At 48.3% G+C, this 72,089-nt stretch overlaps 1 pseudogene; it reads right to left on the bottom strand.

Moving 5' to 3' along the window:
- Positions 1 to 12,555: 12,555 nt before the first annotated feature.
- Positions 12,556 to 49,229, bottom strand: LOC147098188 (uncharacterized; annotated as a pseudogene).
- Positions 49,230 to 72,089: the final 22,860 nt, after the last annotated feature.

Below are 72,089 nucleotides of genomic sequence, written 5' to 3'. Positions count from 1 at the left end.
AGGGGGCGTTTCATTCTGTGTGTGGGTGGGCCTAATCCTGCAGCCTCCCGAAAATTCGCCACCATTTTTAAAATCCCGACAGCGACAGCACGAGCACAACATACCCCCACATTGTGGCTCCGGCACAGTATCCTGCTCACGGCCCGCCGGAGCGGCAGTTGAGTTGGGGTCACTTGGGCCGGGCCTGACAACCGCTCATCCTGAGAAACAGAGCACGCGGGGGAGCGGCAGCGGCCAGCTGTTAAACACTCGGCCCGTGGCCGGCCACACCGGGAGCTCAGCTGCGGTCAGTCTCGGCCTGAGAGCCCGGCCGGGCCTGAGGCGCTAGGCCACGCATGGCCACCGTGGCCGGGCTCCAGTTTCAAAGCCCTTCCCCAGGTGTCAAAAGAGGGGGAGGGAGGGAGGGAGTGAGAGGATAGGGGGAGAGGGAGAGAGAGGGAGGGAGAGAGAGAGGGGACAGACAGGGGCAGGGAGAGATGGGGGTGGAGAGAGAGAGGGGACAGAGAGAGGGGCAGGGAGAGCGAGGGGGAGGGAGAGAGAGAGGGTCAGGGAGGGAAAGAGTGACACAGAGCAGGGGAGCGGCAGTGCCCGGCCGTAAAACATGCGGCCCAAAAAAGCCCTGGCAATGCCGGGCCCCCCCAGCTATTAATTACTAAAGCGTTGTGCCCAAAATTTTACTCAATGCTCCAGCTGAGGTGCCTTTGATGCGGTCGACATGGATTTAGTCAAGGATTTTTAAATGCCCCACATGGCAGACTGTTCAGAAAAGTAAAAGCCCATGGGTTCCATGAGAAATTGGCAAGTCGGATCCACTATTGGCTCAGTGGAAGGAAACACTGGGAAGCGGGCGAGTGTGTTTTTGTGAATTGAAGGCTGTTTCCTGTGGGGTTCCACAGGGCTCAGTACTAGCTCCCCTGCTTTTGTTATATACCTCAATGATTTAGACTTCACTGTAGGGGCATGATTAAGAAGTTTACATATAATGTAAAGCTTCGTCGTGTGGTTGATAGTGAGGAAGAAAGCTCTAGACTGCAGACAGATATCAGAGATAAAAAAGCCTGTTCTGGCGAAGGGCCATCGAGCTGAAACGTTAACTCTGCTTCTCTCTCCACAGATGCTGCCTGACCTGCTGTGTATTTCCAGCATTTTCTGTTTTTATTGCAGATTTCAAGCAGCCACAGTATTTTGATTTTGCAGAAAGATATCAATGGACTGGTCAGTTGTGCAGAAATTCACTCCAGTGAAATGTGACATAATGCATTTGTGGAGAACTAGGAAGGCAGGAGAATATACCATTAATGGTAGGATACTGAGAAGTGTAGAGGAACAGAGGAATCTTGGAGTACATGTCCACAGGCCACTGAAGGTAGCAAGATAGGTAGATATGGAGTTTAAGAACGCATATGGGATACCTGCCTTTATTATCTGAGGCCTAGAATATAAGAGCAAGGCGGTTATGCTTGAACTGTATACAATTTGAGTTAGGCCACAGCTAGAGTACTGCATGCATTTTTGGTCACCACATTAAAGGATGGATGTGATTGCACTAGAGATGGTACAGCGGAGCTTTACGAGGATGTTTTCAGGATTGGAGGATATTAGCTGTGATGAATGATTGGATAGGCTGGGGTTGTTTTCTTTGGAACAGAGCAGTCTGAAAGCAGCCTTGTTTGAGGTGCATAAAATTATGAAGGGACTAGATAGAGTGGAGATGAAGGACCTATTTCCCTTAGCAGAATGGTCAATAACCAAACGATTAGATTTAAAGTAATTGGTAGAAGGATTGGAGGGGAGTTGAGATAATTTTTCACCCAGAGGCTAAGGGTGTATAGAAGTGATTGCTGAAAGGGAGGTAGAAGCAGAAACTCTCTTCACATTTGAAAATTATTGGGTATGCAATCGAAGTACCGTAACTTACAAGGCAATGGACCAAGAGCAGGAAAGTGAGATTAGGCTGGATAGCTTTGTTTCAGCCGGCGCAGAAACGATGGGTCCAATGGCTTCCTTCTGTGCCGTAAACTTCGATGATTCTATGATTCTATGAAGTACAGTGAATTATTTCCTCTGGCAAGTCTGTTGATACTAGAGGTCATAAGATTAAAACAATTCTTAAAAGAATTGGAGGGGAAATGAGAAGAAATTTCATCACACAGAGGAATTTTAACATCTTGATCGCACGAACTAAAAGGGTGCTGGAATCAAATTTCCCAGAAACGTTTGAAAAGCAATTGAAAATGTAATTGAAGATGAAGAATTTGCATGGTTATTTGGAAAAGCTGGGTGTGGGACTAAGGCGTAAGGCTGATGGGCAGAATGGCCACATGCTTTCCTGTAAGATTCAATGATTCTATGATTCTATGTGATAGTCTGAGGTTATGGACCATCACGTGGGCTTGCAAGATTGTTACTAGGGCGTAGGTCAGGAAAGGTGTGACCACATGACCTAAATATGGCAGTAGTGGCTTTGAAACCGTGTCAGGTCACTCACCGCCCTGTTTACCTGACACTCTGGCCACCGATATCTTGGGTAGGGTCTGAGATGGGTGGCGAGAGCAACGGCCACCTTTTTCCGACCAGGCATCTTCTATTAAGATAGTCTTGGAATTATGAGTCTTGTAGGACACCACTCCTACGTTGTGTACCCATGGGTGGCGATACCAGTCTTTTGTTTGGACATAAAACGGCTCAGAAAAGCAACGTTTATTTTTAACTTATACAACTCTAGAGTGAGGAGGAGGAGTTATTTCCCTTGCCCTTCGTGCCTGTGGACATTTGCCCGCTGATACGCTTATCAATTACTCCATAAAAGGCGATGAATTAGGAAAGTAATGAAAAGGTTTTTATTAACTAAAGAACAGAGCATGCCTCTCGTGGACGACCGGTTCCAAGAAGGAAGTGGGTTGCCGGGCAGCCACCTTTATACCAGGTCATGTAGGCGGAGTCAGCTGAGGCATGCATAGGTACACAGTGAGTAGCAGGAGGTAACAATGTGCAATAACGATAACGGTAGCGAATGACAGTGAAAACAATAACAGTGGTTTACCACATTCACCCCTTGTTTAAAATTGAATCCGGCGGGGTGAAGTGTACTAAGAGTTCGTGTAGGTAAGTCTATCAGGGGGCCTTGTATGCCGTCCTGATCGTCGTAGCAGCGGCGGCGGTGCTGCAGTATCCAACGCCGAATCTGGTGTCTGAGTGGTCGACGAATGGTCCTGTGGCTCCGGCATGCTGTCTACAGGGGTTGGGTTGGGAGAAGTGGTGGATAATAACGGTGCTGGTTCAGGGGTGCCCGAGGGTGCGAGGTCTCGTATGGAGACCGTGTCCTCCCGCCCGTCTGGGTATGCCACGTAGGCATACTGGGGTTTGGCGTGTAGGAGGTTCACCCTCTCGACCAGGGGGTCCATTTTATGGGTCCTCACGTGCCTCCGCAGTAGGACGGGCCCAGGAGAAGTCAGCCATGTCGGTAGCGATGTTCCCAATGTGGACTTCCTGGGGAAAATGAACATTTGCTCATGAGGGGTGGCATTAGTGGCAGTACAAAGCAGTGACTGGATGGAGTGGAGCGCCGCAGGGTGGGCCTCCTGCCAGCGAGAGGTAGGAAGGCCCTTAGATTTTAAGGCTAAGAGGACGGCCTTCCAAACCGTCGCGTTCTCTCTTTCCACCTGGCCGTTCCCCCGGAGGTTGTAGCTGGTGGTCCTGCTTGTAGCAATAGCTCTCGCGAGCAGGTACTGACGAAGTTCGTCGCTCATGAAGGATGAGCCCCGGTCGCTATGTATATAGCTAGGGAACCCAAACAAGGCGAAGAGGTCATTCAGACATTTGATGACCGTGGTACTGGTCATGTCTGGGCAAGGGATGGCGAACGGGAAACGGGAGTACTCATCAACAATGTTGAGGAAGTACACGTTGCGGTCAGAGGAAGGGAGGGGCCCCTTAAAGTCGATGCTCAAGCGCTCGAAGGGGCGAGTGGCCTTGATCAGGCTTGCTCTGTCTGGCCTATAAAAATGCGGTTTGCATTCGGCACAGATTTGGCAGTTCCTGGTCATAGTCCTGACCTCCTCGACGGAGTAGGGCAGGTTGCGGGACTTAATGAAGTGGCAGAATCTGGTGACCCCAGGGTTGCAGAGGTCATTGTGGAGGGTCCGCAGTCTATCAACTTGCGCGTTGGCGCACGTATCTCGTGATAGAGCATCTGTGGGCTCATTGAGTTTCCCGGGCCGGTACAAGATATCATAATTGTAGGTGGAGAGTTCAATTCTCCACCTCAAGATCTTGTCGTTCTTGATTTTGCCCCTCTGCTTATTATTGAACATAAAAGCAACTGAACGCTGGTCAGTGAGAAGGGTAAATCGTTTTCCGGCCAGGTAATGCCTCCAGTGTCGCACCGCTTCCACAATAGCCTGGGCCTCCTTTTCGACAGAGGAGTGTCGAATCTCGGGGCCCTGGAGGGTCCTTGAGAAAAAGGCCACGGGTCTCCCCGCCTGGTTAAGGGTTGTAGCTAGGGCGAAGTCGGACGCATCACTCTCCACTTGGAAAGGGATGGACTCATCCACTGCGTGCATTGTGGCCTTCGCAATATCACTCTTGATAAGAGTGAAGGCTGCACCCGCCTCTGATGTCAGGGGGAAGGAGGTGGACTTGATGAGTGGTCTGGCTTTGACTGCATAGTTGGGCACCCACTGAGCGTAGTAAGAGAAAAACCCCAGGCATCTCTTCAGTGCTTTTTGGCAGTGGGGGAGGGGGAGCTCCATAAGGGGGCGCATTCTGTCGGGGTCGGGCCCAATGACTCCGTTCTCCACTACGCAGCCGAGGATGGCAAGGCGCTTGGTGCGAAACATACATTTCTCCTTATTGTATGTTAGATTCAGCCGCTGGGCCGTACGGAGGAATTTCGCTAGATTAACGTCATGGTCCTGCTGGCCATGGCCGCAGATGGTGACGTTATCCAGATAGGGAAAGGTGGCCTGCAGCGCGTTCTGGTCGACCATCCGGCCCATCTCCCTTTGGAAGACCGAAACCCCGTTGGTGACGCCGAAAGGAACCCTAAGGAAGTGGTAGAGGCGGCCGTTTGCCTCGAAGGCAGTATACTGGCAGTCCTCATGGCGGATAGGGAGTTGGTGGTATGCTGACTTAAGGTCAATTGTGGAGAATACCTTGTATTGCGCAATCTGATTGACCATATCAGATATGCGGGGAAGGGGGTATGCGTCCAGCTGGGTGTACCGGTTTATGGTTTGGCTGTAGTCAATGACCAGGCGGCGTTTATCGGCGGTCTTAACGACTACAACCTGGGCTCGCCAGGGGCTGGTGCTCCCTTCGATAATGCCCTCCTTCAGGAGCCGCTCCACCTCAGCACTAATAAAAGCTCTGTCCCCGGCGCTGTACCGCCTGCTCTTGGTAGCGATGGGTTTACAGTCGCGGGTGAGGTTAGCGAACAGGGGAGGGGGGGGACTTTGAGTGTGGAAAGACTGCAAGTGGTGCGCGGCGGGTGATTTAAAAACTGTTGGTTGCAGACTGTGAGTGGGGGGAGGGGTCCACCGTATGCCAATGTGACACTTTGAAGGTGGCACTGAAAATCCAACCCTAGCAGAACGGCAGCGCAAAGACGGGGCAGGACAAGAAGTTTAAAATTTTTATATTCGGTGCCCCTAACCGAAAGGTCACCACACAGTAGCCACCGACGCCCGTTGAATGGGACTTGGGCGCCATAGAAATCCAATGGCGCGTTGGCAGGACCGTGAGGGAGTGGCTACGCACCGTGTCGGGGTGAATAAAACTCTCCGTGCTCCCGCTGTCAAACAGGCAAGTAGTGGTGCGGCCGTTTACCGTAATGTCCATCATGGACCTGGACAGATGATGAGGGAGAGCTTGATCCAGCGTAATGGAGGCCAGTGTATGGCTGAGTGAGTCGGTATGGTCGTCAGACGAGACGGTGGTCGAGTCCGGAGACAAAATGGCGGTTGAGTGCGGCGGGCAAAATGGCGGCGGCCATGATTCCGATCCCCACGCAGCCGGAGGTGCACAAAATGGCGGATAAGATGGCTGCCCCCACGGTTCACACGCGGCGCTGCTGGCGTTCGTGGGTTTCCCTCTGCAGGTGTTGGCGTAATGGCCTTTCTTCCCACAGCCAGAGCAGGTAGCGGTCTTCGCCGGGCAGCTCGCTCTAGGGTGTTTTAACTGGCCACAGAAGTAGCATTTTTGGGCCTGGTTACGGGACATCATTGCAGTAGTTGGTACTGGGGCCGGCGGTCCCAGTTGATTTCGGGACATTGCTGCAGTAGTTGGTACCGGGGGCAGCGGTCCCATGTCCCAAGGTCACGATGGCCATGGCGCGGCACCGTTACGTGAGTATGCTTCGAGGTTTCGGTGGGCCGCATCTAGTGAGAGCGCGAGGGCTACGGACGTCATCAGGTCGAGCTCCTTGCTTTCGAGCAGTCTCTACCGGGAGTAGTCGGACTGGAGGCCCTTAACGAAGGCATCACAGATAAGTCCCTCCGCGTGCGCCGCAGCCATTACGGCCTTACAGTCGCAGTCCCTGCAGAGTGTCTGTAACGCCCGTAAAAATGTCTCTACCGATTCCCCCGGTTGCTGCCTGCGGGATCCCAGGAGGTGTCTGGCGTAAATCGTATTCACTGGGCACTTGTATTGTCCTTTTAGCAGGTCGAGAGCCGCCGTGTACGTAGTAGCGTCCCGGATGAGTGTATATACTTGAGGGCTCACCTGGGCAGTCAGAACTTTTAATTTGTTCTCCTCCGATGTCACGGCGGAGGCTTCTAGGAAGGATTCAAAGCAGCTCAGCCAGTGTTCGAAATTGGTAGCTGAACCCGCCGCTTGAGGGTCGAGGTCCAGGCATGCTGGTCTGAGGGCTCGCAGCAACGCCTGCTGTTGTTGCTGCTCAGTTCCGGACATTTTACTTTTAGTTAATAAAATTGATACGCTTATCAATTACTCCATAAAAGGCGATGAATTAGGAAAGTAATGAAAAGGTTTTTATTAACTAAAGAACAGAGCATGCCTCTCGTGGACGACCGGTTCCAAGAAGGAAGTGGGTTGCCGGGCAGCCACCTTTATACCAGGTCATGTAGGCGGAGTCAGCTGAGGCATGCATAGGTACACAGTGAGTAGCAGGAGGTAACAATGTGCAATAACGATAACGGTAGTGAACGACAGTGAAAACAATAACAGTGGTTTACCACACCCGCCCTGATCACCTCCCCAACCCTTCTAGCCTCCAACTATCAGACACTCCAGGCAGGAGCTCGCTGATTTCCCGGTCGCCCCATTCGGCCAGAAGGGTTTCGCGCCGGCAGTAGGTCGCCTGCCTGTAATAATTCCTGGGAACAGCAAGGGCTCATTGCTAGAGATTGTTTGCCATGATTAGGCGATAACTCCATTATCATTGAATCATGCATCTGCCAGGATATAGAAGGCGATCTAGATGAAATTGGTATTTTTATCTTCTGGAAATTCTTGTATTCACCAGCATGTTTCCAGGGGCAATCCCTCGACAGAGAACGATTGCCTTTAGTAAATTGAAACCTTTAGATGAACATTCCCTGGCGCAGTTCCCGACCCCCCATCACTAGGAGCGGCCAGGCCCTGAAGCTTTCTTTTCTGCCCTCGGTGAGGCGGATGTCCCAGGATGTGCCACAAACCATACAGTAAAATTCTCACCTCGTAGGGTCTCCAGCAGATGAGTGGGGTTCAAGAAATGTCGGCCCTGTAATGCCTCGAAGTCCCACCCAAGATTCAGGATGTGTCCAAGCTCCGAAATTACCAGCACATTGAAGGAACCTTCGAGGTGGAAACTGCCTCGTATCTGCATGAAATCTTCAGTGCAATAAACGTTCAAGTTTATCCTGTGATCCAATCGGCTTCATAATACATAAAACTTAAGATATATTTTAATAATACAGAAGTATGGGACGAACATACAGACCGTAGTCCATCAGGGGGTTTCCTTATAGATCTGTGTAACCAGGTACAGCCTACTGGCCCATTAAAATTCCTACATTGAGTTAAATTTGCAGAACAGCAGCTCAGAGTTGAAACGATCTCCAGAATACCACACTGAACGTTGAATTCAAGTTAAAGTTTCACCTGTTGCAGACGGACCTGATATAAGTCCATTGCTCTGATCAAAGCCAATGTTCCAATGAACAGGACGTAGCCTGACCTGGAAGTTCACCCTCAGTTCTTCCCCGCGGCATTGTGTGAGACAGGAAACAGTCACTGGTCGGAAATAGATTTTAATTGATGTTAATTTCAAGTTTACTAGCAAACAAAGCAGGTCAAGTTGAATCATATCATGGATCACTTCACAACAAGGCATAGGTCGAGCAAAATACAATGTATTTGTGGACTTTCCAAACTTATTTAAAATATTGGACAGATATCAGTTACTTTATTGAACTCATTGACATCACTGGATAGAAAATACGGCGGGTTGTGTAACCTCACTGATGTGCCTCAATAAATCCGAGACTCGATGTTAGCGAAACAAAACAAGGCTTTTATTGACTTAGAAGGTAACACACAGAGGAGAATGTATTTTCCATCCAGAGGTCTGCCGTACTGGATGTGCTGCAGGCTGGGCCAGCTTACATAGGAGCCAGGTATGGGCGGAGCCCTACACACAGTACAATACAATGGAAATGAAACTGAAACCAACCACAGTCACAGGCAGAGAAATACTGATGAGTGATGAATGGAATATTTCATCACATTCACCCCTTCTATAGATTTAGTCTGTTCGGGGGTTTGATAGTCCTCTGTGACCGACGTGGCTGTTGTGGTGCCGCGGGTGTCGGCTGGGTGTCCCCGGTGGCCTCCTGGGTATCTGCCGGGGGTGCCGCCAGGGTTGTTGAAGGGGTAGTTGGTGGGGGTACCATTGGTCGATGTTCTTCCGGGGGTGATGAAAGAGTAGTGGGTGGGTAAGAGTTGCTGTTGTCGTTGTTGCTGCTGTTGTCGTGGTTGTTGTCGTTACCAGCTGGGGCGACGTCTTTTATGGACACGGTGTCCTCCCTTCCGTCGGCGTGCCGGACATACGCATATTGGGGGTTGGCGTGGAGTAGGTGCACTGACTCCACGAGAGGGTCCGTCTTGTGGCCCCTCACATGCCTTCGCACGAATACCGGACCTGGGGTGGAGAGCCATGACGGCATGGATATGCCTGAGGTGGATTTCCGGGGAAAGACAAACATTCGTTCGTGAGGCGTGGCATTAGTGGCAGTACACAATAGCGACCGTATCGAATGGAGCACATCTGGGAGGACTTCCTGCCAGCGGGAGATAGGGAGGCCTTTGGTCCTTAGAGCTAGAGTGACTGCTTTCCATACTGTCCCGTTCTCTCGCTCCACTTGACCGTTACCCCGGGGGTTGTAGCTGGTGGTACGGCTCGTGGCGATCCCCCTGGACAGCATGTACTGGCGTAGCTCTTCACTCATGAAGGACGCCCCCCTATCCGTATGGATGTAGCTCGGCATACCGAACAGGCAGAACAGGCTGTTGAGGCATTTAATGACCGTGGCGCTGGTCATGTCTGGGCAGGGGAAGGCGAATGGGAAACGAGAGTATTCGTCCACAATGTTCAGGAAGTAAACATTGCGGTCGACGGATGGGAGGGGGGCCCTTGAAATCTAAGCCGAGCCGCTCAAAGGGACGTGTAGCTTTGATTAAGTGGGCTCTATTTGGGCGGTAGAACCGAGGCTTGCACTCAGCGCAAGTGCGACAGTTCCTGGTCAGGGACCGAACTTCCTCAATCGAGTAGGGTAAGTTGCAGGACTTTATGAAGTGGAACAGCCGCGTGACCCCTGGGTGGCAGAGGTCATTGTGGAGGGTCTGTAGCCGATCCCCGGTGGCGCTGGCACACATCCCTCGTGAGAGGGCGTCGGGGGATTCGTTAAGGGCCCCTGGCTGGTAAATGATGTCATAATCGAAGGTGGAGAGCTCGATCCGCCACCTAAGAATCTTATCATTTTTAATCTTCCCCCTCTGTTTATTATTGAACATAAACGCTACCGACCGCTGGTTGGTAGGGTGAAGCGTTTGCCGGCTAGGTAGTGGCGCCAGTGGCGCACTGCCTCCACGATGGCTTGGGCCTCCTTTTCTACGGAGGAGTGTCTGATCTCGGGCCCTTGGAGGGTCCTCGAGAAGAAAGCTATGGGCCGCCCCGCCTGGTTGAGGGTGGCCGCCAAGGCAAAGTCAGACGCATCACTTTCAACTTGAAAGGGAGTGTTCTCGTCCACTGCCTGTAGAGTGGCCCGCTCAATATCCTGCTTAATGCTTTTGAAGGCGGCATGGGCCTCAGCAGAGAGCTGAAAAGAGGATGCTTTCAAGAGGGGGCGGGCTTTGTCGGAGTAGTTGGGGACCCATTGGGAATAATAAGAAAATAACCCCAGGCACCTTTTCAGGGCTTTGGGAGTGTTGGGAAGGGGCAGCTCCCGTAGGGGGCGCAATCGGTCGGGGTCTGGTCCGATTTTCCCATTCTCCACCACGCTGCCTAGTATGCAGAGGCGCGTGGTGTTGTAAACGCACTTGTCCTCGTTGTAGGTGAGGTTGAGTTTTTGTGCGGTTTTCAGGAACCTCTCGAGGTTCGAGTCGTGATCCTGCTGGTTGTGACCGCAGATGGTGACGTTGTTGAGGTAGGGGAAGGTTGCCTGCAAGTGGTAGTCATCGACCATGCAGTCCATCTCCCTCTGGAAGACCGAGGCCCCATTCGTCACCCCAAAGGGGACTCTGAGGAATTGGTAGAGGCGTCCGTTCGCCTCGAAGGCGGTGTACGGGCGGTCCTCTGGTCTGATAGGGAGCTGGTGGTACGCTGACTTGAGGTCGATGGTGGAGAACACCCGGTATTGGGCGATTTGGTTCACCATTTCTGATATGTGGGGTAGCGGGTAGGCGTCTAGTTGGGTGTACCTGTTGATCGTTTGGCTATAGTCGATCACCATCCGTTTCTTCTCGCTACCCCTTACCACCACCACTTGGGCGCGCCACGGGCTATTGCTGCGTTCAATAATGCGCTCTTTCAGGAGCCTGTCTACCTCGGTCGCGATAAACCGCCTGTCCTCCCAGCTGTACCTCCTGCTTTTGGTCGCTATTGGCCGGCAGTTAGGGGTAAGGTTCGCGAATAGCGAAGGCGGCTTTACCTTCAGGGTAGCCAGACCGCACACTGTGAGGGGCGGCTGGGACCCACCGTAATTGAGCGTGATGCTTTGGTGGTAGCACTGGAAATCCAGGCCCAAGATCACGCTCGCACATAGATTCTTCATGATTAATACTTTAAAATTATCGTATACAGTTCCGTTAACGGACAATTGTACCGTGCAGTAACCCATAATGGTCGATGTCTGGGTTTTATCAGCCATAGAGATGGTACCCCGAGTAGGGACCACCTTTAGGGAGAGTTGTTGTACCAGTTCAGGGTGGATAAAACTCTCCGTGCTTCCACTGTCAATTAAACATTTAACCCTGCACCCGTTTACCTCGATGTCCACCATTGATTTGAATAGCGGGTGCGGCCTGGTCTGGTCCACTGTGACCGATGCCACTGTAGGGCCCTGATCGAGACAAGATGGCGTCCACGCTGTCTGCTCACAAGATGGCGGACCCCACAAGGTCGGGCAAGATGGCGTCCAAGATGGCCGCTCCCACGGCGCACACGCGGCGGTGGCGGGTTTTCCGGCGGGGTTCCCTCTGCACACCTTCCCAAAGTGCCCCTTCTTACCGCACTTAAAGCAGGTGGTGCCTTTCGCCGGGCACAGGTTTCTGGTGTGCTTCGGCTGCCCGCAGAAGTAGCAGTTGGGTCCCCGACGCATCGCGGCTGTCGTAGGGCTTCTGGGGGGAGAGCGGGGCCCCGACGGTGTCGGGCTGCCGGGCAGGGAAGATGCCTTCCAAGATGGCGGCGCCCTTGGTGCACACGTGGCGGCGTGGATGGCGCGGGCTGAAGAGTAGGCGTCCGAGTTTCTCTGGGCCACATCCAGGGATCGTGCTGTGTCCGCAGCCTGTTTCAGGTCCAATCCCATTTTTTCCAGCAGTCTCTGCCGGATGTAAGTGGAGCTGAGGCCTGTGATAAAGGCATCGCGAACAAGCTCGTCAGTGTACACTGCGGCTTTTACATCTTGGCACTTGCAGTCTTTGCCAAGCGTTTTCAGGGTGCCTAGGAACTCCTCCACCGATTCCCCAGGTCGCTGTGCGCGAGTAGCGAGCAGATGCCTAGCATACACCTCATTCGTATGCTGCTGGTAATGCGCCTTAAAGATGTCGCAGGCGGCCGGGTACGTGTCGGCGTCTTGGATGAGGGGGTAAACCCGGTGGCTTACCCAATTCTGCAGAATTCCGAGTTTCATACTCGCAGCGTCTGTAGCATCTTTGACGGCTGCGGAATTGTCCAGGAAGAATTCCATACACATAAACCAGTGTCCGAAGCGTGCTGATGCGTCTGAAGCATGCTGGTCCAAATCCAAACGTTCGGGTTTCAAGAGTTGATCCATTGTGTTGAAAATTAAGTCAATAAAATTGATGTGCCTCAATAAATCCGAGACTCGATGTTAGCGAAACAAAACAAGGCTTTTATTGACTTAGAAGGTAACACACAGAGGAGAATTATCTTCCATCCAGAGGTCTGCCGTACTGGATGTGCTGCAGGCTGGGCCAGCTTACATAGGAGCCAGGTATGGGCGGAGCCCTACACACAGTACAATACAATGGAAATGAAACTGAAACCAACCACAGTCACAGGCAGAGAAATACTGATGAGTGATGAATGGAATATTTCATCACACTCACATCCTCATCCGCCCGTTTTATGCTACTGCAATAAGTGATCATCTTCACGAACTGAGGTTTTTATTTCAATTCAAACAAAAAGTCTACAGCTGTTTCTATGATTTAACTAATTTAACAATTTTATTGAGTGCGAATTTCACGCCGTTGATCAGCTCTGCTCTGAATTTAGTCTGGGTCACTGCGTAAATGAATGTGTTTGTGCAGGAACTTAGATTTTGAAGCATGAATGCGACTGATTCAATTTCAATGGTCATATAGTGCCGGGCATTTGATACATGCAGAGATGCAAAGTATACAACGACTGTGCTCCATAACAATATAAAACTGCCGGATATACTGAAGAGTAAAACGATGGATTTCCTTCGGCTCTCCATCTCTGGGTCCTTGCCATTCTCCCCAGGGCTGCGGCCCCGGAGCTCCGTGCGCGCTCTACTGGCCACTAAAATATATCTGACGGTCAGAGAATTGAACAACAACATCATAAAGAACGGGACACACGGTGTTAATGTAAGATCAAACGAGTCAAATGCTGCCCATAATGGTGAAGTAAAAAACGTTGGTTTCAAGGCGCAACCCCAGGGTACATTGTCCATTATATATTCAGGTTCAAATATAAAGTACCTTGGAAGACTAATTAAACAGCTCAGTGCACTCACCACTCCGATAACAACAGCCGCCATTTTCTCAGTGCAATATTTTGTTTTCAGCTTCTGACAACAAATGGCCACAAACCGATCAAAAGTAAAACCCACTGTGAACCAAACCGAGGCCACGGTAGCTGCAAACAGCAGGACTGCATTTAGACAACACACAGGGGTAATGTTCATGAAAGAAAGTGGCAAATACATATCAACAATGGACCTTAAGATGACGTGGGTGATAACAACCAGGAGATCGGCCATTGCCATGGCCACCAGGTAGCGAGTGACACATTTGGAGAGACTGCACTTTCCTCGGGAGAGGATCAAAATTGCCACCAAGTTAACTGTAAGAGAAAGAAACAAAGGAGAGGTTATGCACGATATACACAAAAACTTTGATTCCAAAGTGTTTTTTGAGCGAAATTTTGCGATATTTGCATGGAATAATGCCAATTGATTCCTTTCTGTGCACAGTCATACTTTTCTATTTAGAAATGTGGTAAAATGATTATTTCAGGAGAGTAAATGTGATAATAAGAAATGAACAACAATTAAAAGAACACAGACTCACCTGGGGGCAATGAACCAATGGCAATCTGGACAAAAATGAGATAGGGGCAATTTAGGGGCAATAAGTGAACTAGCAATTCGAGAATCGAAAGCAGCCATTAAATTGAAATGGGCACAACGCCGTCACAACTTGAGCAAGAACACTGGATCTGCAATGCACACTGGGCGAGATGAAGGTTCTCTGTGGGCTGGATGGGGTGAAAGTTCAATGGAGACTCGGCGGAGCGCATATACAATGTGGATTGGGCAGAGTGTACGTTCAAAGGAGCTAGTTCGCGGTGAAGGTTAAATGTGTACTTTGTGGGGTAACATTTCAATGGAGGATGAACGGAGTGAAGATTCAGTGGGATTGGGCGTCGAGATGGTTCAAATGAGGACTGGTCGACTGGAGGTTAATTTGTGGCAGGTCGGGTTAGAATTGCAAAGTGGACTTTGGGGAGTGAAGTTTCAATTAGGACTGGGTGGGTGTAGGTTCAATGAGGACTGGGTGGGATGAAGGTTCAATAGTGGCACGGAGGATTGAAAATTCCATCCTGACCTTGGGGAGTGAACATACAGAGGGAGGACATACATGTTTAATGAGCGCTGGATTGGCCAGAGTGATGTATCAATGGGGCAGGCTGAATGTGCAGAATGCTTTGCAGTGTAAAGGGCCAATTGGGACTGGGCAGGGTGACGGTAGAATGGTGATGGGTATGGGTAAATGGCCCATGGGAACTGGGAAGGATGACGGCAGAAGTGTGACAGGGCAGGGCAAAAGGCCAAAGGGGACTGGGCAGGGTGACGGTAGAATGGTGACGGGTCAGAGTAAATGGCCAATGGGAACTGGGCAGGTTGACGGTAGAAGAGTGACAGGGCAGCGTAAAGGGATGATGGGGACCGGGCGAGGGTAAAATGCAGTAGGAAATGTGTGGGGTGAAGGACTGATTGACATTGAACTGGGTGGGTGACTAAAAAACATAAGATCATAACAATTAGGAGCAGGAGTTACCCATACGTCCCCTCGAGCCATTCAATAAGATCATGGCAGATCTTCGACCTCAACTTCACTTTCACGTCCAATCTCCATATCCCCTGATTCCCCTAGAGTCTAAAAACCTATCCATCTCAGCCTTGATTATGCTCAATGAATCAATATCCACAGCCGTTTCATGTAGATAATTCCAAAGATTCACAGTACTCTGACTGAATACATTCCTCCGCTTTGCGGTGTTAAATGGTTGACCCCTAATCTTTAGTCTATGCTACCTATTTCCCCCAGGGAAACAACCTATCAGCATCTATGCTATCAGTCCCCCTCAGAATCCTATCTGTTTGAATGTGGTCACCACTGATTCTTCTAAACTGCAGAGAGTAAAGGCCCACTCTACACATTCTCTCATCATAGGACAGCTCTCCATTTCCAGGGATCAATCGAGTGAACCTTCGTTGCAACGAATCTAAGGGAAGTATATCTTTCCTCAGATAAGCAGAGCAAAACTGCCCAGCACTCCAGGTATGATATCACCAGAGCCCTGCACAATTAATTGTAAGAAGATTTCCTTACTCTTGTATTCCAACCCCTTGCAATAAAGGCCAACATAGCATTTGGCTTCTCAATTGCTTGCTGTATCTACATGCTACCAGTTTGATGACGAAGACACTTAGGCCTAGAAATTCAGTAGGCTTTGCACCCAGTTTTCGCCCAAAGAGGGCTTTTGCGCCACTTGCTGAGCTTTCGCCGATATTCAGCGCTGCGGTAATGGCGGCATTAGCCAGTAGCGCTGCACCACCACTGATGACGTCATCGGTGTGCGCAGTGCCCCGCTACCGCCCCGCTACCGGCTCGACCGCCATATTTAGTTGCGGCCGCCTCTTCCGCAGCGGCCGCAAACAGCGATCAGAAAACGGGGCCGTACTGTAGCCTTAGTGGGGCGCTTTAAGGTGGAGGTGCGGCCGGCCGCTTTATCGGCGGCCGCCTGCCCGCACCTCCTTCCCCGGCCTCCTCGACCCCACCCCCGCGGCATTGCCGGCTGCTTTCCGCGAACCCGGCCCTTCTCCGTGGTGCCGGGCTCATTTGCCGGCACCATCCAGCGGCGATCTCCCCGTTGCAGGCACCTCCCCCTTAAGAGAAGGAGAAGGCCTGCAGTACTGCAGCCTGCCGCTCCGCAGCGGGTGGCGCAGCAGCACCTAGAGCGCTGAAATTCAGTTTCAGCGCCCCAAGCAGGGGCGGGCACACCCTGGAATAGCGCCCGGTTCTGACTTGGAGCGCAAAAACTGAATATCTGACAGGCGCAACTGGCTCCGCGCTCAGCGCTAACTTTTGGGCGCACGCCAGCTGGTGGGCCCAAAGTGAATTTCTAGGCCTTAATCTCTCTGAAAACCAACATTTTATAATTTCTCAACATTAAAAAAAAACTTTTTTTTCTAATCTTGCTACTAAGGTGAATAACCTCACGTCCTCACGTTATATTACGTCTGCCAAATTATTGCCCCCATGTCTATATCACTTTGCAGGCTCTTTGGCTTGGAAATTCAGTATAGCCACTTTTGGGGCGGTAAAGTCGGGCGGCCGCTAAAGTTTGCGCCCGGCGCAAAGTCGCGCCCCCTTCGCCGATATTCAGTCGCAACGCCCCAAGAGGTTGCTGCTGCGCTAAAACAGGTGATGCACGACTATCTTTAGGTGCTAAGCCGGCGGTGCTGAGCGATACCACCGAGGCCGGGTGCAGCGCAGTTGCGGTGAGTTTTTGATTGACGGCAGACACTCTGGCGCCGGTCAGCTCTTAAAGGGGGAGGGTCGATTTGTTTGCCTGCAACGCCCTGCACACTGATAGTAAATTAATTTAAATTAATTAAAGGGAAGGTCATGCCAGGAGAGCCGAGCCCCGTGATATGCTCCTCTTGCACTATGTGGGAATTCAGGGACACTGCCACTGCCCCTGATGACCACGTGTGCCGGAGATGCATCCATCTGCAGCTACTAGCAGACCGCATTGAGGCGCTGGAGCTGCGGGTGGATGGGTTGTTGAGCATTCGCGATGCTGAGAGGGTCGTGGATAACACGTTTAGTGAGTTGGTCACACCGCAGGTAAGGGCTGCACAGGAAGATAGGAAATGGGTGACCACCAGGCGGAGCAATAGAAGCAGGCAGGTAGTGCAGGAGACCCCTGTGACCATTCCCCTCTCAAACAGATTTTCCGTTTTGGATACTGTTGAGGGGGTGACTCACCAGGGGAAGGCAGCAGCAGCCAACTTCCTGGCACTGGGGGTGCTCCTGCTGCCCAGGAAGGGGGGAAAAAGAGTGGGAGAGCAATAGCGGTAGGGGATTCTATAGTAAGGGGAACAGATAGGCGTTTCTGTGGCCGTAGACGTGAATCCAGGATGGTTTGTTGCCTCCCTGGTGCCAGGGTCAAGGATGTCATTGAGCGGCTGCAGGGCATTCTGGAGGGGGAGGGTGAACAGCCAGAGGTCGTGGTCCACATTGGTACCAACGACATAGGTAAAAAGAGGGATGAGGTCCTGCAGCAAGAATTTAGGGAGCTAGGTAGAAGATTAAAGAGCAGGACCTCAAAGGTTGTAATCTCTGGATTACTCCCGGTGCCACGTGCTAGTGAGTATAGGAATAGGAAGATAGAACAGATGAATGTGTGGCTAAAGGGATGGTGCAGGAGGGAGGGCTTTAGTTTCCTGGATCACTGGGTCTGCTTCTGGGAAAGGTGGGACTTGTACAAGTCGGACGGTTTACACCTGAACCAGAGGGGGACCAATATCCTTGCGGGGAGGTTTGCTAGCACTGCTGGGGGGGGTTTAAACTAACTTGGCAGGGGGATGGGATACAGAGTGGAACTATAGTAGGGGGTGATTTACAGCCAAATACGGAGGAAAAAACAAGTCAGCTGGGAAGGCAGAGCAAATATGTGAAGGCAAAAGGGAATATGGCAAGGCTGGAAGGCATTTATTTTAATGCAAGGAGTCTTGCAAATAAGGTGGATGAACTGAAGTTGTTGTTGAACACATGGGAGTATGATATTGTTGCTATCACGGAGACATGGTTGAGGGAGGGTCAGGACTGGCAGCTCAATATTCCGGGGTATAGAATCTTCAGGAGAGACAGAGGGGGGTGTAAAAGGGGAGGGGGTGTTGCAATTTTAATTAAGGAATCAATTACTGCTGTAAGGAGGGATGATATATTAGCGGGTTCCTCTAATGAGGCCATATGGGTAGAACTTAAAAACAAAAAGGGGGCAATCTCTTTGCTGGGAGTGTACTTTAGGCCCCCAAACAGTCAGGGGGAGATAGAGGAACAGATATGTAGGCAAATCTCAGAGAAGTGCGAAAATAATAGGGTAATAATGGGGGATTTCAACTTCCCCAATATTAATTGGGATAGTCAGTGTGTGAAATGCTTAGAATGTGCATAATTCTTAAAGTGCATCCAGGAGAGGTTTTTGAGGCAACATGTAGAAAGTCCTACAAGAGAGGGGGCAGTACTGGACCTAATTCTAGGGAATGTAGCCGGGCAAGTGGTGGAAGTATCAGTAGGAGAGCATTTTGGCGACAGTGACCATAATTCGGTGAGATTTAAGATGGTCATGGAAAAAGACAAAGACTGCCCGGAAATAAGGGTTCTAAATTGGGGAAAGGCCGATTTTAATATGATAAGGCAGGATCTGGCCAAAGTGGACTGGGAGCAGCTACTTATAGGAAAATCCTAAGAGGAGTATAAAAAGTGCAGGGGCATACTTAAAAAAAGAAATTAGGAGGGCGAGGAGGGGCCATGAAATAACACTGGTGAGCAAAATAAAGGAAAATCTTAAGATGTTTTATAAGGATCAATTGGGATTGGTCAGAGGGAAGGAGCAATGGACACTGGTCAGATTGAAGGAGAAATGTGGACTGGTCAGTATGAAGGAGCAATGGATTCTGGTCAGAGAGAAGGGGCAATGGAGACTGGTCAGAGTGAAGGAGAAATAGGGACTGGTCAGTGTGATTGAGCAATGGGGACTGGTCAGATTGAAGGTGCAATGGGACTGGTGAGAGTGAAGGAGCAATGTATGCTGGTCAGATTGCAGAAGCAATGGGGACTGGTGAGAATGATTGAGCAATGGGGACTGTTCAGATTGAAGGTGCAATGGGGACTCGTGAGAGTGAAGGAAAAATGGAGACTGGTCAGAGAAAAGGTGCAATGGAGACTTTTCAGAGTGCATGAGCAATGTAGACTGGTCAAAATGAAGGAGCACTGTAGACTGCTCAGTGTGACGGAGCAATGGAGACTTGTCAGAATTAAGGAGAAATAGGGACCGGTTAGAATACAGGAGCAATGTAGACTGGTCAGATTGAAGGATCAATGGGAACAGGTTAGAGTGAAGATGCAATGGGGACTGGTCAGAGTGAAGGAGAAATGTGGACGGGTCAGAGTGAAGGAGCAATGGAGTCTGGTGAGAGTGAAGGTTCAATGGAGACTGGTCAGAGTTAAGTAGCAATGGAGTCTGGTCAGAGAGAGGGGGCAATGGGGACTGGTCAGAGTGAAGGAGAAATGTGGACTGGTCAGAGTGAAGGAGCATTGGAGACTGGACTGATTTAAGGAGCAATCGGGACTGGTCAGAGAGAAAGAGCAATTGTGACTGGTCAGACTGATGGAACAATGGAGACGGACAGAATGATGGAGCAATGGGGATTGGTCAGTGTGAAGGAGAATTGGGGACTTGTCAAAGTGAAGCAGCAATGGAGTCTGCGCAAATTGAAGGAGGAATGGATAATGGTCAGAATGAAGGGACAATTGAGACTGGTCAGATTGAAGTAGCAATCTGGAATTGTCAGATTGAAGGAGAAATGCAGACTGGTCAGTGTGAAGGAGCAATTGAGATTGTTCAGAGAGAAGGAGCAATTGAAACTGGTCAGAGTGAAGCAGCAATGGAGAATGGTCAGGGTGAATGGTTAATGTGGATTGGTCAGAGTGAAGGAGCAATGGGGACCGGTCATAGTGAAGCAGTAATGGAGACTGGTCAGAGTGAAGCTGCAATAGAGACTGGTCAGACTGAAGTAGCAATGGGGACTGATCAGAGTGAAGGAGAAATGGAGTCTGGTCAGGTTGAAAGAGAAATGGTGACTGGTCAGAATGAAGGAGCAATAGAGACTGTTCAGAGGGATGAGGCAATTGGGACTGTTCAGAGTGAAGGGGCAATAGGGACTGGTCAGAGTGTAGGTGCAACTGGGACTGGTGAACGTGCAGGAGCAATCGATACTGGTCAGAGTGAAGGACCAATGGGTATTGGTCAGAGGGAAGGATCACATGGCACAGGACCGAGTGAAGGAGAAATGGAAACTGCTCAGACTGAAGGAGCAATGGAGATTGCTCAGAGTGAAGGAGCAATGGGGGCTGTTCAGATTGAAGGAGAAATGGAGACTCGTCAGAGTGAAGGGGCAATGGAGACTGGTCAGATTGAAGAAGCAATGGAGACAGGTCAGAGTGAAGTAGTAATGGAGACTGGTCAGTTTGAAGGTGCAATGCAGACTGGTCAGAATGAAGCAGCAATGGGGACTGGTCAGGGGGAAGTTGCAATGGGCACTGTTCAGAGTGTATGAGAAATGGAGACTGGTCAGAGTGATGGTGCAATGGGGATTGGTCAGAATGAAGGAGCAATTGGGTTCTGGTCAGAGTAAATGAGAAATGGGGACTGGTCAGATGGAAGGAGCAATGGGGATTGGTCAGAGTGAAGGAGAAATGGAGACAGGTCAGAGTGAAGGAGAAATGGAGACAGGTCAGAGTGAAGGAACAATAGAGCCTGTTCAGAGAGAAAGAGCAATTGCGAATGGTCAGAGTGATGGAGCAATGGAGACTGGACATAATAAAGAAGCAATGGAGACTTGTCAGAGTGAAGGTGCAATGGGGTTTGGTCAGATTGAATGAGCAATGGAAACTGGTCAGCGTGAAGGAGCAATGGGGACTGGTCAGGGTGATTGAGCAATGGGGACTGGTCAGAGGTAACATGCATTGGTGACTGGTCAGATTGAAGGAGCCGTGGGAACAAGTCAGAGTGAAGGAGCAATGCGGACTGGTCAAAATGAAGGAGCAATGGAAACTGGTCAAATTGTAGGAGCAATCGAAACTGCTCAGATTGAAAGTGCAACGGGGACTGGTCAGTTTGAAGCAGCAATGTGGACTGAACAGGCTGAAGGAGCATTGGTGACTGCTCAGAATGAAGGAGACATGGGGAACGGTCAGGTTGAAGGAGCAATGGAGACTGGTCAGAGTGAAAGAGCAATGGAGATTGGTCAGAGTGAGGAAGCAATGGAGACGGGACAAATTGAAGGAGCACTCTAGACTGGTCAGTCTGAAGGAGAAATAGGGAGCGGACAGAATGAAGGAGCAATGGAGACTGGTCAGATTGAAGAAGCAATTGGAACTGATTTGAGAGAAGGTTCAAGGTGTACTGATCAGAGTGAACGTGTAAAGGGGACAGGTCAGATTGAAGGAGAAAATGAGCCTGGTCAGGGTGAAAGAACAATGGGGACTGGTCAGAGTGACGGAGCAATGGAGACTGGTCAGAGTGAAGGAGCAATGGGGATTGGTCAGAGTGAGCGTGCAATTGGGACTGGTCAGATTGAAGGAGAATAGAAGACTGGTCAGAGTGAAGGAGGAAAGCGCACTGGTCAGAGTGAAAGGGGCAATGGGGAATGGTCAGAATGAAGGAGCAATGGAGACTGGCCAGATTGAAGTACCTGTGGGGACTGGTCAGAGAGAAGGAGCAATGGGAATTGGTCAGAGAGAAGGAGCAATGGGGACTGGTCAGCGTGAAGGAAAAATGGCGACTGGTCAGAGTGAAGGTTTAATGGAGACTGGTCAGAGGGAAAGAGCAATGGAGACTGGTCAGAGTGAAGGAGCAATGGAGACTGGTCACATTGAAGTAGCAATGGAGACTGGTCAGAGTGAAGGAACAATGGAACTGGTCAGAGGGAAGGAGCAATGGAGACTGGTCACATTGAAGTAGCAATGGAGACTGGTCAGAGGGCAGGAGCAATGGAGACTGGTCACAGTGAAGGAGCAATGCCGAATGGTAAGAGTGACAAAGAATGGAGACTGTGAGGGTGCCGGTCAGTTCCTTCAGTAACCCCTAGATGGCACCTTCACTTGTTTGTTTCCCTTTGTTAAGTGTTACTAGCTTCTCCTGTCTTTATTACTTAACTGCCTTTTATCAGGTTTATGGTTTCACCTGTTTTTGCTTGTATTTAAGTTCTGTGGTTTCTTCCATCTGTGCTCAGTCTTGACAAGGTGCTTAGTCTTGACAAGCCTGTTGCCCTCTGGTAGCTTGTCATGAGCTCAGTCTTGACAAGCCGGTTGCCAGTGGTAGCTTGTCTTGAGTTCCGATCTTGACAAGCCGTTTGCCTGTGGTAGCTTGTCTTGGGCTAAGTCTAGACAAGCCATTTGCCTAAGTGGTTGCTAGTCTTGAGCTCCTATGTCTATAACTGTTTATCTGTGTTATGTCTTTGCTTGTATTTAAGATCTGTGGTTGTTCCCTTTGTGCTCACTCTTGACAAGTTGCTCACTCTTGACAAGTGGCTTAATCTTGACAAGCCGGTTGCCCTGTGGTAGCTTGTCTTGAGCTCAGTCTTGACACGCCGGTTGCCTCATGGTAGCTTGTCATGAGTTCCTAGCTCGACTAGCCGTTTGCCTATGTGGTAGTTTGTCTTGAGCTCTTATGTTTGTAACTGTTTACCTGTGTCATTCTACTAAAGTACTGTTATTTAAGACAGCGTACCTGCTTCTCACCTCGTCTGTCTGCACTTGGGTCCAGAACCAGCCTCGCCATGACAGTCGCCCTGACAGCAGACTGGACAAAGTGATGGATCAATGGAGACTGGTCAGAGTGAAGGAGCAATGGAGACTGGTCAGACTGAAAGAGCAATGGGGACTGGTCTGATTAAACGAACAATGGAGAATGGTCAGTGTGAAGAAGAAATGGAGACTGGTCAGAGTGAAGAAGCAATGGAGACGGGACAAATTGAAGGAGCACTGTAGACTGCTAATTGTGAAGGAGAAATAGGGACCGGTCAGAATGAAGGAGCAATGGAGACTGGTCAGATTGAAGGAGCAATTGGCACTGGTTAGAGTAAAGGTTCATTGGGCACTGGTCAGTGTGATGGAGCAATGGAGACTGGTCAGAATGAAGGAGAAATGGGGACTGGTCAGTGTGCAGTAGAAATGGGGACTGCTCAGAGTGATGGAGCAATGGAGACTGGTCAGAGGGAAGGAACAATGGAGACTGGTAAGATTGAAAGAGCAATGGGGAATGGTCAGTATGAAGGAGAATTGAGGACTGGTTAGAGTGAAGGAGCAATGGGGACTGGTCAGAGTGAAGGAGCAATGGGGACTGGTCAGAGTGAAGGAGCACTGTAGACTGGTCAGTGTGTAGGAGCAATGGAGACTGGTCAGAGCAAAGCAGAAATAGGGACAGGTCAGAATGAGGGGCAATGGAAATGGTCAGATTGAAGTAACCGTGGGGACTGGTCAGAGAAAAAGAGCAATCTGAACTGGTTAGATTGAAGGTTCAATGGGGGCTGTTCAGAATGAAGGAGCAATCGAGACTGGTCAAGGTGAATGTGCAATGGGAACTGGTTAGAGTGAAGGAGCAATGGGGACTGGTCAGTGTTGTTGTGTATGTAACCGTTCTACCTTTAAGAGAACTATTGTATGTAACCGTCCACCTTTAAGAGAACTATTTTAGGTGTTGCACTACTTTATTTTGGCTGCTGTATACTGTAATACCGGTGGTGACCACACCGGTATATAAGTGCTGTGTAATGAGTGATTGGGCAGATTCGCCCTGACCTTCGAATAGTAAAGTCCTGTTAAAGTTTACTCTTGTAGTCTGTGTATTAATTCGCTATACAACACACAGACTTTACAGTGGCGACGAGTTCGATCTTACCCTGCGGCAGCGATACATCCGAAGCAGTTAACAAGCGTCGAGAAGAGGCATCCGCCCTCGTCGTTCTGCTGAGAGAAGACTCGAGTCTGCAGAGCAAGGAAGAAGGAAGAATTCTGACACGAGGCCTTCCATCAGCAACAGGCAGTGATCGTCCCTTCTGTCACAGTAGTGAGTGAGCCGATCAGCCACGAGAAGCAAGTCGGCCACGTTGACTGTGAGTAGGGGGAAAAATAAAAAAGAAACGGAGGATAAGGGCGGTGAACTCGACCACGGCCAGGGGAAAGGAGCCGGACAGAAGTCGGGGCCAGAGGCGCTGAGACTGGGGCAGCGTAGGGCACGGCAGCCGCGGTGCAGGGAACGCAGCTGGTGTGAGAGACCGGACTACAAGCGGGAACGCAGCGGGTAAAAGGCCGGGCACCTACCAAGGCCGCGAGGCGCTGTGACTGGGACCATAAGGCGCGGAGGCAATAAATAAATAAATAAACCGCGAGGGACTCGGCCGCAGCCGGGGGAGGAAAGGACCGGACTGCGGGAGGTCTGGGAGAGCCAAGCGAGCGGGAGAGACGGAGCCCGAGAGAGAGAGCGAGCGAGACCGTGCCGGCGAGCGGGAGAGACAGAGCCCGAGCGAGGGGGGAGCGGGGCCGAGCGAGGTTCCGGCCAGCGGCTTACAGCGGCTGCCGCGAAGGACCGGGAGCTGGAGCTGTCTGACGCCAACTGGTTGTCCCCAGCGTCGGTTGCCCCTGCCGAAAAAGGGAACGCGATCGGCTGTTCTTGCACGCACTTCAGAATAAACTGAAGCCGGCGCGCAGGCTGCAAACCCCGTAAACCAGCGGTCGTCGCCCGAGGGCAAAGCTTACCCCTCCCACCAGAGGAAGAAACGCGGGAAGCCGCCAGTTAGGCGGGGAAGAAGACAAGTGCGAAACCGCCATCTTGAAAGTGGGCGGGGAAGAAGATCAGCGCGGGAAACCGCCATTTTAGAAAAAAAAAGTTAAAGGAAAACTTCGTTGTTGTTTCTTAGAAAGATTGTGAAGATGCCTAAGCGTGGTAACATCAACGATTTCGATTCCGAGGTAGAAGATTGGGCCACGTATGTAGAACGCATCGAGATATATTGTGAGGCCAATAAAATAGAAGATGATGATAAAGCTATAACCTTACTAAACTCAATGGGGGCAAAGACATACGGGCTATTGAAGCATCTTCTATCACCGGCTAAACCGGCGGATCAGACATTCGCTAATATTGTTGCTGTCCTGAAGGATCATTTGAACCCCACACCACTGATGTTGGCGGAACGATTCAAATTTTATGCGAGAACACAACGGAAAGAGGAAAGCAATGCGGAATATTTGGTTGAACTACGTAGACTAGCGAAATACTGTCAGTTTGGGGAAAATCTGACAGAGGCATTGAGAGACAAGTTCGTGTGCGGGTTGTCGAAGGAAGGAACACAAAAGCGACTGCTTGAAGAGAACGATCTTACACTTGATAAGGCTGTCCTTATTGCAGCATCGCACGAAGCCGCAGCGAGAGGCACGGCGGAAATGCAGCTGAAGGCAGCGGTACTCAGCGTGGATCAAATGACTTCGGGTACAACGAAATGTTATCGTTGTGGGAAGACAACACACGACCAGAACCAATGCTGGTTTAAAAACCAGGAATGTAGAAAATGTGGCAAGATTGGTCACATAGCTAAAGTATGCCGGTCAGGAAAGAAGACCAGCAACAAAAAAAAGTCACCGCAGGAAAAGCACAGCAAGGTACACAAGGTGACTGAGAAGAGTTCAGATGAACAGAATTCGGATTCAGACTCCAACAGCCACGAACTGGATAGTCTGAGAATTCACAATGCGAGTAAGGAAGTTGACCTACAAATTATCTGGGTCACACTCAAAATAGCCGGAGTCCAAGTGAAAATGGAATTGGACACAGGATCAGCCCTAACAGTCATAAACCGAAAGGACTACAAGAGGCTATTCTCACATATTCCCTTGAGAGATACCAAGATTGTATTGCAGACATACACGGGGCGAAGAGTATACCCCATCGGAAAGATAAAAGTCAGGGTGAGAGACAAGGGCAAAGAACACCAAGGAATGGACTTATATGCACTGCCTGAGGGGGGTCCACCACTTCTGGGACAGGAGTGGATCAGGAAAATAAATATGGACTGGCACTTCCTAAAAACCATAAAGAGTGAGAACTCGGTGAAGATAATCAGCCCAGACTCTGGAACTGATGAGGGTAAGACCAGCCCATGTGCAAAAGACAAGGCTAAAATGGACTTGCAGACTAATGTTGGAAAAACGAAGGAGTGCATAAATGCTTATGCTTTAGAGGAGAACAAAGTTTCAGAACAGAATTCCACTGAGCAACAACAACATAGTTTGACAGAGAATTCTGAGTCTGTCCAGCCTACAGACATGCACACTTCTGAGGGACACCGGGCTCGAACTCAACTCCAATTCAAACTACAACAACAATTAGAACAAATGATTCGCCGTCTTGAGCAAGAGATGAATGCAACGAAAAAGTTCTTTGATACAGAGTGGGAGAATCTGGAAAGACAACAGAAGCAGCTGATGGAGAAAATGGAGCAGGAGCACACAAACCATCTGCGCGAGGAGGCCAAACGAATCAAAGCTGATTCGGGTTCTGAAGGGGCGTGCCCTAATCTGGGGGAGCAAGATGTTCAGCAACTGAAGGCGCTTGTTAGAAGGTTGCAGGCAGAAAAGGCTGATTTGGTTGCCATGAATTCCGAGCTCCTACTGAAGTTGGGTGCAGCACCACCGAACGATTCATTTGTTGAAATTCGAATGGTGGAGGCTGCAGATGATGGAGAATTAGAAGCAGCAAAGGGACCCCAGTGCAAGGTTACCAACAGCCCTGTAGCCTATCCGTCAAAAACACAGGATGACGATACTGGGAAACGTCTGATGTCAGAAGGGTTAACGGTCAGTCAACTCCTTCATATGCTGAGGGACAAGACTCTGAAATGGGAAAAACTTGAACACGAGCTTCAATCTTCAAAGGAAAGGGTTTCGGAGCTCTCAAAAGTTATTGAAATAGCTGAGGTGACAACACAGACTGAGAAGACTGCAGCAGAGCAGCCCGTGGATGCCAAAAGTACGCTGACTCACGTCAATGTAGAACAACAGAAGGCTGAAACAGCTGCTCCAGTAGAGGGATTGAATAGTCCGATCAATCAATCTCCGAATGAAGTTGAAGTATTGGAATCACAAAAAGTCTAAGGAACACTGGGAGATGGTGGCGCTACTACGGAAAAAGGAGGAAGAGAAGGAGGAAATGTGCATGCAGCTGGCAGCTGACAGTGGAGCCCAGAGAGTCTCCAAGAAGCAGAAAAGGAAAAGTCGAAGCAGAAGATGACCATCTGAACCATTATCACCTGCCAGATCACACACGTGGTCACTCCGAACGGAGCCAAATCAGTTCGGAAGTAGAAAAACTTTCCAAGGTACTCAAGCTTTTAGAAGTCAGCAATGCTGGTTCAGAAGTGACGGAAGTTCAAGCTGTTAAGTCCATTGAAGGACTATTGGATGAGTCACTCCAGCAACGTGAACCGACTACACCACAGCGAACTGTTACAACACCGAGGCGTTGTCCGGACCGAGTCAGGAAGCACAGGAGACGCCTCCACAGAGACTGAATCTGTGAACTGTTTCCGCAGAGACTGAATCTATGAACTGTTTTCCCGCAGAGACTGAATCTGTGAACTGTTTTCCGCAGAGACTACATCTGTGAACTGTTTTACATGAAGTTGGATATATGTTATGTTTAATGGGGAATAAGTATGTTGTAAGCTAAAAAGGGAGGATTGTTGTGTATGTAACCGTTCTACCTTTAAGAGAACTATTGTATGTAACCGTCCACCTTTAAGAGAACTATTTTAGGTGTTGCACTACTTTATTTTGGCTGCTGTATACTGTAATACCGGTGGTGACCACACTGGTATATAAGTGCTGTGTAATGAGTGATTGGGCAGATTCGCCCTGACCTTCGAATAGTAAAGTCCTGTTAAAGTTTACTCTTGTAGTCTGTGTATTAATTCGCTATACAACACACAGACTTTACAAGTGTGAACGAGAAATGGGGACTGGTCAGAGTGAAGGAGCGAAGGACACTGGTCAGAGTCAAGGAGAAATGGGGACTAGTCAGATTGAAGGAGCAATGGGGATTGCCAAGAGTGAAGGAGCAATGGAGACTGGTCAGAGTGAAGGGGAAATGGAGACTGGTTAGATTGAAGGAGAAATGGAGACTGGTCAGAGTGAAGGAGCAAGGGAGACTGGTCAGTGCGAAGGAGCAATGGAGACTGGTCAGAGTGAAGGGGAAATGGAGACTGGTTAGATTGAAGGAGAAATGGAGACTGGTCAGATTAAAGGAGCAATGTAGAGTGTTTAGAGGGTAGGAGCAATTGTGACTGGTCATATTGAAGTAGCAATCGGGACTGGACAGGCTGGAGGAGAAATGGGGACTGCTCAGAATGAAGGAGCCATGGGGGCTGGTCAGAGCGAAGGCGCAATGGAGTCTGGTCAGAGTGAAGGGGCAATGGAGACTGCTCAGAGTGAAGGGGCAATGGAGACTGCTCAGAGAGGAGGAGTAATGGGGCTGGTCAGAGTGATGAGCACTGGAGACTGGTCAGAGTGAAGGAGCAATGGGGATATTTCAGAATGAAGGAGCAATGGGGACTGGTCAGAGTGAATGAGAAATGGGGAATGGTCAGAATGAAGGACCAATGGGGAGTGGTCAGAGTGAAGGAGCAATGGGGACTGGTCAGAGTGAAGGAGAAATGGGGACTGGTCTGAGTGAAGGAGCAATGGGGACTGGTCAGAGTGAAGGAGCAATGGAGACTGGTCAGAGTGAAGGAGAATTGGGGACGGGTCAGAGTGAAGGAGCAATGGGGCTGGTCAGAGTGAAGGAGCAATGGCGATATTTCAGAATGAAGGAGCAATGGGGACTGGTCAGAGTGAATGAGAAATGACGAATGGTCAGAATGAAGGACCAATGTGGACTGGTCAGAAAGAATGACCAATGGGGAATGGCCAGAGTGAAAGGACCAATGGAGACTGGAGAGATTGAAGGACCAATGGGGAGTGGTCAGAGGGAAGGAGCGATGGGGACTGGTCAGAGTGAAGGAGCAATGGAGACTGGTCAGAGTGAAGGAGAAATGGGGACTGGTCAGAGTGAAGGAGCAATGGAGACTGGTCAGGGTATAGGAACAATGGGGACTGGTCAGAGTGAAGGAGCAATGGAGACTGGTCAGGGTATAGGAGCAATGGGGACTGGTCAGAGTGATCGGGCAATGGGAATTGGTCAGCCTGAATGAGCAATGGAGACTGGTCAGACTGAAGGAGCAATGGAGACTGGCCAGAATGAAGAAGCAATGGGGTCTTATCAGAGTGAAAGTTTAATGGAGACTGGTCAGATTGTAGGAGCAATGGTGACTGGTCAGAGTGAAGCAGCAATGGGGAATGGTCAGAGTGAAGGAGCAGTGGAGACTGTTCAGAGTAAAGGACAATGGGGACTGGTCAGAGTGAAGGAGCAATGGGGACTGGTCAGAGTGAAGGTCAAATTGTGACTGCTCAGAGTGAAGGAGCAATGGGCAGGTCAGAGGGAAGGAGCAATGGGGATTGGTCAGAGTGTAGGAGCAATGCAGAGTGGTCAGAGAGAAGGTGCAATGGGGACTCGTCAGAGTGAAGGAGAAATGGGAAGTGGTCACAGTGAAGGAGAAATGGAGAATGGTCAGAGTGAAGGTCAAATTGTGACTGCTCAGAGTGAAGGAGCAATGGGGCAGGTCAGAGGGAAGGAGCAATGGGGATTGGTCAGAGTGTAGGAGCAATGGGGAGTGGTCAGAGAGAAGGTGCCATGGGGACTCACCAGAGTGAAGGAGAAATGGGAAGTGGTCAGAGTGAAGCAGAAATGGAGAATGGTCAGAGTGAAGGAGCAATTAGGACAGCTCAGATTGAAGGAGGAATGGGGTTTTTTCTGATTGATGGAATAATGGGGTCTGTTCAGATTGAAGAGCAATGGGATCTGGTCAGAGTGAAGGGGCAATGGGACTGATCAGAGTGAAGGGGCGATGGGGACTGGTCAGAGTGAAGGGGCAATGGGGACTGGTCAGAGTGTACGATCAATGGGGACTGGTCAGAGGGAAGGAGCAATGGGAATTGTTCTGAGTGAAGGAGCAATGGGGACAGGTCATAATGTAGCACAAATATAGACTGGTCAAAATGATGGAGCAAAGGAGACTGGTCAGAGTGAAGGGGCAATGAAGTCTGGTCAGAGTGAAGGAACAATGGAGAATGGTCAGTGTGAAGGAACAATGGAGGCTGGTCAGAGCTAAGGAGCAATAGGGACTGGTCAGAGTGATGATCATTGGAGACTGGTCAGCCTGAAGTTGCAATGGGGACTGGTCAGCGTGATGGTGCATTGGAGCCTGGTCAGAGTGAAGGAGCAATGGAGACTGGTCAGAGTAAAGGAGCAATGGAGACAGGTCAGAGTGAAGGAGCAATGGAGACTGGTCAGAGTGACGGAGCAATTGTGACTGGTCAGATGAAATGTGCAATGGGCTCTGGTCAGTGTGAAGGAGCAATGTCACTGGTCAGAGTGAAGGAGCAATGAAAAGTGCTCAGTGAAGGTGCAATGGGGACTTGTCAGAGATAAGGAGCAATGGCGACTGGTCAGAGTGAAGGACAAATGGAGACTGGGCAGAGTGAAGCCATTTGGACAGGTCAGAGGGTAGGAGCAACGGGGATTGTTTAGAGTGAAAGAGCAATGTTGCCTGGTCAGAGGGAAGGAGCAATGGGGATTGGTCAGAAAGTAGTAGCATTGGGGACTGGTCAGAATGAAGTGCAATAGGGACAGCTCAGACTGTTGGAGCAATGGGGAGTGCTCAGATTGAAGGACCAATGGGGATTGTTCAGATTGAAGGAATATTGGGGACTGGTCAGATTGAAGGACACATGGAGACTGGGCAGAGTGAAGCAGCAATGGGGACAGGTCAGAGGGATGGAGCAATGGGGATTGTTCAGAGGGAAGTAGTAATGGAGAAGTGTCAGATTGAATGAGCAATGGGGACTGGTCAGATTGAAGGAGTAATGGTGACTGGTAAGATTGTAGGAGCAATGGGGACTGGTCTGAGTGAAGGACAATGGGGTCTTGTCAGAATGAAGGACAATGGGGACTGGTAAGATAGAATGAGCAAAGGGGACAGGTCAGACTGAAGGAGGAATGGGGTCTGGGCAGAGTCTAGGAGCAATGGATCTGGTCAGAATGAAGGACCAATGGAGACTGGTCTGAGAGGAGGAGCACTCTAGTCTGGTCAGTGTGAATGAGCAATGGAGACTGGTCAGAGTGAAGCAGCAATGGAGACTGGTCAATGTGAAGGAGCAATGGGGATGGGCCAGTGTGAAGGAGAATTGTGGACGGGTCAGAGAGAAGGAGCAATGGGGCTGGTCATAGAGAAGGGTCAATGGGGACTGGTCAGATTGAAGGAGAAATGGGGACTGGTGAGATAGAAGGAGCAATGGGGACTGGCCAGGATGTAGGAGCAATGGGGAATGGTCAGCGTGAAGGGGCAATGCGGACTGGTCAGTGTGAAGAATCAATGGAGACTGGTCAGAGTGAAGGAGCAATGGGGACTGGTCAGATTGAAGGAGCAATCGGGACTGGTCAGTGTGAAGGAGCAATGGAGACTGGTCAGAGTCATAGAGCAATGGAGACTGGTCAGAGTGAAGGAGCAATGCAGACTGGTCAGAACGAAGGAGCAATAGGGACTGGTCAGAGTGAAGGACATTTGGGGACTGTTCAAAGGGAATGAGCAATGGGGACTAGTCCGAGTGTAGGAGCAATGTGGACAGCTCAGATTGAAGGAGCAATGAGGATTGTTCAGATTGAAGGAATAACGGGGACTGCTCAGATTGAAGGACACATGGAGACTGGGCAGAGTGAAGCAGCAATGGGGACAGGTCAGAGGGATGGAGCAATGGGGACATGTCAAAGTGAAGGACAAATGGATACTGAATAGAGTGAAGTACAATGGGGACTGGTCAGGTTGAATGAGCAATGGAAAGGTTTCTGAGTGAAGAAGCAATGGGGACTGGTCAGATTTAAGGAGCAATGGGACCAGTTCAGAGTAAAGGAGCAACGGGGACTGGTAATGAGTTGTTGAAATGGGAACTGGGGAGAGCGACCTTGCGATGTTTATTGAGCAAGTTTAATATGAAATGACAAGTGGGCAGGATGAAGGTGCAATGAGATTTGAGCGGGATAAAGGTGCAATGAGGACTGGTCAGATTGAATGAGCATTGAAGGCTGGTCAGATTGAAGTAACATTGGAGACTGGTCAGATTGAAGGAGAAATGGTGACTGGTCAGAATGAAGGAGAAATGGTGACTGGACAGAGGGAAGGAGCAATGGGGATTGTTCAGAGTGAAGGAACAATGTGGACTGGTCAGAGTGAAGGTCAAATTGAGACTGCTCAGAGTGAAGGATCAATGGGGCCGGTCAGAGAGAAGGAGCAATGGGGATTGGTCAGAGTGTAGGAGCATTTGGGACTGGTCAGAATGAAGTGCAATGGGGACTGGTCAGAGTGATATATGGGATACTTGCCTTCATTAGCCGAGGCAAAGTATATAAGAGCAGGGAGGTTATGATGGAGCTGTACAACACGCTGGTAAGGCCACAGCTGGAGTACTGTGTGCAGTTCCGATCGCCATACTATAGGAAGGATGTGATAGCTTTGGAGAGGGTGCAGAGGAGATTCACCAGGGTGTTACCTGGGCTGGAGCGCTTCATCTATGAAGAAAGACAGGGCAGGCTGGGGTTGTTTTCCTTGGAGCAGAGAAAGCTGAGGGGGGACCTGATTGAGGTATACAAATTTATGATGGGCATAGATAGGGTGGATAGAAAGGAACTTTTCCCCTTAGTAGAGGGGTCAATAACAAGGGGGCATAGATTCAAGGTAAGGGGCAGGAGGTTTAGAGGGGATTTGAGGAAAAACTTTTTCACCCAGCGGGTGGTTGGAATCTGGAGCTCACTGCCTGAAAGGGTGGTAGAGGCAGGAACCCTCACAACATTCAAGAAACATTTGGATGAGCACTTGAAATGCCATATCATACAAGGCTACGGACCAAATGCTGGAAATTGGATTAGATTAGACAGGGCTTGATGGCCGGTGTGGACACGATGGGTTGAAGGGCCTCTTTCTGTGCTGTATGACTCTATGACTCTATGAAGGAGCAATGGGGAGTGGTCAGAGAGAAGGTGCAATGGGGACTCGTCAGAGTGAAGGAGAAATGGGAAGTGGTCAGGGTGAAGGAGAAATGGAGAATGGTCAGAGTAAAGGAACAATGTGGACAGCTCAGATTGAAGGATCAATGGGAATTGTTCTGATTGAAGGAATAATGGGGCCTGGTCAGATTTAAGGACAAATGGAGACTGGGCAGAGTGAAGTAGCAATGGGGACAGGTCAGAGGGAAGGATCAATGGGGATTGTACAGAGTGAAGGAGCAATGGGACTGGTCAGATTGAAGGGGCAATGGGGACTGGTCAGAGTGAAGGGGCAATGGGGACTGGTCAGAATGTACGACCAATGGGGACTGGTCAGAGGGAAGGAGCAATGGGGATTGTTCTGAGTGAAGGAGTAATGGGGACTGGTCATACTGTAGCACAAATGTAGACTGATCAGAATGATGGAGCAATGGAGACTGGTCAGAATGAAGGATCAATGGAGAATGGCCAGTGTGAAGGAGCAATGGATACTGCTCAGAGCGAAGGAGCAATGGATACTGCTCAGAGCGAAGGATCATTGGGGACTGGTCAGACTGAAGTTGCAATGGGGACTGGTCAGCTTGAAGTTGCAATGGTGACTGGACAGATTGAAGCAGCAATGGATACTGGTCAGAGTGAAGGAGCAATGGAGTTGATTCAGAGTGAAGGAGCAATGGAGCCTGGTCAGAGTGACGGAGCAATGGTGTCTGGTCAGATGGAATGTGCAATGGGCTCTGGTCAGAGTGATGGAGCAAGGGACAGTGGTCAGAGTTAAGGAGAAATGGAAAGTGCTCAGAGTGAAGGTGCAATGGGGACTTGTCAGAGATAAGGAGCAATGGGGACTGGTCAGAGTGAAGGACAAATGGAGACAGGGCAGAGTGAATCAATGGGGACAGGTCAGAGGGTAGGAGCAACGGGGATTGTTCAGAGTGATAGAGCAATGTGGCCTGGTCAGAGGGAAGGAGCAATGGGGATTGGTCAGAAATTAGTAGCATTGGGGACTGGGCAGAATGAAGTGCAATGGGGACTGATCAGAGTGAAGCAGCAATGGGGACTGATCAGAGGGAAGGAAAATGAAGACTGGTCAAATTGAAGGAGAATTGAAGGCTGGTCAGATTGAAGGATCAATGGAGATTGGTCAGAATGAAGGAGAAATGGGGACAGCTCAGAGTGTAGGAGCAATGTGGACTGCTTAGATTGAAGGACCAATGGGGATTGTTCAGATTGAAGTAATAATGAGGACTGGTCAGATTGAAAGACTGGGCAGGGTGAAGCAGCAATGGGGACAGGTCAGAGGGATGGTGCAATGGGGATTGTTCAGAGTGAAGTAGCAATGGAGACATGTCAGATTGAAGGAGCAATGGGGACTGGTCAGACTGAAGGGGCAATGGGGACTGGTCTGAGTGAAGGGGCAATGTTGACCTGTCAGAGTGAAGGACAATGGGGACTAGTCAGAGTGAATGAGCAAAGGGGACTGGTCAGAGTGAAGTAGGAATGGGGTCTGGGCAGAGTCTAGGAGCAATGGGTCTGGTCAGAATGAAGGACCAATGGAGACTGGTCTGAGAGGAGGAGCACTCTAGTCTGGTCAGTGTGAATGAGCAATGGAGACTGGTCAGAGTGAAGGAACAATGGAGACTGGTCAATGTGAAGGAGCAATGGAGAGTGGTCAGTGTGACGGAGAATTGGGGACGGGTCAGAGAGAAGGAGCAATGGGGCTGGTCATAGAGAAGGGTCAATGGGGACTGGTCAGAATGAAGGAGAAATGGAGACTGGTGAGATAGAAGGAGCAATGGGGGCTGGCCTGGATGTAGGAGCAATGAGGACTTGTCAGCGTGAAGGGGCAATGGGGACTGGTCATCGTGAAGGAGCAATGGAGACTGCTCAGAGTGATGGAGCAATGGAGACTGGTCAGTGTGAAGGAGCAATGGTGACTGGTCAGAACGAAGGAGCGATAGGGACTGGTCAGAGTGAAGGAGAATTGGGGACTGTTCAGAGGGAATGAGCAATGGGGACTAGTCAGAGTGCAGGAGCAATGTGGACAGCTCAGATTGAAGGAGCAATGAGGATTGTTCAGCTTGAAGGAATAATGGGGACTGTTCAGATTGAAGGACACATGGAGACTGGGCAGAGTGAAGCAGCAATGGGGACTGGTCAAAGTGATGGACAAATGGATACTGAACAGAGAGAAGTGCAATGGGGACTGGTCAGATTGAATGAGCAATGGGGACTGTTCCGAGTGAAGGAGCAATGGGGACTGGTCAGAGTTAAGGAGCAATGGGAACTGTTCAGAGTTAAGGAGCAACGGGGACTGGTAATGTGCAATTGAAATGGGCAGGGCGGATTTTCAATGGATACTGGACTGTGCAGTGTGCAGTTACAATGGGGAGTGAACAGGCTGCAGGTTCAATTCGAAGATATGAATCCACTCGTTTAAAATCAGCTTCTGGTTAATGCGAAGAAGCCAGTCCATTGCAAAAACAAGAGGTGGTGCCACTAATTGACAAACCTGCAGAATAGCTCGCTGTGGTTGAGAAGCGAGAACGATGTAATAAATTGCTGAATGTGTTGCATTATTATGATCCAATTAGTTTTAGACCCAGTTGCAGAGAGGCTGCAACCAGATGAAGTGGACAGCATCGCCTGAAGTGAAGCCAGCGTCAGAAAGGGCATACACCAGATGTTTGGACAGCCGGGTTCCCATAAGGGAGGCTCCGGTGGAATTGAAGCTGAGTAACTTTCTACCTTCACCTGTGCGTATTCCCTGATTATGGTGTCGGTGTGGGCTCCCTGGCTGAGCATGGATAAAACTTTGGAATATCAAAGTGTAATACCGCCAGCGACGGACCGAATGAAAGGTTTTCAATAAAGAAAAGTCGGTGTGCATTTAAAGAGAAATTAACCGACAGAAGCAAAACGTTACATTCATAAAACAACCTCACGTTACATTGACAGAAATTGCACTGGATCGGCAAGTTCGAGCAAAACGTTCAAATGAATTATACAAATAAACAGCTACTAAATTATCAACATCATTATTCACTGAATTATGCAACTCATGTTTTAAAGAAATATCCAAAGAAATGTTCTCCGAAATATCTACTCAATAATCTATCGAAATAAATACTGAAATATACAAAGAAATATCCATCCGATTATGCACCCAAACTTTGACCGAATTAAATTAAAATATCCAAAATTATCCACTCAAATAACCACTGAAGTAAATACTGAAACATCAAACGAATCTTTTACCGAATTATTCAAATAATAAACACAAATATTCAAAGAATTAAACACTCAAATATCTACAGTATTAAACACTGAAATATGCGAAGAATTTTACATAGAAACATAGAAAATAGGAGCAGGAGTAGGCCATTCGGCCCCTTGAGCCTGATCTACAATTTAATGAGATCAAGGCTGATCATCCAAACTTGGTAACCTGTCCCTGCTTTCTCCACATATCCCTTGATCCCTTTAACCTTAAGAAATATATCTAACTTCTTCTTGAATATATTTACTGAATTGACCTGAACTGCCTTGTGTGGTAGAGAAATCCACAGGTTCGCCACTCTCTGGGTGAAGAAATTCCTCATCATCTCAGTCCTGAATGGCTCACCCCTTATCCTTAGGCTGTGACCCCTGGTTCTGGACTCTCCCGCCATCGTTCCTGAATCTAGTCTGCCTAGTCCTGTTAGAACTTTATAAGTTTCAAGTGATCCTTTCTCATTCTTCTAAACTTTAGTGAATATAAGCCTAATCGACCCAATTTCTCCTCATACATCATTTCTGCCATCCCAGGTTTCAGTCTGGTGAATCTTCGCTGCACTCTCTCCATGGCAAGAACATCCTTCCTTAGATAAAGTGCACAAAACTGCACACAATACTCAATGTGTGGTCTCACCAAGGCCCCGTACAACTGCAGCAAGACATCCTTGCTCCTGTCCTCGAATCCTCTCGCTACGAAGGCCAACATACCATTTGCATTCTTAACCGCTTGGTGGACCTGCCTGCTTACCTTCAGCAACTGGTGCACAAGGTCACCCAGGTCTCGTTGCACTTCCCCTTTTCCCAATCTATTGCAATTCAGATAATAATCTGCCTTCCTGTTTTTGCCACCGAAGTTGGTAACCTCGCATTTATCCATGTTATATTGCATCTGCCATGCTTCTGCCCAATCACCCAATCTTTCCAAATCACACTGGAGTTTCTTGGCGTCCTCCTCACAGCACATACGCCACCCAGCTTTGTGACGTCTGCAAACTTGGAGATATTACATCCAATTCCCTCATCTAGATCATTAATATATACTGTGAATAGCTGGGGTCCATGGACCGATGCATGCGGTACCCCACTAGTCACTGCCTGCCACTCAGAAAAAGAGCCGTTTATTCCAACTCTTTGCTTCCTGCCTGCCAAACAGCTCTCTATCCAAGACAGTACCTTGCCACTAATCCCATGTGCTTTAACTTTGAACGCTAATCTCTTATGCGGGGCCTTATTGAAAGCCTTCTGACAGTGCACATCCACTGGTTCTCCCTTATCTATTCTACCAGTTACATCCTCAAAATATTCCAGTAGATTAGTCAAGCATGATTTACCTTTTGTAAATCGATGCTGACTTTGTCCGATTCTGTCACTGTTTTACAAGTGCTCTGTTATTACATATTTTATAATGGACTCTAGCATTTTCCCCACTACCGATGTCAGGTTTACCAGTCCATACTTAAACATTTTCTCTCTACCACCTTTTTAAAAAACATGTGTTACATTAGCTATCCTGCAATCCATGGTAACTGCTCCAGAGTCTATAGAATTTTGGAAGATGACCAGCAATGCATCTACTATTTCTAGGGCTGCATCATTTAGTACCCTCGCTTGCAGATTATCAGGTCCTGGGTATTTATCGGCCTTCACTCCCATCAATTTCCCTAACACCATTTCCCTACAAACACTGATTTCATTCAATTCCTCCCTCTCATTATACTATATGTTCCCCGACCTCTTTGGGATGTTATTTGTGTCCTCCTTTATGAAGACAGAACCAAAGTATGTATTTAATTGGTCTGCCTTTTCTTTGTTCCCCGTTATAAATTCCCCTGATTCTGATTGCAAGGGACCTACGCTTGACTGCACCAATCTTTTTTTCTTCACATATCTATATAAGATTTAACAGTCAGTTTTTATGTTCCTGCAAGCTTACTCTCATAATCTATTTTCCCCCTCTTAATTAATCCCTTTGTCCTCCTTTGCTGAATACTAAACTGCTCCCAATCCTCGAGTTTGCTGCTTTTTCTGGCCAAATGATATGTTCTCTCCTTGGATCTTATCCTATCTCTAATGTCCCTTGTTAGCCGTGGTTGAGTCACCGTTTTTGTTTTATTTTTATGCCAAACTGGGATGAACAAATTCTGTAGTTCATCCATGTGATCTTTAAATATTTGCCATTGCCTATCCGCCGTCAACACTTTAAGTGACGTTCCCCAATCCATCCTAGCCAACTTGTGCCTCATACCATCGTAGTTTCCTTTATTTACATTCAGGGGCCTAGTCTCTGTGTCAACTACATTACTCTCCATTTTAATGAAGAATTCTATTATATTATGATCACTCCAAACCAAGGGGCCTCGCACATCAAGATTGCAAATTAATCAGTTCACATTACATAATACCCAGTGTACGATGGCCTGATCTGTAGTGTGTTCCTCGACATATTGGTACAGGAAACCATATCATATACACTCTAGGAATTCCTCCTCCACAGTATTGTTAATAATTCGGTTAGCCCAATCTATATGTAGATTAAAGTCACCCATGAATACTGCTGTGCCCTTTTTGCATGCATCTATAATTTCCCGTTTAATGTCTTCCCCAAGATCAGCATTGCTGTTTGGAGGTCTGTATACAACTCCCACTAACGTTTTCTGCCCCTTGGTATTTCTCAGCTCTGGCCATACTGCTTCCACATCATCAGAGCTAATATACTTCCTTACTATTGTGTTAATCTCCTCTTTAACCAGCAATGCTACCCCACCTCATTTTCCTTTTATCATGTCGTTCCTGAATATTGAATACCCCTGGATGTTGTACTCCCAGTCTTGATCATGCTGGAGCCAAGTCTCCGTAATCACAATTATATCAAATCCATTTACATCTATTTGCGCAGCTAATTCATCCACCTTATTACAAATGCTCCTCACATTAAGACACAAACCCTACAGGTTTGATTTTGTAACACTCAGAGTCCTTTCGGAATTAGTATTTACTATAGCCCTGTTAGATTTACACCCTTGATTACTCTGCCTTCCACTTTTGCTTTTCTCCTTTTTAGCGTGTAAAGTTAAGGCACATGGGATTGGGGAAAGGTACTGACTTGGTAACTGGTTGGCAGACAGAAAGCAAAAAGTTGGAATAAACGGGTCTTTTTCCAAGTGGCAGGCAGTGACTAGTGGGGTACCACAGGGATCGGTCCTTGGACCCCAGCTATTCACAATATATATTAATGATCTAGACAAGGGAACTAGGTGAAATATCTCCAAATTTGCAACCGACACAAAGCTGGGTGGGCGTGTGTGCTGTGAGGAGAATGCCGAGAAACTCCAGGAAGATTTGGACAGGTTGGGTGATTGGGTAGAAGCATGGCAGATACACTATAACGTGGATAAATGTGAGGTTATCCACTTTGTTAGCAAAAACAGGAACGCAGGTTATTATCTGAATGGCAATAGATTGGGAGAAGGGGAAGTGCAACGAGACCTGGGTGTCCTTGTGCACCAGTCGCTGAAGCAGGTGCAGCAGGCAGTTAAGAAGGCAAATGATATGTTGGCTTTCATAGCGAGATGGTTTGAGTGCAGGAACAAGGATGTCCTGCTGCAGTTGTACAGGGCCTTGGTGAGACCACATCTTGAGTATTGTGTGCAGTTTTGGTCGCCTTATCTGAGGAAGGATGTTCTTGCCATGGAAGGAGTTCAGCGAATATTCACCAGACTGATACCTGGGATGGCAGGAATGACTTATGAGGAGAGATTGGATCGATTCGGCTTGTACTCGCTGGAGTTTAGAAGAATGAGAGGGGATCTCATCGAAACTTATAAAATTCTAACAGGACTAGACAGACTAGATGCTGGAATGATGTTCCCGATGGTCGGGGAGTCCAGAACCAGGGGTCACAGTCTAAGGTTAAGGGGTAAGCCATTTAGGACAGAAATGTGGAGGAATGTCTTCACCCAGACAGTGGTGAACCTGTGGAATTCTCCACCACAGAAGGCAGTACAGGCCAATTCATTAAATATATTCAAGAACGAATTGGATATATTTCTCAAGGCTAAAGGGATTAAGGGGTATGGGGAGAAAGGAGGGACTCGGTACTGAATTTGGATGACCAGCCATGATCGCATTGAATGGCAGATTGGCACGACGGGCCGAATGGCCTACTCCTGCTCCTATCTTCTATGTTTCTATGTTTCCTTCCGTTCTTTTGTTTCTATCCTTGCTTCCCTTTCCTCTGTCTCCCTGCACAGGTTCTAAGCCCCTGCCATTTCAGTTTAAATCCTCCCCAACAGCACTACCAACCACTTCTTCCTAATAAATACATTTTCCCTTCAGTTATTTGCTGAAGTTAACATTAAAATGTACAAATTTTGCTTTAACCACTGCTCGATCAAAATAGAACCTCCTTTTGAACTCATATTGATGGGCAGGCTAGTAAAAATAATATATTCAGAAGACATACTTTTCAGTTGCTGTGGTGTAGTTACTGTAATGACCCTACCTTCACAGAAACACCACAGTGCAGATACAGGCCATTTCGGCCCATCGAGCCTGCACCGACACATATCCCACCCGATCACCATAACCCCTACACCAACACATATCCCACCCTATCCCTGTAACCTCACGTATTTAATCCCCCTAACACTAAGGGTCAATTTATCATAGCCAATCGTCCTAACCGACACATCTTTGGACTGTGGGAGGAAACCGGAGCACCCGGAGAAAACCCACGCAAACACGGGGAGAATGTGCAAACTCCACACAGACAATCACCCGAGGCCAGATTCGAACCCGGGTCCCTAGCGCTGTGCGGCAACAGTGCTAACCACTATGCCACCGTGCTGCCCTTTGATAAACCACAGAATGATTGGTATATCTACAAATTACCTAAGTCCACATTAGTTTAGCAACAGTATGCGTTGCACAATAGCAACACAGAATTGCATTTTTCTGTGGCACCATTCATTTTCTGAGAACATTTCTAAGCACCAATTAATTTCTGAACTGTTAACACAGTTGTTGCAGCCAATGCGCAAACGTGTGGGATTCAATGGGCAACAATTTTAATTTTGCTGGTTTAAGACTGCAACACTGGCAACAACAACGGGTGAACTCTGAGAACTGTGCCACCTGCACAGAGACCTGGTTTAAAATAGTAACCGTGGTTTAACAACTCTGACAACGCAGCACTACCTAAATATTATAGGTGTAAATATCAGAATTAGACTTGAACACACAACTATTCGAATTAGATTCCGGAACTCTGGAAACCAAGTCAAAACATGCATATTGGATCGGACCTTATAAAGATAAATTATAACTACAGTGGAGTCGTTTCAAAAATGAAGCAGTGTAAAGATAACTGATAGGGTTGTATTCAATAATATGTTGCACGACTTACTAATTGGGAAAATATAGCAAGAACAGAGCAACTGCTTGCGCAACTCGCCTGCATTATCATGGTAATTTAGGACGCCCAATGATACACGGGAACTTGATGAGGAATAACCTGAAACCGCTACACTTTCCAATGTAATTTAGTTATAGTTAGCAGCACCTTTTGCAGTAAAACACAAAAACAGGACTGAGAGGACAAAATTGGACAGAGCTGAATCATGTGATCCACGGAAGTGCTCAAGGTGCAGACATGATTGAACATTGCTTCAAATTATAAATAAAATCAGACCTCAGAATTCGTAAACTTATACAACGTTGTGTTGTGTTTTAGCAAATATTACTGATATGCTCACTGTAGACAATTCAAAAGACATTTTGCTGAAATAGAAATAGTGACTGGGTAGTGCTTTCTTTCCTTCCAACAGCAGAGGAATCATTAATATACAGTTTCAATTATTTCAAAGTAAATTTTGGAGAAAGCGAGGGTCACGGTATTAATCAGCTCTGTGTAGTTATTTACATGGTACAGAGGTTAAATCAGGCGACCCTATATCGCACGTGATAATGACGTTTGATCCTGAAACCAGATTGCAAGACATTCAGTTCAGAATAAGCACGGTGACGTCACTAGAAGCTGGAGTGTGAAAGAATACACAACGTTAATTAAACCGGGAACATTAGGCTTAACCTGACATTACAGCTTACATAACTGTGCAAGAGAGGAATAAGAAAATCTGCCGCTTCGTCAGACAAGAAGCATGAGAAGCCATATAGTAAACAGAGATGTATTCAATTAGTATTTGTTTAAAACCACTTACCAGGAATACCAACGGCTGCGAGAATCGGGTAGTAAATAGCTTCTATCCGATGAAGTAGCGGGAGATCCATTTATTTTGAGGAGCGATGATTCCTGTTGTGATGGATATATCAGGCCCGGTGGAAACTGTGAAGTGACACATTGAAAGCAGCCCTTATTTCTATGGCAGGGAAATCTCCAGCGTGCAGTTCTGTCCCAGGGCAACTGATATTAGTTACAGTTATTTGAACAAACAGGTTGCGTAGTCACTTTACTCCCAGGTTAATACTTTTATGGGAATAAACGTTTCAAAGTAACACGTCAAACATTGGAATATTATCTTTGATCTGCTGGATAACAAAGATGCTAAATGGTAAAAAACAATTGATAAATGTTACAGGAGTTAGGTCAATGCGGGGGAGAACTGAGTGGGCTTTCCAGGGATCGGTGTTGGGACAGTTATCATTGCTAATTTACCTCAATAATAAAGGATAGAATGCTCAAAGTAAATTGATCAATTTGGCAGATGTTGTGAAATGAGGGAGGGCACTGTAAGTGGAAAAGAAAACTCAGAAACAACACTATGTTTTGGGCTGAAATGTTTCCGTAAAGCTAAGGCTATAGTAGCAAATGCCCTAGGAATCAAATACACTGAACAAGTCAAATCAAGGCAAACAGCAATCAACAAAATCAGTAAAATAATGTCTACAGATCGCAAACAAAGAGTACATGAGAACATAAGAATATAAGAACATAAGAATTAAGAACATGATTAGCCCATACATTATAGGCCCCCAAACAGTCAGGGGGAGATAGCAGAAAAGATATATAGGCAAATCTCAGAGACGTTTAGAAATAATAGGGTAATAATAGTAGGGGATTTCAACTTCCACAATATTAATTGGGATTGTCAGAGTGTGAAAGGCTTAGAGGGTGCGGAATTCATAAAGTGCATCCAGGAGCGCTTTTTGAGCCAGCACATAGAAAGTCCTACAAGAGAGGGGCGGTACTGGAGCTAATTCTAGGGAATGTAGCCGGGCAAGTGGTAGAAGTGTCATTAGAAGAGCATTTTGGTGACAGTCACCATAATTCGGCGAGATTTAAGGTAGACATGGAAAAGGACAAAGATGGACCTCAAATAAAATTTCTAAATTGGTGGAAGGCCGATTTTAATATGATCAGGCAGGATCTGGCCAAAGTGGACTGGGACCAGCTACCTGTAGGAAAGTCCACATCAGAGCAGTGGGAGTCTTTCAGAAAGGAGACATAGAGAGTACAATGGCAACATGTTCCCGTAAATGTCCAGGGTGGACTAACATTTCGAGGAAACCCTGGTTGTCAAGGGATATACAAGAATGGATTACGAAAAAAAGGGAGGCTTTTGGCAGATACAAAGGACTAAAACAGTGGGAGACCTAGTGGAGTACAGAAAGTGCAGGGGGGGTATTTTAAAAATAAATTAGGAGAGCAAAGAGGGGGCATAAAAAATTCTGGCGGGCAAAATAAAGTAAAATCTCAAGGTGTTTTATAAGTATATTAAGCGCAAGAGGATAACCAGGGAAAGAGTAGGGCCCATTAGGGGCCAAAGTGGCAAATTTTGTGTAAAGCTGGAAGATGTAGGTGAGGTTATAAATTAATATTTTGCATCTGTGTTCACTATGGAGAAGGACAACGTAGGCATAGAAATCAGGCAGGGGGATTGTGATATACTTGAACAAATTAGTTTTGAGATGAAGGATGTACTAGCGGTTTTAGTGGGCTTAATAGTGGATAAATCCCCAGGCCCAGACGAGATGTATCCCAGGCTGCTGTGTGAGGCAAGGGAGGAAATTGCAGGGGCTCTGACACAAATATTCAGAACCTCTCTGGCCACAGGTGACTGGAGGACAGCTAACGTAGTACCGTTATTCCAGATGGATAGTAGGGATAAACCAGGGAATTTACAGGCCAGTGAGCCTACATCAGTGGTAGGGAAACTAATGGAAAATATTTTGAAGGACAGAATTAGTCTCCACTTGGAGAGACAAGAATTAATCAAGGATAGTCAACATGGCTTTGACAGGGGGAGATTATGTCTAACCAATTTGATTGCATTTTTCGATGGGGTGACTAGGTGTGTTAATGAGGGTGGTGCAGTTGATTTAGTCTACACGGAATTCAGTAAGGCTTTTCAAAAAGTCCCGCTTGGGAGGCTGGTCAAGAAGGTAAGAGCCCATGGGATCCAGTGCAATTTGCCACATTGGATCCAATATTGGCTTCGTGGCAGAATGCAGAGGCTGATGGTCGAAAGTTGCTTTTGTGACTGGAAGTCTGTGTGCAGTGCTATACCGCAGGGATCGGTGCTGGGTCCTTTGCTGTTTGTAGTGTACATTAATGATTTAGATGTGAATGTGGAAGATATGATCAGTAAGTTTGCAGATGACACAAAAATTGGTGGAGTGGTAAATAGCACAGAGTGAAGCCTCAGGCTACAGGATGATATAGACGGGTTGGTTAAATGGGCTGAACAGTGGCAAATGGAATTTAACCCTGAAAAGTGTGAGTTAATGAATTTTGGGTGGACTGACAAAACAAGGGAATACACAATGAATTGTAGGACCCTAGGAAGGGCAGAGTTTCAAATGGTCTTGGAGTGCATGTTCGTAAATCCCTGAAGGCAGCAGGACAGGTAGAATATGTCGTTAAAAAGTCATATGGGATAATTGCCTTCATTAGTCGAGGCATAGAATATAAGAGCAGAGAGGTTATGATGGAGCTGTGCCAAATGCTAGTTAGGCCGCAGCTGGAATACTGTGTGCAGTTCTGTTCGACACACTATAGGAAGGATGTGATTGCATTGGAGAGGCTGCAGAGGAGATTCACCAGGATGTTACTTGGGCTGCAGCGCTTCAGCTATGAAGAGAGACTGGACAGGCTGGGGTTGTTTTCCTTAGAGCAGAGAAGTCTGAGGAGGGGAAGTGATCAAGGTGTACAAAGTTATGAGGGGCATAGATATGGTAGATAGAACGGAAATTTTCCCATTAGTAGAGGGGTCAATAACCAGGGGGAATAGTTTCAAGATAAGGGGCAGGAGGTTTAGAGGGGTTTGGAGGACAAACTTTTCACCCAGAGGGTGGTTGGAATCTGGAACTCACTGCCTGAAAGGGTGGTAGATTCAGGAAACCTCACAACATTAAAGAAGCATTTAGATGACCACTTGAAATGCCATAGCATACAAGGCTACGGACCAAGTGCTGGAAAATGGGATTAGAATAGACAGGGCTTGATGGCCGGCGCGGACACGATGGGCCAAAGGGCCTCTTTCTGTGCTGTGTAACTCTCTGGGCTGGATTTTGATTCAGGGGCGGGCTGGCATCGTGTAATCCGCATTTTGTGTTTTCCACCCGAATCAAAATCGATCTGGGAGATTGATGCGAATTTAACTTAATTGGCCAATTGAGTTCCAGCATTTGGGAACCCATGGCAAATGAGTTTCTCCAGTTTGAAAGTTGCATCCGATGACATCATCATTGCTGCTGCATTTAAGGCCTGCAACAAGCCTTCGTTCTTCTGCAGACTGCCAACCTTTTGGCCTTTCATGCTAGAGGGATCTGGAGGCAGACTGGCCAGTGAAGGATTTAGGTCTGCTCCTAGATTTGACGATGTTGCCCTGCAGGCTTTAGTTGAGGGAGCAAGAGCTCATAAAGAGGTGCTTTCCATTCTTCAGGGAGGAAGAAGCTTCCCCAGCAGACCAAGGCTGTGTGTATCCAGGTGGCAGAGGAGGTCAACTCATTATCAGTAACCCACAGAACCTGGATTCAGTGCAGAAAGATATTTCATGACATTCTGCGCACTGGAAAAGTGAGTATGAATTTCCCATATCCATCAAATTGATCCCCATTGCCTTTCCTCACCAGCACTCAGCTTAACAATCTCTTCCTCCACATTCCACTTGACAATGACATCCATGCACCCTTATCCATTCCCTTTCTCTCTATGGTCACATTCACCTAACTATTCGATTTTGCAGCCCTCACACTCATTATCACTATGATGCTATGAAAACAATGGACAACACACAGGGAGGGCCCTTGGTCTTGCCACGTCACTCCCTGTTTGTCTCCTTCTAAGTATCTATGCTATGGAATCTCTACACTCAATCCTTCATTCGCACTCAACCTCCACTTATCTCCCTCATTGCAGGAAAACAGGGCTCACAATAAGCAAGAAAGAGCGAGGACAGGAGGAGGGCTACCCTCAGTAGCCCACCTCACCACCTGGGAGGAGGTGGTCCTAGAGATCGTAGGAGTGGAGGAAGATGCAGAAGTGGGGGATGGACAGACAGATGCATCACAGCAAGCTGATGACAGAATAGTTTTCCATCTCTCTCATTGACATTGCATGAGTCGCTCATAATGATTCTGAAGCTCTAACAGATGGAGTTATGATCATCTGCAATAAGCAATGTGCATGTAATCTTGGCATCTCTGACTCTTTCCTTTACTCCCACACAGGACCATCGCAAGCACTCGTCCTACTAGCCAGGAGGAAGAGCCTGAGCCTCCAGACTCCTCAGAGGAAGCTGCAACCTCTGAGGCCGCAGCATCACCAGGATTCAGGGCACCCAGCACCAGCGCAGACACTCACACCTCGGTGGGACCTTCGGGACATAGAGTAATGTTGTCACCTGGTGCATCACAGTTCACAAGTGAGCATCAGCAGATTGCGGAGACAGGAACAGCAGTGGAGAATCCTACTCAGAGGGCGCAGGACTCTGCCCTCTCGGCTCAGCTGCATGTCGACCATCTGCCTCTGGGGTCATCTATAAGATGAGCGGTGCTGGAACTCCAGGAACAGAGGTGTCTCTGGCAGGTTTGTTCTCCGGGGTCGCTGCGAGTGTGCAGCGAATGGAGTATTCCATTGGAAACATGAGCAGAGCATTTGTGGAGTCATTGGCGCATGAACGCATCACCATGGAAAAGTTGGCAACCTCCTTGGAACTGATAAGTCGCCAGAGGACATGGTGTGTGTTCAGAATAAAATGACATCTCTGGAGGAGCGATGGTCATCTATTGAACAGAGAAACCAGACCTTCATGGAAGTCCTTCTGAGTAGAACTGCCAGTGCAGATACGGGTCCCCATGCTGCCCCTGATGTGCAGCAGCTTGCTCTCAAGCCACTTGCAAGCGCTGAGGGGGACCTGACCCATGAGAGGGAAGTTGGTGGCAGACATCAAGGAAGTAGGGGCGAAGCTCCAAGTGCTCACACTTCCATGCCACTGCAGAGCCCCACCACAGTACAGATCCAAATGAGATTGCCATCGCAAACACCTGCACAGCTGCAGGAGCAGCAGACTGTTGACGAGCCCTCACAGTTTCACAACCCAAGAGGACGCCCGCCAAACGTGTCAAGACAGGAGCAGCAGGAAAGTGAGCAAGGCGCCTCCACATCTGCTGAATCCACTGGGGAAGCACCACGTAGGAGCACACATAAGAGAAAGAGATTGCACAAATAGTCGCAAAGGTAGGCACTTGGGTGCAATTTGATGTTTTATTTGGAAAAGCCATCAGATGAATAAAGTAAATAAAAATCTGACGGCTACTGCTGTATTTGTGGCATGTGTAATTTCGCTAATGGGACTTTCACATTGAGTGCTTAGGATTACTTGCAATTGTCAGTATGGTGGTCAAATTGCTAGGAGTCAGCTGGTTCTTGGCCATTGTCGATGCTCAGGTAAGAAGATGCGAGGCAAAATTGCTTGTGTGGCTAGGCTAAGCAAATCTCGCCAATAGGAGTGCGTTCCTTGGATCCCGGGCAGCTGTGGTCTCGCGTACGGCTGCCGTTGGTTGATGGGCCTCTGCAAGTTTTTGGTTTTCGCTCTTCTCTTCCTTCTCCTCCACCTCCTCCTCCTCCTCCTCCTCATCTGAGGAGGATATGTGAGGAGCCAATTGGTCCTCAGGAATATGCAAGCCACGACACTGTGCCATGTTGTGAAGTGCACAGCAAACCACAACGATTCTGGAGACCCTGGCTGCTGAGTACTGCAGGGCTCCACCTGATCTATCCAGGCATCTGAAGCGCATCTTCAGCAAACCGATGGTTTGCTCAATTATGGTCCTGGTGGAAATGTGGCTGGAGTTTTGGCTCTCCTCAGCTTCTTTGGATGGGCTCCTCAACGGCGTCATTAGCCACGTCCTCGGGGATATCCCTTGTCTCCAAGTAGCCATCCGTTAAGTTGGTCTGGTGGACTGAATAGCGGAGGCACACAAGACTGGCGCAGTATGAAGGAGTCTTTGCAACTGCCAGGGTACTTGGCACAAACATGCAAACTTCCCTTCTTGTGGTCACACACCAGCTGAACGTTACGGGAGTGGAAGCCCTTGCAGTTGACAAAAATACCGGGATTGCGATGGGGTGCATAAAGGGCCACATGTGTGCAGTCAACGATGCCCTGCACCCTTGGAAAGCCTGCCATGCCGTGACACTTGTATGATCTTTGGTGAAATTAAGGTGATTGTGCATGATGGCAAAGAGGGCATCGGTTACCTGCATGATGCAAGACTGTGCAGCCACCTGAGAGATGACGTTCATGTCTGCTGCTGATCCCTGGAATAGTCCTGAGGCAAAAAGGTTGAGTTCGGTGGTGAATTTGCCGGCCACTGGTCAGGGTGTTCCACCTGGTCCACTGGGCTGCAGGTATTACTGCAGCATTGCATAGATGTCACTCATTGCCTCTCGCGAAAGTCGGAGCCGCCTTTGGCACTGCTGCTCACTTATGTTGAGGTAGCTAATCCTCTGTCTGTAGACCCTGTTTGGGGGGTATCTCCTGCACCAAAGGGCTTCCATGCGCTGGCTCCTTCTGGCCTGTACAGCTTCAGATGGGTGAGCAGCAGCTTGGCGCTCCTGCTGGTGCTGCTGCTGTTGGTGCTGCTGCTGTTCAAGGTTCTGCTGGTGCCACAGCTGGTCTTCATCCTCATCAAATGTCCAGAAGGGAAAGAAATAAATTGCTCCCATGCTTCTGGTAAACGCCACAGTTGAGGAAGTGCTCAGTCAAGCTGGCGAGAGGGGTTTCCCAGAAGGTCACACTTTATAAGTATATTAAGGGCAAGAGGATAACCAGGGAAAGGGTTGGGCCCATTAGGGACCAAAGTGGCAATCTGTGTGTAGAGCCAGATGATGTAGGCGGGGTTTTAAATGAATTTTTTGCATCTGTGTTCACTATGGAGAAAGCCAATGTAGACATAGAAATCGGGCAAGGGGACTGTGACATACTTGAACATATTAGCATCGAGAGGGAGGAGGTACTAGCGGTTTTAGCAGGCCAAAAAGTGGATAAATCCCCAGGCCCAGACGAGATGTATCCCAGGCTGTTGTGTGAGGCAAAGGAGGAGATTGCAGGGGCTCTGACACTAATTTTCAGAACCTCTCTGGCCACAGGGGATGTACCAGAGGACTGGAGAACAGCTAACATAGTACCATTATTCAAGAAGGGTAGCAGGGATAAACCAGGTAATTACAGGCCAGTGAGCCTAACATCTGTGGTAGGGAAATTATTGGAAAAAATTCTGAGGGACAAAATTAGTCACCACTTGGAGAGGCAAGGATTAATTGGGGATAGTCAGCATGGCTTTGTCAAGGGTAAATCATGTCTGACCAATCTGATTGAATTTTTCGAGGGGGTGACTAGGTGTGTGGATGAGGGAAATGCTGTGGATGTGGTTTACATGGACTTCAGTAAAGCTTTTGACAAAGTCCCGCATAGGAGACTGGTCAAGAAGGTAAGAGCCCATGGGATCCAGGGTGCCTTGGCGCGTTGGATCCTAAACTGGCTGAGTGGCAGGAGGCAGAGGGTGATGGTCGAAGGTTGCTTTTGTGACTGGAAGCCTGTGTCCAGTGGGGTACCTCAGGGATCGGTGCTGGGTCCCTTGCTGTTTGTGATCTACATAAATGATTTGGATGAGAATGTAAAAGGTATGATCAGTAAGTTCGCAGATGACACGAAAATTGGTGGGGAGGTAAATTGCGAGGAGGAAAGCCTCAGGCTACAGGACGATATAAACGGGTTGGTCAGATGGGCGGAAAAGTGGCAAATGGAATTTAACCCTGAAAAGTGCGAGGTGATGCATTTTGGACGGACAAATAAGGCAAGGGAATACACAATGAGTGGTAGGACCCTAGGAAGTACAGAGGGTCAGAGGGACCTTGGTGTACATGTACATAGATCCCTGAAGGCAGCGGAACAGGTAGATAAGGTGGTTAAAAAGGCATATGGGATACTTGCCTTCATTAGCCGAGGCATAGAATATAAGAGCAGGGAGGTTATGATGGAGCTGTACAACACGCTGGTAAGGCCACAGCTGGAGTACTGTGTACAGTTCTGGTCGCCATACTATAGGAAAGATGTGTTTGTTTTGGAGAGGGTGCAGAGGAGATTTACCAGGATGTTACCTGGGCTGGAGCGTTTCATCTATGAAGAAAGGCTAAACAGGCTGGGGTTGTTTTCCTTGGAGCAAAGAAGGCTGAGAGGGGACCTGATTGAGGTGTACAAAATGATGAGGGGCATCGATAGGGTGGATAAAGAGGAACTTTTCCCCTTAGTAGGGGGGTCAATAAGAAGGGGGCATAGATTCAGGGTAAGGGGCAGGAGATTTAGAACTTTTTCACCCAGAGGGTGGTTGAAATCTGGAACTCACTGCCTGAAAGGGTGGTAGAGGCAGGAACCCTCACAACATTCAAGAAGCATTTGGATGAGCACTTGAAATGCCATTGCATACAAGGCTATGGACCAAATGCTGGAAAATGGGATTAGACTGGACAGGGATTGATGGACGGCGCAGACACGATGGGCCGAAGGGCCTCTTTCTGTGCTGTAAAACTTTTTGACTCTATGACTCTATGGAGATGGGTGTCAGTTTCCAAACTTCCACAGCTATGGTTGTGCCTTCTAAAAGTTCTCCCTGACCTGAGACAACAAAGGCCTGCTACCTGCAAATGATGGCTAATCAAATCTCCTATTTAATGGTTGACCTGCAGCTGATATTCAGCAATCCAATTATGCTCCCGCAACGTTTCACCGTCGTGTTTCAGAACAGGCGGGCTTCACGGGGAAAAAGTGTTAAAATCACAAAGGCCTTTCAAAATGGCATTATAGAGGCAATGTATTGCTTGTTAAGGGCCTTCACGGCCTATCCCGCTTCTTGGAGGCGGGACTGAGACGGGGCCATTAGACACGAATTAATGAAAGTTGCTTGGAGGTCGGATGGAGGCCGGGTTGGGCCCGCCACCAGTTTTTGAAATTTTAACACATCCACACACCTCCAATCCCGCCTCCACGGCCCAATGCAAATCCTGTCCAGAGAGTCAGAGACAGACAGACACAGAGACAGATGGGGAGAGATTGGGAGAGAGAGAGACAGAGAGAGTGAGGCAGAGAGACAGAGAGAAAGAGACTGAGAGAGACAGCGAGAGAGAGAGTGTGTCAGAAAGAGAGAGACTGAGCGAGTGATAGAGAGGGTGACAGAGACTGAGAGAGAGAGTGTGTGTGACAGAGAGAGTGAGAGAGAAAGACAGAGGGAGAGACAGAGAAAGAGACAGAGAGAGAGACATTGACAGAAGCAGAGATAAAGAGAAAGAGAATGAAAGACAGAGAGATGGGCAGAGATAGAGATGCAGAGAGACAGAGACATACAGAGAATGACAGAGAGCGAGAGGCAGTCAGAGAGATTGAGTCAGAGGGAGAGAGGGGGAGATGGAGAGTGAGAGAGGGTGCGATAGAGAGACTTTGAGAGAGACAGATAGAGATATAGAGAGACGGAGAGTGAGAGAGAGACACAGAGAGAGAGAAAGCCTGAGAGAGAAGACAGTGAGAGAGAGAGTGACAGAGAGAGACAGAAAGAGAGAGAGAGTCTGAGAGTGAGAGAATGAGAGAGAGCGACAGATTGAGAGACAGAGAGAGAGAGACAGAGACAGAGCGAGAGAGAGAGACAGAGAGAAAGACAGAGAGAGAGTGTGTGTGTGTGTGAGAGGGAGAGAAGAGAGAAACAAAGAGGGACAAAGAGAGTGACAGAGTCTGAGAGGGACAGAGACAGAGAGAGACAGGGAGAAAGAGACAGAGAGACAGTGAAAGCGAGAGGCAGAGAGAGATAGAGAGACAGAGAGAGACAGAAAGAGAGACAGAGGCAGAAATTTGAGAGAGAGGCGGAGAAAGAGTGATAGACACAGCACGTGAGACAGAGAGAGTGCGGCAGAGAGATAGAGAGAGGGACAGAGAGAGACAGAGAGAGAGAGAAAGTGAGAGGGGGAGAGAAAGACAGCGCAAGAGAGACAGAGAGGGTGAGGCGTAGAGAGAGAGAGATGGACAGAGAGAGACACACAGACAGAGAGACAGAGAGATAGAGAGAGACAGAGATAGAGAGACAGATAGACAGACAGAGTTAGAGAGCGAGAGATAGCGACAGACAGAGAGACAGAGAGATACAGGGAGGGAGAGACAAGGAGAACGATTCAGTTAGAGACACAGAGAGAGTCAGAAAGACAGAGCGACAGAGAGAGAGACAGAGCGACAGAGAGAGAGACAGAGGGAGAGAGAGAAAGACGAGAGAGGTACAGAGAGAGAGAGCGTCAGAGGGCGAGAGGGAAAGAGAGATGGAGAGTGAGAGGTTGAGAGAGACAGAGACAGTGTAGGGGTCGCAAAATCCCCTCAGCTCCCGAAGGTCGGGAAATAATAAGACCTGTGTGATTTAAATTGTCTCTGGGTTGGACAATGTTTTAAAACATACCCAGAACCGCAAAAGGCTGCGTTAAAAAGCTCGTAAGCTGGGCAGCACTTGGACACTGGAATCAAAGAACTTTGTGAAAATCGCACACTTCAAGATTGTACATTTTATTTAAAGATGTACTCTTGAGTTTTGGACTGTTAAAAATGGCTGAACAGACCTCATGGAAACAGAATTTAAAAGGACAGACAGGCTGTTAGCATATGAAACAGACAGGCTGTTAGCATATGAAAAAGCTCAGCGCTGCCCTGTAGTGGGTTTCAATGGAGCCCGAGCTGTCAGTCACCCTGTGGTATTGGGCGGGTCCGTTAATCTACAAGCTGTTTGTTTACACTGGGGAGTAGCCCATTTGAATCAGCCAATCATCGGACAGCAAGCACACTGGGTTGTTTACGCACATCCATTCACTGAAATTGACTCTAAGATCAAGTGCTTGAAACTGCCAGCATGTACAAAGGGACTTTGTTTGCTAAGCACTCAAGACTGTCAATCAATTGCGGTTCCAGATGACCACAGGACAATGATTTCTTTACAAAGCAATTGAATGCTATTAGCATTTGGTTCTATATATCAAGTGGACACATCCAAGCTGAGGAGGAACCGTTTACATGAATGGGAGAACACATTGAAACCACTGCAGCTTTATTCGAAAGCCATCACAGACAATGGACACATTTAAACTTCAACTTTATCCAAACCCATTCCAGACAAGTGGACAGTTTGGATACCTTTTGTTTTAGCCCAGAAACATCAGATCTGGGCGGGCCCCCATATAAGGGGTATAAAAGATAGCTTCCCAGAAGCATCTCTCTCTTCTCTTTTACTCTTTGGACTGCAGGTGAGAAAGGCTTCTGACCCACTAGCAAGACAATCTAGTGAGAAGTAAAGGGGTGGTAATTTAAGGGGAATGTTGCTAAGATTGTAAAATTAACATTGTAGCCATTTATCCCTCGTTTTGCCTTCTGCCTTCCCCTGTTAAGCAATTTTACCGTGATTACTTTGATCGTGTGGTGTAGTTTCTTTAGTTTTAATAAAATTTGACTTTCTTGCATCCAGACCATTTGTCTGTTTTTAATATATCATTAATTATAAGTTCCTCCAGTCAGAACTGGAAGGAGGGTTTAGCGATTCAAAACCGCTGATTGAAATTGGTCACAGTGCAGTGGCAAAAGGCTGCCTGACCAGGTAAACTACCGTAAACCAGGTAAAGGATGCCCCCCTACAACAGACAGATAGTGAGACAGAGAGTAAGAGACACGGAGAGAGAGGAGAGATAGACAGAAAGCAAGAGAGACAAAGAGAGAAGACAGAGAAAGCGAGTGTGACAGAGACAGAGAGAAAGGCAGAGGAAGAGAGATTGTGAGAGAGAGTGAGAGAGGCAGAGAGAGACAGAGTGAGAGAGACAGAGTCAGAGAGCGAGCGAGACAGAGAGAGAGAGACAGAGAGGGGCAGTTAGAGAGTGACAGAGGCAGAACGAGAGAGAGAGAGAGAGAGGGAGAGAGAGAGAGATAGAGTGAGAGAGACAAAGAAACAGCGAGAGAGACAGAGAGAGTGAGTCAGAGAGACAAAGAGAGGGAGAGAGGGACAGAGAGACAGATAGAGAGAGACAGAGAGATAGAGAGAGACAGAGAGAGACAGACAGAGAGACCTAGAGAGAAAGAGAGATAGCGAGAGAGAGACAGTAGACAGAGAGAGAGAGAGCGAGACAGAGAGACAGGGCGACTGAGAGACGGATAGACAGAGATAGATAGAGAGAACGACAGAAAGATGGACAGAGAGAGAGGGAGAGACAGAGAGACAGAGAGAGAGAGAGAAAGACAGAGAGCGAGAGACAGATTCAGAGAGAGAGAGAGCGACAGGGAGAGATAGAGAGATGGAAAGAGATAGAGAGAGACAGAGAGAGAGAGCCAGAGAGAGAACACATTGAGAGAGAGTGACAGAGAGAGACAGAAAGCGAGAGAGTCTGAGAGTGAGAGTGTGAGACAGACTGAGAGACAGAGAATGACAGAGAGAGACAGAGAGAGAGATTGACAGAGACAGAGACACAAACAGAGAGGGAGTGTGTGTGTGTGAGAGAGAGCGTGAGACAGAGAGAGGCAAAGGGAGAGAAAGAGAGAGACAGAGACAGAGAGAGAAAAAAGACAGTGCGAGAGAGACAGGGAGAGTGAGGCGGCGAGAGAGAGTGACAGAGAGATAGAGACAGAGACGGTGACAGAGAGAGACAGACAGAGAGAGACAGAGAGAGAGAAACAGTATGAGAGAGAGAGGGAGAGAAAGACACAGTTAGAGAGAGAGAGATAAAGAGAGAGGGAGACAGAGAGACAGAAAGACAGAGAGACAGAGAGAGAGAGACAGAGAGAGAGAGATAAAGACAGAGATAGCCAAAGCAGATTAGAATGTTACCGGGCCCTAAAAAGAGAATATAAACTGGCAGACTACCTCACGACCATCAGAGACACAAAACAGAGACAGACCCTCACCAGGTACAGACTAAGCGACCACCAACTGGAAATTGAAAAAGGCAGATACAAGAAATCCTGGCAGCCTAGAGAGAATAGAATATGCGATCAATGTCTGGCTGGCGAGGTTGAAACAGAAATGCATTTCCTCCTAAAATGCGAAAAATTCAACACATCAAGAAACATATTATTCAACAAGCTAAGCCAAACAACCCCAGATTTCAAGGAATTGGATGATCTGTCAAAATTGAGATTAGTCCTAGGAGAAGGAGACAGACCATACCTTGGGGCCAAATATGTAACAACATGTCACAACCTGAGGACTGTTTAAAATTAAGACTGTTTAAAATTAATATTGAACGTACCAAATGAAGTACAAAGACTGTTTAAAATTAATATTGTTTAAAAGTAATATTGTATGTACCCAACAAATGTCAAATCGATTGACACCTACAGAATGTTGGAAAACTGTACCTTTTTGCTATGTACGCTTTGGCAATATGGTTCTCTGTAAACTTTCATGCCAATAAAGCATTTTAATTGGAATTGGAATTGGAAATTAGTGACAGAGAGAGAAAGACCGAGAGAGAGAGAAAGACAGAGAGCGAGGGACCAAGTCAGATAGAGAGAGTCATGTGGCAAGAGGGAGAGAGATATGTAGAGTGAGAGAGGGTGAGGGAAAGGGTGTCAGAGAGACAGAGACGGACAGAGAGAGAAAGAGTGAGAGGTGGAGAGAGAGGAGAGAGAGAAAGAGAGAGAGACAGGGAGAGAAGACAGTGAGAGAGAGATTGACAGACAGAGTGAAAGATAGGGAGAGAGTGCGTGTGAGAGAGAGAGAGAGTAAGAGAGAGTGCGCAGTGATCCTAGCACATCCTGCCATATTGAGTAGCCTGTTAGTGCCAGCGCTATGTCTTTGTGCCCGCTTGCGGGCGCAGCCAGATAATGACGTCATTTCATTGTGCAACGCCTTTTTGGCGCCCCGTACCGGAAATTCAGTGGTGCCCCCCTCCGTTCCGCCTGCCGCTATTAGTGACAGTTGGATGGAACGTTACCAGGTCCTTCTCGGACTCGGGGGGCGCTCTTTAAATGGGACAGCACAATTACAAAACCGGCAGCCATTCTGCCTGGCCATACTGCTCGCTGCTGGAGAGAGTTGCAGACCTTCAGTTACACAGACTTGTTCTTATTGAGCCAGAGGAGCCTTGGGACCTGCAGCCCTGTCCAGAACAGTTGGATCCAGAAAGCTGACTGCGTCTTACTCGTCGGCCAGAATAATGGGAGCTGCTTTGGAGGGGAACGTCATCCTAGCTGAACAACTAGCAAGGGCACAGAGACGGAGGGAGAGAGGGCCGGGATTGGCCAGAAGGAGGAGGGCCAATGGACGTCGCCAAATCCGACCATACGCTGCCAGGTTTTTCAGGCAGCAGGTCTCCTACCTTACCATGTCGGAGGAGCAGTGTCTGCGAAGGCTCAGATTTGGTAAGGATGTTGTCACTGAGCTGTGCCACCTGCTTGCTGGGGATCTGCAGCCGTGGAAACGGTGCAGGACCTCACTGTCGGTGGCCGTGAAAGTCACTGTTTCTCTCAACTTTTACGCCAGCGGATCATTTCAGGCAGCAGCTGGGGACATATCAAATATCTCTCAATTTGCGGTGCATTGCTGCATCCGGCAAGTGACAGCTGCCCTCTACAAAAGGAGGCGCAAATTAATCACCTTCCCTATGACCCTGGAGAAGCAGGGGGAGCGCGCACAGTGCTTTGCGGCTATTGCGGACTTCCCCATGATGGAGAGGGCCATTGATTGCACACACGTGGCTTTGCGGGCGCCATTACAGAATCTGGAGGAGTTCCGTAACCGAAAGGGGTTCCACTCCCTTAATGTGCAGCTGGTCTGTGATCACCAGCAGATGATCATGGCGGTGAACGCACAATTCCCTGGCAGCAGCCATGATGCATTCATCCTGTGGCAGACCTCAGTGGCTGAACTTTTCAAGGCCCCGGCTCACCCACGAGGCTGGCTTCTGGGCGACAAGGGCTATTCACTCTGCCCATGGCTCATGACCCCGCTCCGTTTGCCCAGCTCCAGGCAGAAGAGCATTACAACAACAGCCATCAGGCCACCAGGAACATTGTGGAGCACACAATTGGTGTGCTGAAGCAGCGTTTCCGTTGTCTAGACCATTTGGGGGGCGCCCTACAGCACTCGCCGGAGCATGTGGCGTGCATTGTTGTTGTCTGCTGCATGCTCCACATCCTGGCAATTCGACGCACCCAGCCAGTGCCAGCCGACCCTCAAGGTCCAGCAGAGCAGGCTAACGAGGAGGAGGAGGAGGAGGAGGAGCATGCGGGTGAGGAGTTTCAGGAGGAGGAGGAGGAGGAGGAAGATGGGAGGGCTCCAGAAACTGGAAGGGCCGTTCGTCAGAGGCTCACTGGACTCGGTTCTAGGCCCCTCGGACGGAATGGTGGCTGTGATTCGAACAGCACCCTCCGGTTCGCTGAAAGCCTATGAAGGCCTCGATGATTGTAAATAGTGTACAGCTCGATTGTAAATAAAAAGTTTTCTTTATTTTCAAACAAGTGCTTCCTTCCAGCATGACAACGTAATGTTAACAGAAATCATAACTAACAAACTAACAGATAACTGTCTGGCAACCCGGCAAAACTTACCAAACCATAACAAACAAACACAGCAGGTGTGGACGGCCTTAAATCCAGAAATAGAGACGTCTTAGCACCTCTTTCTACTGGTAACCCCTTGATGGAGACCGACTCCTCTTACGAGGTCGGCCACTTCCCTCCCTGCAGCTCCTCCGTAACTGGACCCCAGTGGCTGCGTCAAGGCTGGGGGTCGCCTGCTGAGTGTCTGGAAGCGCTGAAGCCCCTGAAGGACGGCCTGGACGACCTCTGGGCTTGGAGGTCGCACAAGCAGGCTGCTCCAACTAGGCATGTCTGCTAGCAGTCTGCCGCGCAGGTGGTGGCAGCTGCTCTGCTGACGTGCCAGCGGTGGAATCAGGACTGCTCACATGCAGAGAGCGGACACCTGCACCGTGGTCGGCTGAAACACTAGCACTCTGACGGGGCTGCACAGGATTATACACCACAATCGGCTGCTCCACAGATTCATGGCCTGCTGTTGTGCTGCAAGGGCCTGGGGTGATCCTGCCTGATGCAGCTAGGGTGGCAGCAGAGAGTGTTCACGTGGCCTCAATTTGCGTGTGGACGAGGACAGCAAGTGACTGCATGGCAGCAGTGAGGACCTGCGTGGCAGGTGCCTGTGCTTGGGAAAAGCCAAGGACAGTCCTTTACACTGCTTCGGACAAGGCCAAAACAGTCCTTTCCACTGCCTCGGACAAGGCTTGGACAGACCTTTCCACTGCCTTGGAATAGCCCTGGACAGACCTTTCCATTGCTGGGCCGAAGCCCTGGACAGACCTTTCCATTGCTGGGCCGAAGCCCTGGACAGACCTTTCCATTGCTGCCGCAAAGTCCAGCACGCTCTCTGCAATGTGTCGATCGACTCAGGCATCCTACCCACTGCAGCCATCAGCTCAGTGTGCCTGAGCCGGGCCTGGGCGCTCATCTCAGCTAGGCTACGCACCTCCTCTGCACTCTGTGCAGCAGTCATGGTGGCCTGCCTCGCCCTCCGGGGAGACGGCCCCCGAGCATCCCTACCCCCCGCGCGTTGCTGCAGGCTGCTGGTTCCTGCAACTGGCTCCTCATCAGAGCAACGCCTGTCCCCTCAAGAGAACTGCTATCCCCGGTCTCCCGATGCGGTGGCTCCCCTGAGGCTGGCACGGATGGTCCGGCTTCCTCCTGGTCATCGCCTCCGGAGGCACTGGCACTGGCAGCTTGAGGGGCCGGCTCCCGAGCTGGTGATGCAGCATCTGAAAGCAGGGAGGTTGAAGAGTGGCTTTAGCAAAAGGACAGTTTGGCAGCAAGGGATGCAACAGTGCGGCAATGCTATGACATGGCTCCACATTGAGAAAGCATGCTGGCGGGGGAAACAACTTGAAGGTGACAGCTGTAATAGTAGAGAACCTTACCATCGCTGTGGACAATGGGGTCGGCAGCTGCAGTGGTGACAGGACCACTCAGCCATCCTCCCACAATCTGGTGGGCTCTCTCCTCGAGATCCGTCAGAGGCTGCAGTTGAGGACGGCCTCCTCCGGTGCGAAGCTGCTCCTTGCGGTTTCTCGCCAGCTTGGCCTGCAGGGCAAAGGACAGGAAGTGATGTTACATGATGCACTGAATGATGATCTCATGCCCCCCATGGTGGAACAGCCCTTACATGATGCCCTGGGTTATCATCCCATGCCCCCCATGGTGGAACAGCCCTTACATGATGCCCTGGGTTATCATCTCATGCCCCCCATGGTGGACCAGACCTTACATGATGCCCTGAGTCAAATGTGCATATTGGTGACCAGAAGGGGCCATGGGTGCTTGCTGACAGATGGCCAGTGGGGCATAGCACACCCTGTAGCCATAAAGTCAGGTGCTAATGGAGGGATGCATAAGTTTAAATTAACTCCACTCACCCTCATGACCCGAGTCAGGTCATTGAACTTCTTCCTGCACTGCACAGGGCTCCTGGTCGCCATTCTACTGGAGTTGACCCTCTGAGAAACATCCCTCCAAGCTTGTCGGTAGTCCTTATGATTAGACGTCCTGCCATTGTTGGGGTAGAGGACATCTCGCCGGCACTCCACTGCGGCCACCAATTCCTCCAGAGACTCATTGGTGAAGCGCTCTGCTCTCTGCCTCACCCTCTCCATATGCTCCAACATTTTTGTGCCAGAGAAGGGCCTGCGCCGATTTGCAGGCCTACAAGGCGCAGACTGTGGATGCTGGAGCTGCCTGACCCACCCCTTTAAGAGCTGGCCGGCGCCTGGAAGCCTCTCGGTCATGGGTAATTGAGAACACCTGTGCTGCGGCTGGACGCCCCGATATTGGGTTGCGCCGGCATGTTAGCACCTTAGGTGCCCCGTGTAATGCCTGAACTCGCGCCTCAATCACCTTTGGGGCGCTGCAACCCAATATCGCATGAGGTGTCGATAAGTTGCGTCTGGCTATAAAATTTGCAATCCGCCATTTCTAATGCCCCAAGCGGGCTATACCCAATTTCTAGGCCATAGAGATAGACAGACAGAGACAAAGAGAAACAGTGAGAGGGAGTGAGATAGAGAAGCAGCGAGATGGTGAGAGACAGAGAGACAGAAAGAGCGAGTGAGTGGGAGAGCCAAACAGAGACAGACAAAGAGTGAGACAGAATGAGGGAGAGACAGAGAGTGAGAGGCAGAGAGGGACAGAGAGACAGAGATACAGAGAGAAAGAGGGAGAGAGAGAGAGAGCCAGAGAGAGAGAGAGATTCAGAGAGAGTGTCAGAGACAGAGAGAGAGACAAAGGGTGTGCTGCCTTCCTTTAGGAATTTATGTTAGTTTTCAAGTTAATTCAGGGGTTTATTTAATTTGGATCGATTGCCATTGTGTGCTGCCACCTAGTGGATATTTGTTACCTAGCAAGTGCAGTAAAGCGCAGTAAAGTGCAGTAAAGTAAAATTGCTGTAAAGTAAAATTGCTGTATATCACTAGACCTGCAGCTCGACACATGGTGTTGCAGTTATTCTCTTGTTATGCTTCGGCCTTGGACACTATTTGTCTGTAAGTACTTGAGAATGTTATCGATGATTAGTGTACACTATATTTTGCAGAAAATGTTTAGTTTGTAACCTTTCTCTGTAAGCAAACCTACACAGCTAGCCGTGAATTGCTCGCTCTCTTTATCTAGCTGGTTAACTTGTAGCAGTATTTTGATGCACTATGTACAGGGCTAATTTAAAGTGAATGTAAGAGAATGCCTTTCAGTTTGCTAAATGTATATTCACAGTAAGCTGTGTTTTCACGTGTTTTGGTAAGTTACATGCCAAATGTACTGTGTTGCTGATGCTTACCTAAGTTTGTGTATGCATATCAGTTATTTGCTTATGTACAAATGTATGCTTCCACTTCTGTGTTGTATTTCAGTTTCACAATAAGAATCTTTCAGTAAAGTTTACAAGAAAAGTCAAGCCTTGTGATTTTTATGGGAAGATATCAAGTTGTTAGCTATCTGTCTAGCTCTGCATAGGAACGCGCTGCAAGGGCAGAAAAGAGAGAGATAGAGACGGAGTGACAGAGACAGAGAGCGAGGACCAGAGAGAGAGAGTCAAAGACAGAGAGAGATAGACAGAGAGCGAGTCAGCGACAGAGAGACTGAGAAAGAGCTAGAGAGAGGCAGCATTAGAGAGAGAGACAGAGACAGAGAGGGTGAGACAGTGACAGAGACAATGAGACAGAGAGAGAGAGAGAGAGGGAGAGAGAGAGAATGAGAGAGGAAGACAAATACAGAGCTACAGAGACAGAGATATTGAGGACGGGAAAGTGAGAGACACAGAGAGAGAGAGAGGCTGAGAGAGTCAGAGAGAGAATGAGACAGAGTGAGACAGAGACAGGCAGATGGAGAGAGTGACAGAAGAGAGAGAGACAGTGGCAGAGAGACAGAGACAGAGGCAGAGAGATAAAGACTAAGAGAGAGGGCGAGAGACAGAGAGACAGAGGGAGTGACAGTGTGAGACACAGAGTGACAGAGAAAGAGAGACAGAAAGATAGACAGAGAGAGAGACAGAGAGAGAGAGTCAGAGACAGGGAATGAGAGACAGAGAGAGAGAGAGAGAGACAGACAGAAACAGAGAGATAGAGACAGAGAGAGACAGAGCGAGAAAGACAGTGACAGAGTCAGAGATTGTGAGGAAGATAAACAGAGAGACAGAGAGAGAGAGTCAGAGAGAGAAAGAGACAGAGAGAGATAGAGAGAGAGAGCGAGAAAGAGAGAGACAGTGAGAGAGACAGAGAATGAGGCAGAGCGAGAGACTGAGAGAGAGAGGGGAGTGAGAGTGAGACAGTGAGAGAGACAGAGACACAGAGCTTTAAAGAGCATGAGAGAGAGAGATACACAGAAAGAGGGAGAGAGACAGTGAGAGTGTGAGAGAGTGAGAGATTGAGAGAATTAGAGAGACAGCGAGAGACAGAGAGAGAGTCAGAGAAAGAGTGACAGGGAGACAGACAGACAGACAGAGAAAGACAGAGAGAGAGAGGCACAGAGAGATAGAGAGACGGAGAGAGAGACAGAGAGACAGAGAGAGAGATAGGCAGAGAGAGACACAGAGAGAGAGACAGAGAGAGAGAGTTTGAGAGCGAGAGAGGGAGCCAGAGAGAGAGGCAGAGCGAGAGACAGAGAGAGAGAGAGCGAGAGAGAGAGGCAGAGAGACAGAGACAGAAATTGGGACAGAGAGAGACAGAGCGAGAGAGTGAGACAGAGACAATGAAAGATCGAGAAGGTGGAGAGAGTGAGGCAGAGAGAGAGACAGAAAGAGAGTGAGAGAGAGCTTGAGAGAGTGACAGATGGAGAGACAGAGAAACAGAGCGACAGAGAAAGACAGAACGAGACAGAGAGGGATAGAGAGAGGGAGAGCGAGAAAGACAGAGAGAGAGGGAGAGAGAGACACAGAGAGAGAGACAGAGGAAGAGAGAGTTGCAGAGAGAGAGAGTGAGGGAGAGATTGAGAGAGAGATACAGAGTCAGACAGAGAGAGAGACGGAGAGAGATAGAGAGATGGAGAGAGAGAGACAGAAAGATAAGTAGGTGAGAGAGAGACTGAGAGAGGGAGACTGAAAGGGAGATATTGAGAGTGATAGAGTAAGAGAGAGAGAGAGAGACAGTGAGAGAGAGAGAGCGACAGAGAAAGAGAGAAAGACAGACAGAGATTGAGTGTGAGAGACAGACAGAGAGACAGCGAGAGAGAGACACAGAGAGAGAGTCGGTTTGCGAGAGAGAAACAGAGACAGTGGGCGGCAACGAGAGAGGTAGAGACAGGGCGAGACAGAGAAAGAGAGGCAGAGATGGAGTGGGAGAGACAGAGAGACAGAGAGGGTGAAGAGAAAGAGACAGAGAGAGAGCTAAACAGTCAGAGACAGAGAAAGAGATAGAGTGAGAGAGACAGAAAGAGATAGCAAGAGAGATATCATCAGAGCGAGAGAGAGAGAGGCAGAGACAGAGAGGGAGAGAGAGGCAGAGACCGAGAGACAGAGGGAGAGATAGAGTGAGAGAGACCGAGAGAGAGACAGAGTGAGGGAGAGAGTGAGAGAGAGAGATAGCTTCAGAGAGAAAGTGAGAGACAGTGATAGGCACAGAATCAGAGACAGAGAGTGAGAGACAGAGAGAGACACACAGAAAAAGATAAAGAGACAGGGAAAAAAAGAGAGACAAAGTCAGAGAGTGACAGACGGGGAGAGAGAGAGACAGAGACAGAAACAGAGGGAGAGAGAGAGCAAGAGAGAGAGAGAGAGAGACCCAGAGAAAGACAGAGTCAGACAGAGAGAGAGATTAGGGAAATAGAGAGACAGAGAGAGAGTGAGAGAGCGCCAGTGTGGGAGACAGAGGGAGACAGAGGGAGAGAGGACGGAGAGAGAGAGAGACAGAGAGAGGGAGACAGAGAGAGAGAGTTTAGTTTAGTTTAGTTTAAGTACCTATGAAAAAGAGCGCCAAAAAGAACGTCAAAGAGAAAAAAAAAACGAAAAAAAAAAGGAAAAAAGAAAAGACAGCGAGAAAGAGAAAAATAAACCCGGGGAAAAACCGGGATAGCGAGGCACCAAAGCAGAGCCCAAGCAGCAGCTGGAGCACGGAGCCTGAAGCCCGGGAAAGGCCCGAGGAGCCGGGCCGAGCGAGGCACCAAAGCAGAGCCCGAGCAGCAACCGGAGCACGGAGCCTGAAGCCCGGGAAAGGCCTGAGGAGCCGGGCCAAGACAGAGGCCCAGGGAACGCAGGGTCAGAGAGGGGGAGCAGTCCAGAGGCACCGGGAAACAGCGGCTCCCAGACCCAGACCGGGAGGAGCGGCCCGAGCCAGTCAAAGAGGCGAGTGGAGAGGTAGGGGTACTGGGCCGGGCCGGGTCGGGACTGCACAGCCGAGCCGAGGGGCTGGGACCAGGGCAGAGAGAGAGAGAGAGAGCGAATCGGGAAGATGCAGCGACAGCCGGAGTGAGGTGACTCGGGGAGGTCGCTTCGGGAAGACGCAGCGGCAACTGGAGCGAGGTGACTCGGGGAGCCCGAGCGGCGAACGAGACACGGCCCGAGCGGCGGCCGCAGTCCAGAGAAAAAAAAAATAAATAAATAAATACATAAACTCGGGGGAAAAACCGGGAGAGAAACCGGGAGAGAGCGAGGCCCAAAGAGCGAGAAAACCCCGAGAGTGAGGCCCAGAGACAGAGACCGGAGACCGCGGGGCCTGGAGAGAGAAACAGGCCGCAGACCGAGAGAAACCCGAGAAAATCTGGGCCCGGAGAGCGAGCAAGCCCAGGGCCTGAAACCCGAGAAACTCCGGGGCCTGAGAAACTCGGGCAAACACCGGACCCGGAGAGTGAACGAGGCCGGGGCCTGAGAGTGAGAGCCCGGAGCCAGAGACTGAGGCCCAGAGACCGCGGTGCCTGACAGTGAGCGAGGCCCCAGAAACAGCTCCAGACCCGGAGAGAGAAACAGCGGCCCCGAGACCCAGAGACACTCTGAGAGAAACCACCCGAGAACAGAGAAGGGAAACCGGCACAGCCCGAGAAATGAGACGGGAACCCGGTGAGTGAGAGAGTTCGGAGAGAGAGACAGAGAGAGAGAGACCAAAAAATTTGAGAAAGAGGGAAGGGAACCCGGTGAGAGAGAGAGAGAGAAACTTTTAAGAGCAGCTGCATCTAAGATGAACCCCTGAAAAACTCTCAATTTCTGGACCTAAAAGTGGGATAAGGTGGAACACGACACTCAAAAAAAAAGAATACATAAAAAAAAAACTTATCTAGCTACGACAAAAACAAACGACTGCAATGACACAGAGCAGGGAAGTGATATATCCTGAGCAATGCAAAAGTGCAAAGGCAAAGGATAAACACAAGGATAAAACACTACAAGATAACCCAGAGGTCCTCTACATTGACTATGTCCAACAGAAAGGGACTAGAAAGAAGAACAACCTCATATTCTACACTGACTCCGTTCCCTCATGGAAGGATACTTTATACAAAAACTACGCACACGTCTTCAGGGAAGGTATTGGCAAGGGAGGCAGAATGAAAATATGTAAAAATGGAAATCTAGATAAAGATGACCCCCTGCTAACTATAAGCTACTACAACAAAGGAAAGATCATGATACAGGGGAATGTAGAAAATTTGGACTCCTTTGAAAAGGAATTCCCCTGGTTGAAAGCTAAGGCAGGCGAAAAGAGGACCTCTGGAAATGAGGAAAAAGAGAGCCCAACAGAGGATGAAAAGAGCCAATCAGAAGAAGAGAGTCCAGCAGAGACACACACCTCCCTGGCCATCTCTACCCCTCCCACACCTCTCAGCGCAAACCAACTGCTGAAGGAGAGTCTGTCCAAGCTAGAACTCGATTTCAATGAATACAGGGAAACACAGGCCAAGAAATTGAAGGAGGAGCTCAAACAGCTGAGAGAGATCGTAGAGGGGCAAAGAAATGAGATCAAAGAACTCCGTACTCAGCTAAACAAAATAAAGGAGGCCGTAGAAAGGCAGAAAAATGAACCCAGCAGGCAACACAAACCCCTTAAGGTCCAACAACCTGCTGACACAAAAACAACACACGCAGGGACACAGAGCCAGTTGGATGTCACCCCACACGAGGATGCCACACCCTCTTTGCCTTGCGACCAGAACAGGAACACACCGCAGGCCCCAAACACCCCTCCTGTAACACAGCCTACCCCAGCAACTCAGTCAACAACCAGCCCTCAGTTGAGTCCTGCCCAGACTACTGCTACCCAGTCTGAAAAGCCAGCCCCTCAGGCGGTCCTGCTGACCGACTCCAACGGGAAGTTTTTGGACCCCCAGAGGATGTTCCCAGGTCAGCAAGTCCTGAAAAAACAGTGCAGCACCACAGGCCAGGCAATGAAGATCCTGAACAAAGAAACCCTTGGAAGCCCAAAATGGCTTGTGATCCACACAGGCACAAACGACCTGCACACCCTACATGAAGGCACTGCTAGAGCAGTGAGCAGGATGGCGGAGAAGGCCAGCAAGGAATTCCCCGATGCGTGGATTGTGATCTCCACTCTACTGCCCAGAGAGGACACCCTAGCCTAAGTAATCCACAACACCAACAGGGAGATCGACAGGAGATGTGCTGCCCTCCCCAACGTCCACCTGGCCCACCACCCAAACATCAACACACGGGACCTCTATGACGGATTACATCTACTCAAACAGCGGGTGTGGATCTTCGCAAAAAACCTCATAAACACTGCCAAAGGACGCACCCCTCCCACCCCCTCTACCATTGGGAGCCCTAACCCAAACAGGACCACCACTGTCCCCACCCCCCTATAGAAAACCAGCAACAGAACTGTGCTACTGTACCTGACCCCAGACCCCCCTCTAGACCACAGGCGACTGTAAACCAAGAACTGAGAAAGATCATGACGATGATAAGCACCCTGATGGAAAACAGGACAGGAATGTACTAAATTATTATTTTTGTTATTTTATTATTATTATTACTATTATTAGGTAGCAGTATGTGCATGCCTTATGGAATTTATACTAAATCGTCAGTTAGCATTGTACATCTATAGAAACTAGTGTTTTCACACCCGCCCCACAAAATAGGTCCATTTTGTTTTGTTTTCTTGAACTATATAGATGCGTTCTTTCCACATAAGCTGCTGGAATATCCAGGGTCTCCGCTCCTCAACTTTGGGCTGAAGAGTACAGACCCTGAATTCCAAAAATCTATAAAAGACATTGATATAATTGTGTTAACAGAAACATGGTGTCAAAAGGACGTGCCCACCCAATGTCCTCCAATGTACCATGAAATTATTGTGCCCTCAGTAAAGAACACTAAGATACGCAAGGGCAGAACCTCCGGGGGAATCTTGGTGTGGTATAAAGGAGAATTGGACAAACACGTCTCACCGGTAAAACAGGGGAAATCACATGTATGGCTAAAATTAGATAAAAATATAGGAATAGCTAAAAAAGATGTCTACTTGTGTGCGATCTACATACCTCCAATAGAATCACCATATTTTGAAGAGGAGTTATTTGAAACTCTCCACATGGAAATCAGCCATTTCCAGGCCCAAGGAAAGGTGCTACTATGTGGGGACCTAAATGCAAGGACTGGATGTGAACCTGACTTCATAGACCCACAGGGCAACAACCATGTGTTTGGCCAGACCCCTTTATATGTCACACCAGCCATCACAAATCGGAACAACCTTGACTGTGAAATAAATAAAAGCGGCAGGGAGGTAGTGCAACTCTGCCGAGCCTTAGGTCTGTACATAGTTAACGGTAGGTTCAGAGGGGACACCTTAGGGAGACTCACATATTCCTCAACTCTTGGATCTAGTGTGGTGGATTATACAATCACTGACATGGACCCCTGCGATATCAACACATTCACTGTCAGGCAGCAATCCCCCCTCTCAGACCATAACCAAATAAATGTGTACTTTAAACTTTCTGCCCAAACTACAGACACAAAAAAGGAACCCAGTAAGCTCCATAAACTAAACCAGACATACAGATGGGCCCCAGACAGTGGAGATAAATTAATCACAGCACTAAACTCACCTGATCTCGCAAGTAAAATATCAAAATTTAAAGAAAATCTATATGAGATCACCAGAGATGGTGTAAACATGGCCATAGATGATATTAATATGATCTTCCATGAGGCAGCTGTAAAAGCCGACCTTGTGAAACAGAAGAAGAAACTTTACAAAAGACAAAAAAATGAGAAATGGTTTGATCACGAATGCAAAAATGCCAGAAAAGACCTGAGAAAAATATCAAACCAAAAGCATCGGCAACCAAACAACCCAGACCTGCGTATTAGATACAATGAGACCCTCAAAAGATATAAACACACCATTAGGAACAAAACACAAAATTATACCCACAAAAGACTTGAAGAAATTGAAAACTCCATTAATCAAAATCAATTCTGGGATATGTGGAATATCCTGAGTACAACACAATTACAAGCATTACCAATCCAAGATGGTGACATCTGGAGAACACATTTTGAAAACCTCTACAAAGACATCCCAGTAAACGAAACAAACTCAAGTCAACATCATGTCACAGAAAAACTCCACACACTAGAAGCAACAATTAAAGACAACCAAACCCTCTGGACTCCCCAATCACTTGGAAAGAATTGGCCACAAAAACAAAATCTCTCCACCTAAAGAAAGCCTGTGGTCCAGACAACATCAAAAATGAAATGCTCAAGTTCAGCACTATGGAGATGCAGGGTGCTGTACTCAAGTTATTCAACATCATATTACGTTCAGGCTGTTTTCCCGATATCTGGTGCCAAGGACTCATCTCTCCCATATATAAAAGTGGAAACAAATCAGACCCAAATAACTACCGTGGCATCTGTGCCTTCATAGCAAAAGGGTTAGAATACAGGAACAGGGATACCTTGCTGCAGCTGTACAGGGCACTGGTGAGACCACACCTCGAGTACTGTGTACAGTTTTGGTCGCCTCATCTGAGGAAGGATGTTCTTGCCATGGAGGGGGTGCAGCGGCGATTCACCAGGCTGATACCAGGAATGGCGGGAATGACCTATGAGGAGAGACTATGTAGTTTAGGGATGTACACACTGGAGTTTAGAAGATTGAGAGGGGACCTCATAGAAGTGTATAAAATTCTGACAGGTCTAGACAGACTGGATGCAGAAGGAATGTTTCCCTTGGCGGGTGAGAACAGAACTAGAGGACATAATTTAAGGATAAGGGCTAAACCATTTAGGACAGAGATGAGGGGGAATTTCTTCACTCAGAGAGTGGTGAACCTGTGGAACTCATTGCCACAGAGGGCAGTGTACGCCAGCTCATTAAATATATTTAAGAGGGAATTAGATATATTTCTACGGGCAAAAGGGGTTAAGGGTTACGGAGAGAAGGCGGGGACGGGATACTGAATTAAAGGATCAGCCATGATCTCATCGAATGGCGGAGCAGGCACGAAGGGCCGAATGGCCTACTCCTGCTCCTATCTTCTATGTATCTATGTATCTATGTAACAGTTGTCGAGGGAAGTTATTCTGCAGTATTCTAAATAGTAGATTACTGGATTTTTTTAACAAACATAATATCCTTAGAAAAAATCAAATAGGCTTTCTTCCAAAACACCGCACCACCGACCATATCTATACCCTTCACACTCTCATTGAAAAACATATACACCAAACAAAAAATGGGAAAATATTCGCTTGTTTCATTGACTTCAAGAAAGCTTTTGACTCTATTTTGCACGAAGGGCTCTATTACAAACTTCTTCAGTGTGGAATAGGGGGCAAAGTCTATGACCTTATTAAATCGATGTATCTGGAAAATAAATGCGGTGTCAAAATTGGGGACAAACGCACCGGTTTCTTCACCCAGAGAAGAGGCGTCCGGCAGGGTTGCAATTTGAGTCCGACCCTGTTCAGCATATACATAAATGAGTTAGCAGACATGCTGGAGCAAAGTGAGTCACCGGGTCTCTGTCTCCTGGATGGGGAAGTGAAATCCCTGTTCTATGCGGATGACCTGGTTCTGCTGTCTCCCACAGAACAGGGATTACAGCAACATTTAGACCTACTCGACAAATACTGCCAAAATTGGGCCCTAAAACCAACATCATGATTTTTCAAAAAAGGCCCAGATGTCAGGAAAACAAATACCAGTTTACTCTCAGTGATACTATCATAGGACACACTATGAGCTACACTTACCTTGGTCTAACCATTACAGCATCAGGGAGCTTCAGCATAGCAGTGACTGCACTAAAAGAAAAAGCCCGAAGAGCCCTATATGCAATAAAAAGAAAATTCTACAACATCCAAATTCCAATCAAAATCTGGCTCAAAATATTTGATAGTATAATCCTGCCCATTGCGCTGTATGGTAGTGAAGTATGGGGCCCACTCAATCACCATAGCTACACTAAATGGAAAAAACACACAATAGAAGCCCTACATGCAGAATTTTGCCGAAGCATTCTTCGCACCCAAAGGAAAACACCAAAAAATGCATGTAGAGCCGAACTAGGCAGATACCCACTGATAATAAACATCCAAAAACGAGCACTAAACTTTCTAAATCACCTCAAATCTAGTTCCCCAGACACCCTTCATTTTAAAGCCCTCCAGACCCAAGAGCTGAACCCAGAAACAAGTCCCCTGAGTCAGTGGTTACTGAAACTAAGTACTCCTACCCAGCCGGACCCTGACCAGTCCCAGACCAACACTGCTCTCCAAACACCAATCCGAGTGAACCAAATCATTAAACAATGCAAAGAAACCTACCTGGAACATTGGAACAAAATAACCAAAAGCCAAAGCAGATTAGATTGCTACCGGGCCCTAAAAAGAGAATATAAACTGGCAGACTATCTCTCGACCATCAGAGACACAAAACAGAGACAGACCCTCACCAGATACAGACTAAGCGACCACCAACTGGCAATTGAAAAAGGAAGATACAAGAAATCCTGGCAACCTAAAGAAAATAGAATATGTGATCACTGTCTGGCCGGCGAGGTTGAGACAGAGGTGCACTCCCTCCTAAAATGCGAAAAATTCAACAAAACAAGAAACATATATTTTGACAAGCTCAGCCTTACAACCCCAGATTTCAAAGAATTGGATGACCTGTCAAAATTAAGAATAGTCCTGGGGAAGGAGACAGACCATATCTTGGTGCCCAATGTGTAACAACATGTCAGAACCTGAGGAACAGTGAGTGACTAACGAGCACACCCATAGCATATATAATCTAAAAATGTTTAAATCAATACCGAATGTACCCAATGACTGTTTAAATTAATACTGAATGTACCCAACGAGGGTCAACGACTGTTTAAATTAATATTGTCTGTACCCAACGAGGGTCAAAATTGTTTGACACCTACAGAATGTTGGAAACCTGTACTTTTTGTTATGTAAGCTTTGGCAATATGGTTCCCTGTAAACTTTCATGCCAATAAAGCATTTGAATTGAATTGAATTGAATTGAGAGACCGAGACAGAGAGAAAGGCAGACAGAGAGTGAATGCGAGAGACAGAGATAGTTTAAAATTAATATTGAACGTACCAAATGAAGTAGAAAGACTGTTTAAAATTA

Source organism: Somniosus microcephalus, chromosome 29 (assembly GCF_052327205.1).
Source record: "Somniosus microcephalus isolate GS21.2 chromosome 29, FLI_Smic_1.0, whole genome shotgun sequence".
Taxonomy (NCBI): domain Eukaryota; kingdom Metazoa; phylum Chordata; class Chondrichthyes; order Squaliformes; family Somniosidae; genus Somniosus; species Somniosus microcephalus.
The sequence above is the reverse complement of the archived record's forward strand: the minus strand, read 5'-3'. Positions and strand labels throughout refer to the sequence as shown.